General features: G+C 48.3%; 2 protein-coding genes across 2 annotated transcripts; both read left to right on the top strand.

The window, feature by feature from the left end:
• The first annotated feature begins 3,130 nt into the window (after positions 1 to 3,130).
• Positions 3,131 to 37,949, top strand: LOC132588273 (kinesin-like protein KIF19). The gene is made up of 15 exons (XM_060260636.1): positions 3,131 to 3,220; positions 10,188 to 10,298; positions 12,758 to 12,845; positions 14,663 to 14,799; positions 15,454 to 15,579; positions 17,836 to 18,030; positions 20,701 to 20,853; positions 21,963 to 22,085; positions 23,504 to 23,663; positions 26,019 to 26,193; positions 28,175 to 28,379; positions 31,168 to 31,438; positions 32,534 to 32,655; positions 33,372 to 33,508; positions 37,823 to 37,949. Exons 2-15 carry the CDS (start codon positions 10,188 to 10,190, stop codon positions 37,947 to 37,949), a joined length of 2,130 nt encoding a protein of 709 aa, XP_060116619.1. The 5' UTR covers positions 3,131 to 3,220.
• Positions 37,950 to 40,041: 2,092 nt separating this feature from the next.
• LOC132588272 (uncharacterized) lies at positions 40,042 to 47,900 on the top strand. The gene is made up of 5 exons (XM_060260635.1): positions 40,042 to 40,131; positions 40,842 to 41,291; positions 43,400 to 43,565; positions 44,998 to 45,105; positions 47,821 to 47,900. The coding sequence occupies exons 1-5, from the start codon at positions 40,042 to 40,044 to the stop codon at positions 47,898 to 47,900; spliced, it is 894 nt and encodes a 297-aa protein (XP_060116618.1).
• Positions 47,901 to 60,948: the final 13,048 nt, after the last annotated feature.

Genomic DNA, 60,948 nt, shown 5'->3' with positions numbered 1-60,948 from the left:
CAGAAATGTGTTTGCTTAATCCCCCTGGAGCCTGCCTTCCTCTCCAATGGGAACCCGCGATGGCTTACTTCATCCTTCTCCTCTCCTTTTTACCTTCAAAAAACCCCCATGAGGTAGATTAAGCCGGGACAGCGTGACTGCCCCAAGGTCACCTAGCACTTTTCCCTGACAGAGTGGATTCGAACCTGGGACTCCTAGATCCTAGTCCAGGGGTGGCCAAACTGTGGCTCGAGAGCCAAATGTGGCCCTTTCACACATATTGTGTGGCTCTCAAAGCCACCCCACCCCCCGACCACCATATCAGCCCGCTTGGAGAAGGCATTTCTCTCTTTAAATCACTTCTCTGAGCCAAACCAGTCAGCAGCTTGGAGACTGCATTTCAGGGTTTTTTTTTTTTTGGGGGGGGGGGGGTTAGCAGGAACACACAGGAATGCAGTTCTGGCTGGTTTAGTGTCAGGGGATGTAGCATAATATGCAAATAAGTTCCTGCTAGGCTTTTTCTACAAAAATCCCTGTTGCAGTTAAGTTGCTTTCTTTCTACCTCTCCCTCCCTCCTCCCCATCTATTTTCCTTCCTTCCTTCCTTCCTTCCTTCCTTCCTTCCTTCCTTCCTTCCTTCCTTCCTTCCTTCCTTCCTTCCTTCCTTCCTTCCTTCCTTCCTTCCTTCCTTCCTTCCTTCCTGTCTTGGAGCTCTCAAGCATCTGATGTTTATTCTATGTGGCTCTTATGTTAAATAAGTTTGGCCACCCCTGTCCTAGTTTGACACTCTAACCACTACACACAGTGCTGGATAAAACCCTGCGGAGGCCCCTAGGCAGTTGAAATCTTGGGGGCCTCCTTGCAAATGATCTCAGAGTGTGAGCCCCCGCCCTGCTGCCCATGGCCCCCCACTGCAGCCTGCAAGCGCCTTCGTCAAAGCCCCTTTTACTAAGCTGCAGGGGAGAGGCAAACTTGGTGATGACGCCAGCAGTAACCACACCGGGCAAGTCGGGCGAAGAGCAGCTCAGTTGCTGGCTGCGTGTGCAGGCTGGGAGGGCTGCGAGCAGGAGGGAAACCGGAGCGGGGAGAAGGTCCCGGGCCCTAAGGGTGTGGGGGCCCCTGGGCCAGTGCCTACTTGGCCTAATTGTTAATCCGGCTCTGACAACACACTGTTGGCCCTCCAAAAAAGAGAGAGGACCAATCCAGCAGGTAGCGGAAGAGCTGGAGAAGTACAGGTTGCTGTCGGGGGACATCCCAGAAAGAGAGCTAGGAGATTTGCCCAGAGGATAGGAAGTCAACGGAAAACATTGCGTCCTGGCTTGGGCCAAGAGAATCCGGCAGTGTCTTCTTGGCATCACCAGGAGTGTGTTAAAAGCACCCCAGAGACAGGCCTTTCCCTTTTCTGGCCATCTGAGGCCCTGCGCCGGAATCCTCCGACCCTCTTGGCTGTTGCGCAAAGGAAGAGAACAATCGGAGAATCATTCTGGAGCCGGAGCCGGAAAGCCTCATCAAATCATCTCTCAGAGAGAGTTGTTATTGTGAGAACTGCCGTTCCCTGTAGAGGCAACCGGGATAGGATCGCCGGGGCAACGTCTGATACCGATTGCCTCAGAACTTGGTCCAAATCCAGGTTGGAAACCGAACTGCCTCTCTGATTTGAACGCGGCCACTTCTCAGACGTTGTCATGTTTTGCGCTCCCCATACTGTTGTAGCCATTTACTGGATTGATACTTATTTCCAGACCTTGAATTCAGTAGGAGCTCACAGGAAGGCAGCTCCTGAACCTTTCTGACAGTTCCCCCCCTCCTGCTCCCCACCTACTTATCTTGTCCATCAAATAGCAGGTGCAGCTGCATAATAATCCCTGGATGAGCTCCACCACCTATTTGTCTACAAAACGACCCCTGCTTATATTACTGAATCTAAACAGTAGGAGCCTCCCTATGCAAGTCTGTCTGGGGCCCTGGACAAGGCTAACTTCTGAAGCTCCCCTCCCCCACTGCTGACATCACCGAGTCACATGGGGGGCACCCAATTTGGCACCCCTGGAAGGCCGGCACTCTAGACAATCACCTAGTTTGCCAAGTGACAGGGCTGCCCCTGTCTTCAGGAAGACCCAACATGGTGCCCACAGATGCCACGGTGCCCATAGACAACTTTCCTGGCACCCGCCAGGTGTTTTTAGATAGTGGGTGGGCTTTTTGCCCAGCAAGGCTTTTGACCGGCCACTGGAGATTTGATTGCCTGTGCAGGTTTTCAAAAACGTTGCTTCGACTTGCAGCTGCCACCGCAGCGCGAGGATCTTCACCGTTGTGACTGCAAGGAAGCGGGAGCGGCCATTTGGGAGGGGGGGGGCTCTGCCTCTTGCGGCAGCCGTTTTGTAGTCGCGCCCCACTGTGCTGCGTCAGCATTCCCAAGGGGAGCTCAGAAAGGACCTCTGGAGTAGGTAATGTAGGATGAGAGCAAGGATTTAGCTCTCCCCCCACCCCCCCCCCCGATAATCCCTTTAGACATACATGTGCCCCCAGGGGGGCAGGGGATCCCCCGGTTTGGAGGTTCCCCCCCCCACTTCAAGGTCATCAGAAAGGGGTGGGGGAGGGAAATGTCTGCTGGGCACTCCATTATTCCCTATGAAGACAGATTCCCATAGGGTATAATGGAGAATTGCTCCATGGGTATATGGGGCTCTGGGGGCTGTTTTTCTGAGGTAGATGCACCAAATCGGCAGCATAGCATCTGATGCCTCTCCTCAAAACACCCTCCAAGTTTCAAAAGGATTGGACCAAGGGGTCCAATTTTATGAGCCCCAAAAGAAGGTTCTGCTATCTTTCGTTATTTCCAGTGGAGGGAAGGCATTGAAAAGGTGTGCGGTCCCTTTAAATGTGCCGGCCAAAACTTCCTTTGGAGTTCAATCATCCTTGCTCCTGGCTTCACCCCCAATGTCTTCTGGCTCCAACCCAAAGTCTCCAGATGGCACCCCCAAAGTTCCCAGATAGTTCTTGAATCGGACTCGGCAGCCCTAGCAGAAATGCATTTAAAGCTTTCGAGCACCTTACACCCACATTCCTGGAAGAGCAGAATGTGTATTGAGCCAGGCTTTGGAATCCCTGTGGCTTCTTGGATCACTGCAGAATGCACCTCCTCTCGTTTCCATCTGTAGGTGGCTCTCCGTATCCGTCCCATTAACGAAGCTGAGCTAGAGGAAGGAGCTGGCATTATCGCCCACAAGGTCGGTGAGCAGGTAAGAAGCTGAGAAGAAGATATTGGATTTATACCCCACTCTCCACTCAGAGTCTTAGAATGACTCACAATCTCCTATATCCCACCCCCAACAAAAAAAAACAGGCACCCTGTGAGGTGGGTGGGGCTGAGACGGCTCTCACAGCAGCTGCCCTTTCAAGGACAACCTCTGCCAGAGCTATGACTGACCCAAGGCCATGCTAGCAGATGCAAGTGGGGGAGTGTGGAATCAAACCTGGTTCTCCCAGATAAGAATCCACGTGCTTAACCACTACACCAAACTGGCTCTCTTCCTCCCCCACAACAGACACCCTGTGAGGTGGGTGGGGCTGGAGAGGGCTCTCACAGCAGCTGCCCTTTCAAGGACAGAGTCTCAGAGTGGCTCACAATCTCCTTTATCTCCCTCCCCCACAACAGACACCCTGTGAGGTGGGTGGGGCTGGAGAGGGCTCTCACAGAAGCTGCCCTTTCAAGGACAGAGTCTCAGAGCGGCTCACAATCTCCTTTCCCTTCCTCCCCCACAACAGACACCCTGTGAGGTGGGTGGGGCTGGAGAGGGCTCTCACAGCAGCTGCCCTTTCAAGGACAGAGTCTCAGAGCGGCCTACAATCTCCTTTACCTTCCTCCCCCACAACAGACACCCTATGAGGTGGGTGGGGCTGGAGAGGGCTCTCACAGCAGCTGCCCTTTCATGGTCAAAGTCTCAGAATGGCCTACAATCTCCTTTACCTTCCTCCCCCATAACAGGCACCCTTGAGGTGGGTGGAGCTGAGAGGGCTCTCACAGCAGCTGCCCTTTCAAGGACAGAGTCTCAGAGCAGCTCACAATCTCCTTTACCTTCCCCCACTACAACAGACACCTTGTGAGGCGGGTGGGGCTGAGAGGGCTCTCACAGAAGCTGCCCTTTCAAGGACAACTCCTACAAGAGCTATGGCTGACCCAAGGCCATTCCAGCAGCTGCAAGTGGAGGAGTGGGGAATCAAAGCCAGTTCTCCCAGATAAGAATCCATGTAATTAACCGCTGCACCAAACTGGCTCTGAGCCAGTTTGGAGATGGGGGGAGGGGGAAGTCGAACAGAAGACACTGCCTGGGAGTGGGAGACAGGTCCTGGCTTCTGGCAAGCTCCATTGATTTATTTAGATTTTACTTTATGTGTGTCCTGGCTTGGATACATCTCAGAAGCTAAGCAGGGTGAGGACTTGGATGGGAGACCACCAAGGAAGTCCAAGGTCGCTACACAGAGGCAGGCAATGGCAAACCACCTCCGAATGTTCCTTGCCTTGAAAATCCTGCAGGGTCAAGATAAATCAGCTGTGACTCGACAGGAATATGGATATGGGATCCCAACTCCATGTCGCAACAACCCTGTGAGGTAGGTTAGGTTGAGTGTCGAGGACTAGCTAAAGCAGCGATGTCAAACTCATTTTTTTAAGAAGACCGAATCTGACATAAATGAGACCTTAACCGTTTTCCCACACAGCTTACCTCGGAGTGACGTCCCTCTTCACCACGCAGCGTCTGCTCGGATTTCCCACCATCTGTTCCGCAGGAGCAGGAAGTGCCGGGGCTTCTGCGTCGCAAATGTAAATCGCTAAAACCCAGTTTACGTTAGCGACGCAAAAGCCACTCCGAGGTAAGCTGTGTGGGGAAAGGGTTCTTGTTGGGCCGGGTAATGTTGGCCCAGGCCATGCGTGTACCTATTTAAGATTAGGCAGCAGAAATATAAACTTTATAAAGGACGCAAACACCATTTAAAGATTTTTTTTTAAAAAAACTTAAAACATGCTTAAAACATTAGCACTCATTGCTCCTAAAGGTGCTTTCTTTGTATTTCTCCCATGGGATCCAGGGAACTGAGCAAAGGAAGCTCTGGCTCTTTCCCTCCCTCCGCAGGGGAACAGGAGGGGGAGGAGCCTCAACCAATAGAAGGAAAAGAGGCTTGGCTCAGTAGCTCTGTGGCGCAGTTGAGAGAGCCTGGCAAAGCAAGCTCTGCCTCCCTCCCCGAGGGAGGAGCCTCAGCCAGCAGAGAAAATAGAGGCTTTGCTCTGTAGCTCCTGTGCGATTGAGCAAGCCTGGCAAAGCAAGCTGTGATGCAGAAGGAAGCAAGAGAGAGAGGGAGAAGGCAGCAGATGGCAGCCAGTTGCTCAGGGGCCTGATAGGAGCCCTCCGGGGACCTGATTTGGCCTCGGGGCTGCGTGTTTGACACCCCTGAGCTAAAGTCACCCAGCAGGGTAGCCAGGCAGTGTCTGGAAACCAGTGGGAGGGTTGTCAGGAGGGGCAGCATTCTGGGAGAAAAAAAAGAAAAAGAAAATTTTACTTAAAGGATCTTCTTATGATAGAGTTCCTGGTGATTTCTAGAACTACCCTGAAGTGAAAGGTAACTGGGAATTGTCAGAAATTCTACGGTAAAACTGGAAATCCTTGCCTACTGGGGCTGGGCAGCTTGACCACCCAGCAAGACTCTGTGGCCGAGTGGAGATTTGAACATGGATATTAAGGTTCCTATTCCCCCACTCGTGGTGGGGTTTCCCCCGATTTCGGGGCCTCCAAAACGCCGGCACAGAGATGGCTGGCCCTGCCCCCAAAGAGCTCTATTGTTGCCCAACGTGCCTGGCGTGATGACATCAGCTGAAGTGGTCTCATCACTCTGGGTACATGGTGTGAGGATGCTCTAGCATTTGCATTAAAAACTCTATGGTGCCATAGAGTTGTTACCCAAATGCTAGACTGTCCCCCGTGCCGCGTACCCAACGTGATGATATTACCTGGAATTGACATCATCGTGCTAGGCAATTTCGTGAGAACACTCTAGCATTTGGGTTAAAAACTCTATGTTTTTTACCCAAATGCTAGAGTGCCCCCTGGTGCAATGTGCCCGGTGCAATGATGTCACTTCTGGGTTATGTCATTTCACTCCCACCAGCGGCCAGGTAAGACCTGCTGAGTCTCCTAGATCCTAGTTCTTCGTTCTGTGAGTCATTACATTGTGGATGGCTACCACCTTCTGCGGCCTTCAAAAGATTTGTAAAGGTGAGGCCCATCAGTGGCTACGAGTCAACCAAAGCTCCACATCCAGGAGCAGTCAGCCTCTGCACACCAGTTTCTACTGAGGGGAAGGCCTAGGGTTGCCAAGTCCAATTCAAGAAATATCTGGGGACTTTGGGGGTGGAGCCAGGAGACTTTGGGGGGTGGAGCCAGGAGACATTAGGGGTGGAGCCAAGATCAAGGCTGTGACGAGCATAATTGAACTCCAAATGGAGTGCTGGCCATCACATTTCAAGGGACGGCACACCTTTTCAATGCCTTCCTTCCATAGGAAACAATGAAGGATAGGGGCACCTTCTTTTGGGGCTCATAGAATTGGACCCCCTGGTCCAATCGTTTTGAAATTTGGGGGATATTTTGGGGAGAGGCACTAGATGCTGTACTGAAAATTTGGTGCCTCTATCTCAAAAAACAGCCCCCTCAGAGCCCCAGATACCCGCGGATCAATTTTTCATTATTTTCTATGGGAATAAATCTCCCTAGGGAATAACAGAGTTCCCAGCAGACATTTCCCTCCCCCCCCCCCCCCGCTTTCTGATGACCCTGAAGACGGGGGAGGGCCTCTAAACCGCGGGATCCCCTGCCCCCGCCTGGGGATTGGCAACCCTAGGAAGGCCTCTGCCCTGGGCCAACTTATCTATTAGGCACAGTAGGCCCAAACAGGATGTGGGACAAGACAGACCACTGCTCTGATCCAGCAGCGCAACTCGAATGTTACACTCTTATGGTGGCTGGTGAGTGTGCTAGTGGCTACCAGCCGTCAAAAAGTCTTGGAAGAAACCTCTTCAAATCATCGAGAAGCACCTTTGGCTGTTAAAAAGCCACAAAGAATTTATTTATTTCCTCACTCCATTACACCCCAGCTTCTCCCCAACAGGTTCAACTCAGCTTCCCTCGTTCCTCTCTCGTCTCTTTTATCTGAGAGGCAGATTAGTCTGAACTTGTGTGACTGGTCCCAGAATCACCCTTCACGCTTCAGTAGCCACAGGGATTTGAATCTGGGTCTCTCAGATCCTAGTCTGACACTCTGTTACTCCACACTGGTTCTCTGCTTTCTTCTTCCTTGATGCTGTATTGACCCTTTCAAGGCTTAGCGAACACGTGGAACTCACTGCCACAGGCTACAAGCACAGACAGCTTCAAGAGGGGATTGGATCAACAGATGGAGCAGAGGTCCATCAACGGCTACTAGCCACAAGGGATAGATGGAACACTCTGTCTAGGGTAGTGGTGCTCATGCTTGGGGAGCAACAGTGGGAGAGCTTCTGGAGTCCTAGCCCCACTGATGGACCTCCTGAGGGCACCTGGGTTTTGGTCACTGTGTGACACACAGTGTTGGACTGGATGGGCCATTAGCCTGATCCAACATGGCTTCTCTTATGTTCTTATGTGACACAGAGTGTTGGACTGGATGGGCCACTGGCCTGATCCAACACGGCTTCTCTTAAGTTCTTCTGTGACACAGAGTGTTGGACTGGATGGGCCATTGGCCTGATCCAACATGGCTTCTCTTATGTTCTTATGTGACACAGAGTGTTGGACTGGATGGGCCACTGGCCTGATCCAACACGGCTTCTCTTATGTTCTTCTGTGACACAGAGTGTTGGACTGGATGGGCCATTAGCCTGATCCAACATGGCTTCTCTTATGTTCTTATGTGACACAGAGTGTTGGACTGGATGGGCCACTGGCCTGATCCAACACGGCTTCTCTTATGTTCTTCTGTGACACAGAGTGTTGGACTGGATGGGCCATTAGCCTGATCCAGCATGGCTTCTCTTATGGTCTTATGTCTGGGGCAGTGATGCTCTGTATTCTTGATGCTTAGAGGGGGGCAACAGTGGGTGAGTTCTTGGAGTTCTGGCCCAGCTGGTGGACCTCTTGATGGCACCTGGGTTTTGGCCACTGTGCGACACAGAGTGTTGGACTGCATGGGCCACTGGCCTGATCCAACATGGCTTCTCTTCTGTTCTTACGTCTACAGCCCAAACATTCTGTCCTGTCTCTTTATGTCTTTTATTTGCCCCCTGCAACCTGTGTTTGTTTTCTTCGCTTCTCAGAGCAGACGGTTTGTAACCGACATTGCAAACACTTCCCTAATGATGTATTTATCTAAGACGCTGCCAAAGTTTCTCTGGAGCATTATCACATGTGGTTCTTTCAAAGACGTGATTCCCCTTGAGGTTAAAAAGCTCCACCTTTCGTTCTGCTATACTTGAGAGAAAGGAATACGTTTCCCCTCACTTCAAGCTTGTTTTTCTGTGAGGAAACCCACTCCCCAAAGAGTCCAGAGAATCCAAATCGGGCCATCAATTTTCCATTTCCAAACATTATTCCTCTTTTCCACTGAACATCTCCCAGAGATGAACTTGCCATGGAAAGCCTAAGACAGAAGAGAAGATTTGCTTTAATGCTTTGCGTTATGATGCCTTCGTAGTGTTACCAACTCTGGGTTGCGGAATTCCTGGAGATTTGGGGATGGAGGTGAGATTTGGGAAGAGGAAGAGCCTTAGCAGGGTGTGATGCCAGAGGATCATACGAAGAAGCGTGCATGCACATGACGGCTAATATCCAGAAATCAGGGCCTTTTTGTAGCAGGAACTCCTTTGCATATTAGGCCACACCTCCCTGATGTAGCCCATCCTCCAGGAGCTTACAGTAGGCCCTGTAAGAAGAGCCCTGAAAGCTCTTGAAGGATTGGCTACATCAGGGGTGTGTGGCCTAATATGCAAAGGAGTTACAAAAAAAAGCCTGTAATTAAACTTTGTTGGTTTTGAACAGGGTTTTTTTTTTTAGCAGGAAGGCACAGGAACGCAGTTCCGGCTGACTTGGGCATCAGGGGTCATTTTGTAGAAAAATAGGTGGTGGAGATCATTAGCATAACTCATTAGCAAATGCCCCCCGCCAGCCAAAAGCAACTCAATGCAAGAAAGGAGAGCCCTGGGCAAGCGAGGCCTGCTTGGGCTGGCTAGAGATTCTGCCAGCCCAAGCAGGCCTCGCTCACCTGGGGCTCTCCTTGGTCGCTACTCCCCCAGTCAAAAGGCCAGCAAGCCACCTGCCACCCAAAATCACATAAGAAGTGGAGAAAGGTGGTGGGGCTTCTCCAGGGGCTAATGAGGGCTGCTGGGGGCATGGCAAAGCTCCTGGTGGCTGGCTGGCTGCCCTCTCTCCTAATCCAGGGATTGTTATGCAGCTGCACCTACTATTTGATGGACAAGGTAGGTGGGAAGGAAGAGGGGGAACCCTCAGAAAGGTTCGGGAGCTGCGCTCTTGTGGGCTCCTACTGAATCTGAGGCTTGCTTGGTGTCAGGGTGTGCGGCCTAAATGCAAATGAGTTTCTTTTGGGAGAGCCAGTTTGGTGTAGTGGTTAAGTGTGCGGACTCTTATCTGGGAGAGCCGGGTTTGATTCCCCACTCCTCCACTTGCACCTGCTAGCATGGCCTTGGGTCAGCCATAGCTCTGGCAGAGGTTGTCCTTGAAAGGGCAGCTGCTGTGAGAGCCCTCTCAGCCCCACCCACCTCACAGGGTGTCTGTTGTGGGGGAGGAAGGGAAAGGAGATTGTGAGCCGCTCTGAGACTCTTCGGAGTGGAGGGTGGGATATAAATCCAATATCTTCATCTTCTTTTTTTGTAGAAACAATGGTGCCATCAAGGGGTGTGGCCTAATATGCAAATGAGTTCCTTCTGGGCTTTCTTTTTCCTGCAAAAAAAAATGCCTGGTTTTGAAGGTGCCACTTGACTCAGATCTTTGTTCTATTCATTCATTGTCCCATTAATAAAGAAATAAAGACATAACACTACGCAGCTGAGTCAAAAGCAGGCCCTCCGTCCCAAGCCATGCCCTTATTGATATGAAAGCATTTAAAACTTATGCCACCTCTGTGTCCGCCCAACTGAACTTGGGAATTGTTTCTCTGTGACAGATGATGGTTCTGATGGATCCAACGGAAGATCCAGATGACATCTTGCGTGCCAATCGGTCCCGAGAGAAGACCTTTATTTTCGACATGGTTTTCGACCACATGGCGAGTCAGGTGAGGCTTTCATTCCTATATCTCCGAAAGAATCTGGCTTCTGTCGTCCTCGGAGCAGAATATTTTCCCTCCTTTCTTCTTCGGCCAGCTGCCGCTGTGATGGTGGGCTGTACAGGTGGAATGGTCATGGCAGGAAAGCTGTGGTAACTCAAAGGTACCTGCGATGGAAAAGCAAGGAGATCAGACCCAAAACACCTTGTAGATTTTCCCATAACCACCGCAGTCCTGATCTAAATTGGACATGGTAGGTGCAAGAACTGAGGAGAATCTGCTACTAGGTATAGCTTGTCTTTTGTGTACCTATGATCCAAACCACAAAAATGAGGTACGTTCTGGACCAGCAAGTTGGAACTAGGGGCCCCACCCTGTGTCTCAGATCCAAGTAGCAGGTTCTCCTCAGTTTTTGCGCCCACCATGCCCAATTCGGATGGGGACAGTGGTGCATATGGGAAAACCTGTAATGCTTTTTGGCCCATTTGGTTAATCCATAGTCTGACACATTAACCCATGGCGGTGATCCCAGAACCAACCTGTGAAAATCTCCCTCTCTCTGCCTTTTTTTACATCCATCTCTCTACCCTGAGAGAAAAGAGGCAATGATGGATAGTTTGACTCTTTCTTTTTCTGATTCTCTGTTCTCCTTACTGTTCCATCTGGGTCAATGAAATTCTGTATCAAAAGCCTTCTGTAAGCTTTTGCCAGTTGCTGACCCAAAGTATCCAAGCATATATGAAAATGGGCGAGGTTTATTGGGAATCAGATGCACAGCAGTGACCCTCTGCCAGAATGCCATTGCTGAGAATGGTTTGAATGCAAACAATGGCAATTATTATAGGAAACAAAAAAATGCACAAGAAAGTTAAGCTTCCCCCAATTGCCCGTTATAGTTCCCAGACTTTAGTGTAAACGCGAGACATCTTCCCTGGGTCTTCACGGTTACAATGCATTCCCTCCGTTGCTATTCTATGTCATTGCCATGATTACTAGATAAGCCAGCTCCCCATGGTAGCCACCTCCTGCACAGCTTGTAAAATTATGGTTACAAGCAAGCACACAAGGCAGACACTACAACACCTGCTAGATAGATTTGTGAATACATGAAAAATATATTGTCAGGGAACCTGAGACACCTTCTAGATTTTTTATGCTTATTTTTGATTCTTGGCTTCCACTAAGTGCCTTCTACTGAATCAAACCCTCAGTCAATCAGGGTCACTGATGTCTACTCAGACTGGCAGCAGCTCTCCAGTGTCAAGCATGCGGGTTCAATGACGAGTCGAAGTGGATACAAAGACTACATTTATTGACAGACCGATACTTTGGCTCAAGCCGTGGCTTGAGAAGAATGAAACCAATACATTGATACACAACTTTTAAGATACACTTCAAAAGGATTCCTACGGGGAGGGGAAGCAGGGGAGCGTTGACACATAGAATATCACAACTACATACATTCCCAGGGCGTTATCAGGCATTCGGCCTTGCAATGCCCAGATGGCTCATCCTCCCAGAGAAGGATTCATGGGAAAGTGCTGATTGCTTTGTTCCCTCTAATTAACAGTCATAAAGCAAGAGAGGAGTCAGAGAAGAATAATAAACTAACAACATTTGGTTCTCTGGGATCTTACCCAGACCTGTTTTTAGCCAGGCCCTAAAACCATCAGTTATTGATCAGAATTAGCCATGCTTGACATACAGCGTCTTGGGCAGAGGTCTTTCATCTCACCTGATCTTGGCAATGTCGGGGTTTGAACCTGGGGCTTTCGGCAGGCCAAGCTGATGCTCTGCTGCTAAGCCCTCCTTAAATGAAGCCGCCTTATACTGAAACAGACCCCTGTTCCTTCAAAGTCAGTTTTGTCTACTCAGACTGGCAGCAGCTCTCCACGGTCTCTGGCAGGGGTCTTCCCATCGCCTCCGACCTGGTCCTTTCAATTGGAGATGCTGGGGGTCGAACCCAGGGACTGAAAACAAAACGCTTGGCCCACCTGATTAAATTCTGCTGATGGAAAAGGGTTTTGTAACTTTAACATGAACTAATTTGACCATTAAGGAGCCCTGTGGCACAGAGTGGTAAAGCTACATTACTGCAGTCCGAGTTCTGCTCACGACATGAGTTCCATCCCAGTGGAAGCTGGGTTCAGGTAGCCGGCTCAAGGTTGACTCAGCCTTCCATCCTTCCGAGATCAGTAAAATGAGGACCCAGCTTGCTGGGGGGGAAGTGTAGAGGACTGCGGGTGGCAATGGCAAACCACCCCGTAAAAAGTCTGCTGTGAAAATGTCATGATGCGACATCATTCCAGAATCGGAAACAACTGGTGCTTGCAGAGGGGACTACTTTAACCTTTAATTTGAACATTATGATGAACAGTTTAATCCAGAAAGCGTATGTGCTTGTGTATAAATCTAGATCCATTGCAATGTTGCTCAATCTGAAATGTTGCATTTTTTTTTGCCCTTAGGAGGAGGTCTATGTGTGCACAACCAAAAATCTCATAGAAGGGGTCATTTCAGGATATAATGCAACAGTCTTTGCATATGGGCCAACAGGTAAAATGGTTTAAACAGTCTTGTTTGTCAGGTTTGGTCTATCAGGGTCTGCTTGGAGGGATGAAAAGTTGCAAGGAAGAGCCAGTTTGGTGTAATGCTTAAGAGCGGTGGACTGTTATCTGGGAGAACCAGGTTTGATTCCCCACTCCTCTGCTGATGTGACCTTGATTTTCCATTCCTCCTCTGATGTGACCTTGATTTCCCACTCATTCTCTGATGTGACCTTGATTCCCCACTCCTCCTCTGATGTGACCTTGATTCCCCACTCCTCCTCTGGTGTGACCTTGTTTCCCCACTGCTCCTCTGATGTGACCTTGATTCCCCACTCCTCTGCTGATGTGACCTTGGGTTGGTTCCAGTTTTTTCAGAGCTGTTCTCTTAAGAGAAGTTCTCAAAAGAGCTCTCTCAGCCTCACCTGCCTCACAGGGTGTCTGTTGTGGGGAGAGGAACAGAAGGCAACTGTAGGCTGCTCTGAGACTCTGAGAGAAGAGCAGGATATAAATCCAAAACCACCACCTCCTCCTCCATCATTTGTGTGGTGTCCTGAGCCTGCGGCACAACACAATAGACTGAGAGGATCCAAAGATCTGCATCCCGGTTGACTACATAATTCAAACCGGCCAATCAGGAGGCAGTATCAGAGGATCCTAGGATCTGCCAATGAGGATGCATATTCTAATGAAGGATCCAAAAGGGGTGCAATCGCAGGGTGATTTTTGCTTCCTGGGGACTGGGTTTCCCCTGACCCAACCAGATATGTGGCTGCATGTTCTGAGTGCTGGGTTGTAGTTTATAGTCACTTAATAAAGATGCTGAATCACTATGCTGACTGAACTCACTACTTAACGATTTGGAATCACAAAATGAGTGGGCAGAACTAGAGCACTTATTTATGTATTTGCACTCACTTTCTTTGAGAGCCAGTTCGGTGTAGTGGTTAAGTGTGCGGACTCTTATCTGGGAGAACCAGGTTTGATTCCCCACTCCTCCACTTGCACCTGCTGGCATGGCCTTGGGTCAGCCATAGCTGTGGCAGAAGTTGTCTTTGAAAGGGCAGCTACTGTGAGAGCTCTCTCAGCCTCACCTACCTCACAGGGTGTCTGTTGTGGGGGGGGGGTAAAGGAGATTGTGACCACTCTGAGATTCAGAGTATAGGGCGGGATATAAATCCAATAGCATCATCTTCTTCTCCTTCTTCTTCTCTTTCTCCTCCTCCTCCTCCTCCTCCTCCTCCATCTCCAACAGGCTTACAGCATCATTTCCCCCTCCTCCCTTTTATCTTCAGAACAACCCTGTGAGGTAGGCCAGGCTAAGAGCGTGTGCTGCCTCGGTGAGCTTCGATGGCACAGTGGGGGCTTGAACTTGGGGCTCCCAGATCCTACCCTGATGCTTTAGCAATTACTCCACTCTGGGCCCAACCTTTATGGTTTAGGAAGCGAACCCAGGGAGGGAGTGCGGTTGTGTCACTGAGGAAAGAAAAGTAGAAAAGAACTAAGATCTAGTAATAAGCTTTTGCAAAACCCATAGATGCCCTCCCTTATTTTATTTATATTTAGATATTTATACCTTGTTTTTCTTCTCAATGGGGAATCAAAAGCGATTTAGCTCTTTCTTGCATCCTCCATTTTGTTCTCACAACCACCACCCTGTGAGGTAAACTAGACCAAGAGAGAATAACTAGGCCGTGGTCACCCAAACGAGCTTCCGTGGCTGAGTAGGGGATTCGAACGCAGGTCTCCCAAATCCTAGTCTGGCACATTAACCATTAGACTTACAGGGGGCATTCAGACATCTGCCTTTCTCTGTGTTTGATCCAGGGGCTGGGAAAACGTACACCATGCTGGGCCTGGACTCTGAACCTGGTATCTACATCCGAACACTCCATGATCTCTTCAAAGCTATTGAGGTCACGAGTGGGGACATGGCCTACTCAGTCTGTATGTCGTACTTAGAGGTAGGATGACCAGAATCTGCCAACAGAGTCTTCTTCCCTACCACTGGCCAGTGGGAGGAAATCCCGGCCACATACATGATGCAATGATATTACAAGGAAGTGATGTCATCTCATTGACACTGCTGCGTGGTGATGCTTTGGTATTTTGGACAAAACTCTATGGTAACCATAGAGTTTTGCCCAAAATACCAGAGCATCACTGTGCAATGTCGCCAAAGTGACGACATCACTTCCGAGGTCCCAGTCTGACACAGGAAGTGCTACCCCATGCTGGATTTCCAACCATATTTGCCATTCTGGCTGCCTGATTTCTGAAGTTCAACACTCAGAGGAAGGGAGAGAGAGTTGTGAAATGCCTGAGATCTGGGGGTGGAGCCTGGGGAGGGAAGAATTTGGGGAGGGGAGGGACTTCAGTGGGGCAGGTGCCATAAAGTGGAGTCCACCTTCCAAAGTAACCATTTTCCCTCAAGGAAACTGATCCATTGTAGTTTGCAGATCTCCAGGCCCCACCTGGAGGCTGACACCCCTAGTACACACCTAAAATATTCTGTTGAATTCAGAGTCAAATGAGAACTGGACCAAACTATTTGCAGGGCCCTGGATTTAAAAATCCCTTCCCCCTGCATTCAGGAACATTGTCTTTTTTTCTTTCAGATTTATAACGAAGTAATTCGTGATCTCCTGAACCCATCTTCGGGATTCCTGGAGCTAAGAGAAGACTCGAAGGGGAGCATCCAGATTGCTGGGATTACGGAAGTATCAACCACAAATGCCCAAGAGGTACAGTAGAATGGCCTTCTGAAGGAAAGGAGGGAATGGCTGATGTAGGAACAAGTTTGGCAGAGCGCCCACAGAAGGTCAGAGCTCCTGTTAAAGAGTAACACAGGGTTGGGGGTGGATGCAGCATAATGGGATCTTTTAAAATGCACCTTCATGTACTTACCAGAAGTTCTTACTGGAAATGATGAAGGGTAGCTCTAGGAACCTCCAGAAACTCTATGGCAAAAACCACAGAGTTTCTGGCAATTCCTAGACCTGCCCATTGTCACTTCCTGTGAGAACTTCCAGTATGTACATAAGGCTGCATTTTCCTCTCTCACTTTGTCTCCCACTGCTAATCTGAGCCCCCACTGAAGACTAGACATCCCTTATGCCTGTGTAACAAGATCTGAAAATAGAAAGGGGAAGGAGACCCAGCAATGGCAGAATTTTATTGTCATCCAGCCAAAATCTTACATGATTTGGAACATGGTCCTGGCTGGGAGGAACCTGGAAGTGGATCCATGTTGGGGCCTGGGAGGATAATCTCTCTCTCTCTGCTTCCCTGAAATTGACTTCACCATCACAGAACCCCTAAGAACATGAGATAGAATCAGTGATCCGTCTAGTCTTCCTCAAGAGGTGGCGGGCTCTCCTTCCTTGGAGGTTTTTAAACAAAGGCTGGATGGCCATCTGACAGCAATGAAGATCCTGTGAATTTAGGGAGAGAGATTTGTGAGTTTAGAGTGGTTCCACAGTGGAACAGGCTTCCTTGGGAGGTGGTGGGTTCTCCTTCCTTGGAGGTTTTTAAATAAAGGCTAGATGGCCATCTGACAGCAATGCAGATCCTGTGAATTTAGGGGGAGGGGTTTGTGAGTTTAGAGCGGTTCTTCAGTGAAACAGGCTTCCTTAGGAGGTGGTGGGCTCTCCTTCCTTGGAGGTTTTTAAACAAAGGCTAGATGGCCATCTGACAGCAATGAAGAGCCTGTGAATTTAGGGGGAGGGGTTTGTGAGTTTAGAGCGGTTCTTCAGTGGAACAAGCTTCCTTGGGAGGTGGTGGGCTCTCCTTCCTTGGAGGTTTTTAAACAAAGGCTAGATGGCCATCTGACAGCAATGAAGATCCTGTGAATTTAGGGGGAGAGATTTGTAAGTTTAGAGCGGTTCCTCAGTGGAACAGGCTTCCTCCTTGGGAGGTGGTGGGTTCTCCTTCCTTGGAGGTTTTTAAACAAAGGCTAGATGGCCATCTGACAGCAATGAAGATCGTGTGAATTTAGGGGAGAGATTTGCGAGTTTAGAGCAGTTCCTCAGTGGAACAGGCTTCCTCGGGAGGTGGTGGGCTCTCCTTCCTTGGAGGTTTTTAAACAAAGGCTAGATGGCCATCTGACAGCAATGAAGATCCTGTGAATTTAGGGGGAGAGATTTGTGAGTTTAGAGCGGTTCCTCAGTGGAACAGGCTTCCTCGGGAGGTGGTGGGCTCTCCTTCCTTGGAGGTTTTTAAACAAAGGCTAGATGGCCATCTGACAGCAATGAAGATCCTGTGAATTTAGGGGGAGGGATTTGTGAGTTTAGAGCGGTTCCTCAGTGGAACAGGCTTCCTCCTTGGGAGGTGGTGGGCTCTCCTTCCTTGGAGGCTTTTAAACAGAGGCTAGATGGCCATCTGACAGCAATGAGGATCCTGTGAATTTAGGGGGAGGGGTTTGTGAGTTTAGAGTGGTTCCTCAGTGGAACAGGCTTCCTCGGGAGGTGGTGGGCTCTCCTTCCTTGGAGGCTTTTAAACAGAGGCTGGATGGCCATCTGACAGCAATGAAGATCCTGTGAATTTAGGGGGAGGTGTTTATGAGTTTAGAGCGGTTCCTCAGTGGAACAGGCTTCCTCGGGAGGTGGTGGGTTCTTCTTCCTTGGAGGTTTTTAAACAGAGGCTGGATGGCCATCTGACAGCAATGAGGATCCTGTGAATTTAGGGGGAGGTGTTTGTGAATTTCCTGCATCGTGCAGGGGGTTGGACTAGATGACCCTGGAGGTTCCTTCCAACTCTATGATTCTAATCCAGCATCCTGTTTCACTCAGTGGCCAGTTGGCTATCCTGAAGGGGTCAGAACCCCTGTATTGCATTCCAGCACCGTTATCCAGAGGCTGACTGCCTCTGGATGGGAAGCTTCACATTGGTCACCAGTTAGTGGATGCTTGGATCTATCTCTGAAAGGCACCTCTGTTCCTCGTGGCCACCTCGGCAAGCCCTCCACAAGCCCAGCGGACCTTTCCTTTTGCCTCACTTAGATCATGGAGCTCTTAACGAAAGGGAACAAAGAACGCACTCAAGAGCCCACAGCTGCCAACAAGACGTCTTCTCGGTCACATGCTGTCCTCCAAGTGACGGTGAAGCAGACAAGCCGAGTGAAGGATACAAACGAGGAAGTGAGAGTCGGGAGGCTCTTCATGGTTGACCTGGCTGGGTCAGAAAGAGCAGCTCAGGTACAGCTCAGTCTGCTTCCCCCACTCCTTAAGCCCCCGTAGTTCCTTAGACAAGGTCTTCCAAGGCTCAGGGGGAGAGCATCTGCTTGGCATGCAGAAGGTCCCAGGTTCAATCCTCAACATCTCCAGTTAAAAGGAACCAGAAGCAGGTGATGTGAAAGATCTCAGTTTCAGTACCCTGGAGAGCGGCTGCCAGCCGGAGGAGATAATACTGACCTTGATGGACCGAGGGTCTGATTCAGTAGAAGGCAGTTTCACATGCTGATGTGCTTTGAATGAGCAGGACCTTTGACCTGGAAGTTCTTCCTGGTTAGTAGTTTGCGTCCCAGCAAAACAAATCCCCCAGTGCTGGCCATAGGGCTGGGAAATTCCTGGAGATTTTTTTGTGTGTGTGAGGTTGGAACCTGGGGAGGGCACCATTTGGAGAGGGTAGGGACCTCAGCAGGGTATGACCCCATGTAGATAGATCCAGGTGGGCAGCTGTGTTGGTCTGAAGCAGTAGAACAACGTAGGAGTCCAGTAGGACCTTTAAGACCAATACAGTTTTATTCAGAATGTAAGGTTTCGTACTCATGCATACATACTTCATCAGATAATGAAATGGAGTACAGTGAGCAGAGCTACAGATAGCTGGTGGGCAGTGGTTCAGAATGCAAAGCTAGAATCCAATGGCAAAATAGTGACATTAACAAACTGAAAGAACATTTGGTCTGGATAGCATTTGTGTGGGAAACCAATAAAACATGTCAGAATGGGAGAATGATGGCGAGAGTGTCATAAGGCAAGAAATGCTGTCTGTTAATTAGTCTATTGCTTGCAAGTCTGGGTTAAACTGAGGACATGTCTTTCCCAGAGGTGTTCCTGTCCATCTAATTGTCTTTTTAACATGTAACATACATTATAAACATCATTCTAGTTTGCTATTAGAAAAAAAGAATACATTAAAATATTGCAGAAGATGGGTTTAGTTATATGTAATGAGATAAACAGCCAAGATCCCTTATTAGAGTAGACCAATACAAAAAAAAATTATTCTGATACACTATTCTAAAAGAGAAATACATTGGAATACTGTGGATATATAGCTATGCTTGGTAAGAGGGGGTTTTAACATATGTAACGACATAAAAAACCCAATATCCCTGTTCAGTTCAGAGAAACAATCTCTGTCTTGGATCAGCTATAGTTTTGAGAGATCTCCAGGCATTGCCTGGAGGTTGGCAACCCCAGGGCCATCTTAACAGCATTATGGGCCTCGAGCAAAGCAGTGTACTGGGCCCCTGCGACAACTACTCGCAGGAATAAAAACGTAAATGGCCGATAACATTAAATATATATTTATTTTATTGGCACTTCCAACACAATCGGCGTCGAAACATTAAAAAACATGCTGTGCGACAACAGCTAATCAACGTGATAAACATTTGAACAATACACGAGGCTTGCAAAAGAAACAAAAAGCTTACCCATTCATATATTCACAGACTATCAATACCTGGTTATTACTACTGCATCATACACAGATTAGTTTGGGGCCCCTATGCTCGTGAGGCCCATCAGGCCCATGGGTTAAGACAGCCCTGGGGAACCCTAGATGGCAAGAGCTGTTTTGGTCTTCTGCGTTAGGCTCCCGTAGCCCCTCCTAACTTCTGCTGTTGCTTCCATAGATGGGATCTGCAGAGGAGAAGGCAGAAAGAAACCATTGTGCTTGGGCGCAGCTCAATTGGGGATTCCCTCCCCGAGGAAAAAACAAGATGCTGGATTTCCCTGTTGTTTGTATTGGTTTTTTGGTCCCTGGGAACTGCGTTGGGAAGCAACGTTTGGCAGAAAAGCAGGATGAAAATATAATGGATAAAGCCGTTTCCCCTGGCAAAGCTACATAGGAATTCACTACATATATACTTAATATATTGTGGGATTGCGGACGAAAGGAAACCGATTAAATTTTGTGGGTTTCCTGACAATTAATTGACAGTAAAGATTATATAATTTTAATGGTTTAAACCTTTATGGTTTTACTTCTGCATGTTTAAAGACAGATTAAATTATCCTGCTTACCATTTAATAGTCCCACAATTTATAAAATTAAATCAGCTGTTTTTCTTCCACATAATCTTCATTGCCAATTCATTAACTATTACAAAGCTTACAAAATTACATCAATTTTCTTCCCTTCACAGTCCAACAATTGTTGGATGGTTAATTACTTGCGCACATTATAAGAGTTCGTCCTCCAAACCCAAGGTATCCAACTTATGTCCATACACTCAAGGATATGAACTAAGTATTAAATGTAAAATTTCAGGTGTAGGAGAGGGGTGAACGTAAGGTTGCCGGCCTCCAGGTGGGACCTGGAGTTCTTCCAGAATTACAACTGATCTCCCAACTGGAGAAAATGGCTACTTTTGAGGGTGGACTCTTGTGGCATTATACCCTGCTGAGTTCACTTCCCTCCCTGAATCCTACCCTTAAATCTTCAGGAATTTCCCAACCAAGAGCTGGCAATGGTAGGTGAACAAGTGTTGCTTACCAAAGGTCACCAGTGTGAGCTCATGACTGAGATGAAATTGGCGTCAGGAAGTACTCCTGGCCACCAGTTTCCAGATTTTCTGAGCCCAATGGTTCCTTCTGAATGTAAAGACCAACCGGTTAGCTCCTCTTCCTGTGTAGACGCAGAACCGAGGCAAGAGGATGAAAGAGGGTGCCCACATCAACCGTTCGCTGCTTGCCCTGGGGAACTGCATCAATGCCCTCAGCGAGAAAGGAGCCAGCCGGGCTCAATATGTCAACTTCCGAGACAGCAAACTCACCCGCCTCTTGAAGGTACTTGGGTCGTTGGGAATGAGGGTTGCCAATCCCCAGGTGGGTAACTGGAGAAAACCCAACGGTTCCGCGATAACCAGCCTCACAAAGAAGGAAACATATAAACAGGGAATAGAAGACTGTAACGTAATTAGGGTTTGTAGAATCTTTCGGGCTCAAGCGCCGTGTTCTACTGGAGAAAGTTTTTCTTCCAGACGTTTCGTTCTCAGCTGCGGAGAACATCCTCAGTAGCGTTGCAGCCGGAGCAGGCGCTCTGACCTTCTTGGCTGCTGTGCATTGAGCAGCCAAGAAGGTCAGAGCGCCAAGAAGCTCAATGCACAGCAGCCAAGAAGGTCAGAGCGCCTGCTCTGGCTGCAATGCCACTGAGGATGTTCTCCGCAGCTGAGAACGAAACGTCTGGAAGAAAAACTTTCTCCAGTAGAACACGGCACTTGAGCCCGAAAGATTCTACAAACCCTAATGATGATGCCAGCCGTGAAAACCTGAAATCTATGTAACGTAATTGTGTGCAAAAACGATGGAATCTTGCCATGCTCTGATAGATTGCTGAAAGCTGGTCGAAGCTTTTTAGGGAAACGAGGGAACATAACAGTACGACCTCGTCGCTGTGTTTCAAGACTGCTGTGCACAAGAAATATTGGACAGAGTGGATTTGCTGCCATCGCATGGACTCCTCGGGAAAATTGGACCGAGGTTTCCTTTGAAGTTGAAGGACTTTGAAGTACTGAAATGCTTCAGGACTTTGCCTTTGAATGATTCATTTATGTCCTTCTGTTGCACACGAGATGGGTGTTTCGTATGTCAGGGTGTGATATTGGAAATAATGCGCTATAAGGGTGTTGTTAAGTATGAATACGTATTTTCCATTCCTTGTTTATATGTTTCCTTTTTTGTGAGGCTGGTTATCGCGGAACCGTTGGGTTTTCTCCAGTCACTCTCTGCCGTGATTTGGTTTGCACAATCCCCAGGTGGGGGCAGGGGATCCCCCGGTTTGGATCCCCCGGTTTGCTGTAAATCCTTCACTGCTGTGCTCCTGCCTTTGAGGGGGTTTGACGATGCTGTGCCTGAGGCCTGTCGGTGGTTTTATCGATGGCAATATTATCCGATAGGACTCCTTGGGAGGAAACAGCAGAACTGTGATGATCGCTCACATCAGCCCAGCCGGCATTTACTTTGAGGAATCTCGGACTACCCTGATCTATGCGTATCGAGCGAAAAACATCAAAACCAGGGTGAGAAAGCACAACCACACAAGAGCTCCGTCCTGTAACCTGAAAGGCACACAATATATGAATGTCCTGTACAAGCAAGGGGCCCTCAAGGACAGGGGAAACCAACATCACGTATTGTCACTTTATCTGGACTTCCCCATTCTCCTGTTATCTGGGCTTCCCCTATTCCATTTCTCCCTTTCGATGGCTTCCTCTTTTGTCTCCCGGCTCTTTCCCCTCACTCACAGAAGACCTAAGAAGAGGCCTGCTGGATCCAGTTTGGTGAGTCAGTTTGGTGTAGCCGTTAAGAGTGTAGACTCTCATCTGGGAGAGCCGGGTTTGTACCACTTGCTGGTGTGACCTTGAATCAGTCACAAGTTCTTGCTGAGCTATTTCTCTCGAGAGCCGTTTCTGTCAGAGCTCTCTCAACCCTACCTACCTCACAGGGTGTCTATTGTGGGGAAAAGAAGATAAAAGAGATTGTAAGTCACTCTGAGACTCCCCAGAGGGCAGGGTGTTAACCAGTCTCCTCCTCCTTCAGACCAGTGTCCATCTAGTCCAGCATTCCATCTCATACAGTGGCCAGCCGGTTCTTCTGGAGGGCCAACAATGGGGCACAAAGGCGGAGGCCTTCCCCTGATGTTGCCTCCTGGCTCTAGGATTCGGAGGTTTAGGGCCTCTGAATGTGAAGGTTTCCCCTCAGCCACCATGGCTAGTAGCCCTCAATGAATCTATCTCATCCCTGTTTAGAGCTGTTGACTCCTATGGCCATCGTTACTTCCTCTTGCAGTAGATTCCCAGTGAATCCCATTTTTTTAATAACTCTCTGTGTAGTATTTCCTTTTGTCCACCCTGAACTTACTGCCCATCAGCTTCATTGGCTGCCCTCTAGTTCTAATATGGGGAAGAAGGAGAAATATTTCTCTTTGTCAACTAAACTTGTCAACTTCAGTCTCAACTGAAAAGTCCCAGAGTCTTCGCTCTTTCCTCATAGGGAAGATGCTCCAGTCCCCTCCTCTGTACTTTTTCTAGCTCCCAATTGAAGCAAGGAGTTTCCGGAAATTCCTGGAGCCCTCACCGATGCTTCCTGGTATTCCCCAGAAGTTACGTCATCACAGAGTACAAAGGGAGCTTTGACTCTTGAAAGTGCATACCCCCCCCCCCAATTTTTTTGTCAGTCTTTAAGATGCTGCTAACATTATGTGTGACTTTTGCTGGCATTTTGTGTACCAAATCACCAGAGTTGGAAGATTCAGATATGCTCATCTCATTAATTCCAGCTCTAAACAGGCATTTCCAGTATTCTACATATGCTGTTATTCTGTATGCTTGAAAGACACTTTTTTTCATGGCTGCAGGATGTCCTTTCATTGGATAGCTGCTGAATTGCGACAGGTTTTCTTTTCTGATGGGAGCTGGTGGTTGTTCTGACCCGACAGGTCAAGAGGAACCTGCTTAACGTCTCCTACCACATTGCTCAGTACACCAGCATCATTTCGGATTTGCGCCGGGAGATTGAGCGCTTGAAGGCAAAGGTTGAAAACCAAGAGAAGGACAGAAGTTTGCTCGGTTCTGGGGGCAAAGATGTACAAGTCAGAGGTGGGTAATCACTTGACCAAAAGGGTTATGGGCCCAGAAGACTTGCACTGCACCAACAATTTATTGGACATCTTTAGAACAGATAAAAGGAAGTCCTTCTTCACCCAAAGAGTAATTACCACATGGAATTCACCTGCCACAGAAAGTGGTGGCAGCTGCAAGCATAGACTTGAGGGGATTGAATAAACATATGGAGCGGAGGTCCATCAGTAGCTCTTAGCCACAAGGTTTAGAAGGAATGCTCTTTCTGGAGCAGTGATGTTGCTTGGGTGGGGAGCAACAGCAAGAGGGCTTCTGAAGTTCTAACCTTATTGGTGGGCCTCCTGAGGGCATCTGGGTTTTGGTCACTATGTGACATGGACTGGATGGGCCATTGGCCTGATCCAACATGGCTTCTCTTGTGCTCTTACACTATCTGATTGCTTTGTTTTACACTTTATAACCTGCCTTCAGTCTAGGCAAGAAAGGTGGGCGAGTGTATAGAACAGGGGTGGCCAATGTTAGCTCTCCAGATGTTTTTTGCCTACAACTCCCATCCGCCCCAGCCATTGGCCATGCTGGCTGAGGCTGATGGGAGTTGTAGGCAAAAAACATCTGGAGAGCTACCATTGGCCACCCCTGGTATAGAATATATGTTGTATTACAGAATAAAGTTAGAATCCACTGCAGGGCTATTTTTGTAGCAGGAACTCCTTTGCATATTAAGCCACAGACCCCTGATGTAGCCAATCCTCCAAGGGCTTATAGGGCTCTTCTTACAGGGCCCACTGTAAGCTCTTGGAGGATTGGCAGCCTCAGGGGTGTGTGGCCTAATATGCAAAGGAGATCCTGCTACAAAAAAAGCCTTGGAATCCAGTATCACTTTTAAGACCCACAAGGTTTTATTCAAGGTATAACTAAATCCTCGAAATTGCTGTCCTTGGACATAGTGATGGGCACGAGCTTTAGGCTTTTTTTAAGAACAAGTGATTGTATCCTTGCTATTGAATAATAATAATCGATCCTTAGGGAATAAATAACTTTTCTCCACCACAATTCACCTGTCTCACTGGAAACGGCAGGCAGATTAGAAATACAGTAGAACAGCATTTCCCATTTACCGGGTCCCGACCCGGTACCGGGCCATGGATGCCTCTATACCGGGCCATGGACACCTCTATACCAGGCCATGGACGCCTCTATACCGGGCCATGGATGCCTCTATACTGGGCCATGGACGCCTCTATACTGGGCCATGGACGCCTCTATACCGGGCCATGGATGCCTCTATACTGGGCCATGGATGCCTCCCATAGAGAAAGCCACTGCCCATGGCCTCCCTCCATCCCGTTGCTGCATCCCTCTCCCCCTTGGCCTTTGGCCCACCCCCAGGCCGGCCCTCTTCCTGCTATCCTTCCGCTTTGCTCCGGCCGGGTGCAGGCTGCTGGGGACGTTGAGGTGGCTGCTGCTTCAGCCGCTCAGGCCTGGGTTTCGCTCTTCCTCCCCACCCCCGCCATTGCAGAGACCATCGGGGCTGGCCACAGCTCTCATTGGACGCTGCCGAGCCTGGCCAGGGAAGCTGAGCCAGGAGGATGCGTTGGGTGGCACCGCCCCCCGCTGCTGCTCCTCGTTGCTGTGTTGGGGTCCCACTAAAAAAAACATTGCAAGAGTTTTAAGCATGTTTGTACTTTCCTGCCTCCTGGCTCCACCCCCAAATTTTAGTGGGTCAAGAAAGAGGAGTGTAGAAATAACCGGGTTGGGGGGGGGAGGAGTTTGGGAAACCCTGCAGTAGAATGATTCAAGTAGTCTGTAAGCCAAAAACAAAACACGATAACTTTGGAATGATAGCAGAGTTTGAATGATTTGAGCGTATCGTTTTAAAAAACAGTTCCACGGGAAGCAGCATGGGACACATTCGGAGAAGCTCTGCCCCTTGACCGATGGAAACCCTTAATTTCCACCCTGGTTTCTGAGATTTCTCTAAGCGTCACCCTCTCCACTTTGGAGAGCCAGTTTGGTGTAGTGGTTAAGTGTGCGGACTCTTATCTGGGAGAACCGGGTTTGATTCCCCACTCCTCCACTTGCAGCTGCTGGAATGGCCTTGGGTCAGCCATAGCTCTGGCAGAGGTTGTCCTTGAAAGGGCAGCTGCTGTGAGAGCCCTCTCCAGCCCCACCCACCTCACAGGGTGTCTGTTGTGAGGGAGGGAGATAAAGGAGATTGTGAGCCGCTCTGAGACTCTTCGGAGTGGAGGGCGGGATATAAATCCAATATCTTCTTCTTCTTCTTCTTCTTGAAGTCATATTAAGGGTTAGAAATGCCTGTTTTAAATTTAAAGTTGAGGTGGGGGGATGGCCGCTCCCTTGTTTCCCTCTCAGGGGAGGCCCAGCAGGACTCGGAGGAGTGCAGCCGCCAAGAAATGAACAAGCTCCGGAAGCAGCTGATCGGGGCATTCAAAGACCAAATGGACATGCGCCGCAGCCTCATGGAGCTGGAGAACACCAACATGGAGTTGCACGTCGACACCTCGAGGCACCTGCTAACCATTGCCGAGTGAGTAAGGTGATTTCCACCACCCTCCCCCTCCCCGTATCTTTGCAAACAGGCGAGATCAGTTTTCTGTCTAATGCAACACCTTTCAAACGTCTGACAATCAGAAACATTTCCACTTTGGATGTCAGCTCAAGGACACCTGTCCGTTCCCTTTCTGTCCTTCTTCCGAGGGGCTCAGCACCAGGGCCGTAGCCAGGATTTCAGGTTTGGTGGGGCCCACAGAAGGATTTGTTGTTTGGGGCAGGCGGGGGGGCCACCTGGTTTAGTAGCCCTGGGCTCTCAGCACCGTAGGCAGCCTTGAGTTCCACAAGCTAACCCCCCTTTGCTTGGGCAGTCACAGCAGCTGTGTTCCCCCCACCCCTTTCTTATGTGCTCCTCTCTCAGAGGGACAGAGACCTCTTGGCTCTTTCCCCCCTCCCCTCCCCACTTGCTCTGCATGCTGTGTTAGGGGAGGGAAGAGAAAAAAAGCAAAAAGACCAGCAGCAATGCTGCTACTCGTCCGGAGTGGTGGGGAGCAAAGGAGACAGATTGGGGGCCCTCTGTAGCTACGGGCCTGCTCGGCACAGAGTTCGAGGCTTCTCCCCCTCCTCCATTTTATCCTTACAACAACCCAGTGAGGTAGATGAGGCTGAGGGAGTATGAACTTAGGCAGATCGTGAGAAGGGGAGTAGGAAGGGTCACATTAGAGCTTCGTTCTCATGCCCAGGGAAATGCTGTTTGCCACTTTGGGGGTCAGGCAGCCATTTCTCTCCAGGCCAGTTTGGCCAGGGATCCTGGAGGGGTTTTGCCATCTTCTGGGCATGGAACAGGGGGGGTCACTAACTGGGTGTGTGTGATCTTTTACATTACCTTCTCCATTATACCCCATGAGGACATTCCCAATAGGGTATAGCGGAGCCAAAAATCCCCATTATTTCCTGAATCCCAATATCACACCAACATTAGGATTTGTGAATATCAGGAAATACTGATTTTTGGGGGGTTCAACAGGCCCGAACCCAAACAACACCATTTTTTTTGCACACCCTTACTGTTAACTCTTTCACATTAAAGCAGAATGCATCTTAGTCTGCACAGCCAATCAGAAGCTGTGCTGGGCTCAAGTTCCACCTGCCCCTGCCCATTTTCTATAAAAACACTTGGCAGCCTCCAGAGAAGGTGTTGGTGGGCATCATTGCATCTGTGGGCACCGCCTTGGGGACCCCTGTGCTGCAAGGTCTGGACTGGTCCCTCGTCAACAATGGGATATCTGCGGTTCTCCTGAAGGGGTATCTTTGGCTCTAGGGACTGATGGTCTGTGTGGTGTGCTTGAGAGCCCCCACAGACTGGACACTGCTGCAGTGTGGACTCTTATCTGGGAGAACCGGGTTTGATTCCCCACTTCTTCACTTGCAGCTGCTGGAATGGCCTTGGGTCAGCCATAGCTCTGGCAGAGGTTGTCTTTGAAAGGGCAGCTGCTGTGAGAGCCCTCTCCAGCCCCACCCACCTCACAGGGTGTCTGTTGTGGGGGAGGAAGGGAAAGGAGATTGTGAGCTGCTCTGAGACTCTGTCCTTGAAAGGGCATCTGCTGTAAGAGCCCTCTCCAGCCCCACCCACCTCACACGGAGTCTGTTGTGGGAGGGAGACGGTAAAAGTCAGTTTGGTGTAGTGGTTAAGTGTGCGGACTCTTATCTGGGAGAACCGGGTTTGATTCCCCACTCCTCCACTTGCACCTGCTGGAATGGCCTTGGGTCAGCCATAGCTCTCGCAGGAGTCGTCCTCGAAAGGGCAGCTGCTGTGAGAGCCCTCTCAGCCCCACCCACCTCACAGGGTGTCTGTTGTGGGGGGAGAAGACATAGGCGATTGTAAGCTGCTCTGAGACTCTGGTTCAGAGAGAAGAGCGAGGTATAAATCTGCAGTCTTTTTCTTCTTCTCTGGAGTACAATTTGCACAGGTGACCCAAGATGGGCCCGCCCTTTGCTGAAATGCCCTTTTCTTCCAGCTGGGAACGAGAAAAAGCTCACCAGGATTGCAAGTACCGCCAGCGGCGTGTAAGCGATAGAGACCATGAAGCCATGGAGAAAGAGGAGGAGGAGGAGGAAGGAGAGGGGTCCAGAGAAGATTCGCCGGAGCCTCACGAGGTAGCCGTGGCCAGGGAGGAGATCAACATGTTGTTGGCGGAGCAGCGGAAAACGGCTGCCTTAAAGGTAAGGGCTGAGGGATGTATTTGCAGAGGCTGGAGGGAGCTTGCTGGGGCGATACATGGTGGGTAGGGTTAGGGGCAGGGGTTTTTTCCTGGGGGGAACACGGTGAAACGGAGTTCCGGAACCTTTTTGTGGAAACAAAATTATCAAAAAAATGTTTCAACATTCATGAAGGGCATCCGTGTGTTTCCCTCTTGAGAGTTCCAGCACCTCTTTTTCCAGAACAAAAGCCCTGGTTTGGAGGATAGAGATTTTGGAGGTAGAATTTGAAGAAGGGTTAGGGTTGCCGGTCCTCAGTTGGAGGCAGGGGATCCCCTGGTTTTGAGGCCCTCCTCCCGCTTCAGGGTTAGCAGAGTGCTCCTTCTGAACTTCAGTGCAGCAGCGTGGCCTAGTCTAGTGGTTACCACACTCTCTCACAAATTGCACAGACAGCCCTTGCTTTAAGTTAAGAAACCAATACTGGTGGATATATTTAATAGGAAACATAACATATTAGTGTAGTGGAGAGAAAGAGTGACTAAACTATTCTAGCTAACTGGATGGCTTTGGTTTGTAGTAGGCCATCTGCTTAGTTCAGATTAGGAGGGGAGACCCCATGACGTTCTTCCTGATGCATGCAGGGAAGAAGTAGAACAAAGAGGAGGAGAACAAAGAGGAAGGAATTTCCCTGAGATTTCCCTGAGATTTCCCTGAGAGAGGGTGAGTGATAGTATCACATAGATAGGAGACTAATATCAGCCTAGCTATCTAGTTTGCTCTATGGTGCTTGTAGTCTTGGAGGACTGAGCAAAAGACATTGTCTTTTTTTCTCATTTAAAAATTTTATTGAGAACACCAATATAATACAGCATAACATTATAAATAATCAAGTACTTCTAAAGCATGAAAAACAGCTCTACAAACTTAAGCGCAATTCTCAGGCAAACAAGTACAAGAGGACATAATACATGAAATTTAAGGAGTTACTATATGCTCAGTCAAAAGTAGATCATTGAAGCTTATAATGGATTAGATCAGGGGCAGGGAACCTTTTTTCTGCCAAGGGCCATATGGATATTTATAACATCATCCGCGGGCCATACAAAATTATCAACTTAAAAAACAGTGCTCCTCCAACGGAGAATGATTCAGGCCAGCAAATTTAATGCAAATAATTATTTTTCTATTTGAAGTCATGTGGGGAGAGCCTAATCTGGCGCGCACACACACACACAAACACACAGACACCTGGCCTGCTGCCCTAGGCAAATAGGTTCAGGGCTTTTTTGTAGAAAAGCCCAGCAGGAACTCAGTAGCATATTAGACCACATCCCCTAATATTAGCATATTAGATCACATTCGCTAGCATATTGGGTCACACCATCTGGAATAATCAAGTGCAAACTGAACTGTGGCAGTAACTTTTCCAGGCCCTGCAGCAATTCTGGCCGGCCAGCCAGGCCCCAGGGAGCCTGCCGCACAGTACATCTGGGCCCTGTGATCCCTGCCTGGCCCTGGGGAGGCTGCTGCACAGAGTGGCTGGGACCCACAATCCTCGCTGGCCAGCCAGGCCCCAGAGAGGCTGCTACACGGCTTGGTTCAGCCCAGCATTCCCCAAGGGCCACAACAGGTGACCTTGAGGGCCGTATATGGCCCTTGGGACGGAGGTTCTCCACCCCTGGACTAGATGGTAAAACTCATCATCCATTAAATATGAAATAACCGGAAACCAAGGTTGAACTATTGTTTTTTTCATACAAATGCGGTGAAGAGTAATTAAGGGGAAAGGTTAGTTTCCTTTGTATGAAGAAGTCCCAGATTTTAATATACCAGGAATGCATTGTGGCAGCATTTTTAGCTTTCCACTTAGCAGCAATTTGTGTCTTCGCTATGGAAACTAGTATCAGAGTGATCTCTTTTTTGTAAGAGTCTAATGTGTGAGGTGCCCAAAAGTCAAGCAAGACTGCTTCTGGTGCAAAGGAGAATTTCTACTGAGAGCATTTCTCAAATTGCTTTTAATACCTGCAACCAAAAGGGTTTAATACCAGGACATCGCCACCAATGGTGCAAGAAATTTGCCACTTGACCGTAATTTTTGCGACATTGTTGTAAGGGTGATGACGCAAGAGACACTGTTAGTCTGTTCTTCTAACACAACCAATGAGCAAGGGTCCTTAAAGGACAAAATTGCAGATCCCACTTCTACGCATTCCGCAAAATGCGCAAGCAAGGCGGGGGTTTTTTTTTTACCGCAGAATGTTGTGAAAGGGGGCTAAAGCCAGTGGTTGATGGAAGCCCTTCCCTCCCTATGAAGAAAGTTTTTTCTTCTATGAAGAAATCTTTCTATGAAGAAAGTTTTTTTCCCTATGACAAAAGGTTGAAACGCTTGGGACTCTTTAGCTTGGAGAAACGTCGACTGCGGGGTGACGTGATAGAGGTTTACAAGATAATGCATGGGATGGAGAAAGTAGAGAAAGAAGTACTTTCCTCCCTTTCTCACAATACAAGAACTCGTGGGCATTCGATGAAATTGCTGAGCAGTCAGGTTAGAACGGATAAAAGGAAGTCCTTCTTCACCCAAAGGGGGATTAACATGTGGAATTCACTGCCACAGGAGGTGGTGGCGGCCACAAGCATAGCCACCTTCAAGAGGGGTTTAGATAAAAATATGGAGCAGAGGTCCATCAGTGGCTATTAGCCACAGTGTGTGTGTATATATAAACTTTTTTGCCACTGTGTGACACAGAGTGTTGGACTGGATGGGCCATTGGCCTGATCCAACGTGACTTCTCTTATGTTCTCCCTCGTTCAGGCTGACCTGGAGCAACGCCTGGCCAACGCCAAGAAGAAGGCCTCTCAGATGGAGAAGCTCCTGCCCCAGCAGATCACCAGCGAGGACCAGCGAGAGGTGCTGCGTCTCCTCTGCAAGGCCCACGAGCTGGAGGTGGGCAGCACGGAGCTGCAGGCCAGCGCCTTGTGCAAGGATAGCCTCCTGTGCCAGAAGGACTTCATCATCCAGCGGCACCAGCAGCACCGGCGCCTTTGCGAGGAGATCATCCAGCAGCAGCGCTCCCTGATAAAGGGTAAAGACCCAGATCTGCATACCTCTCTTAGGGCTCCCAGGCCCCCGGGCCAGGCAGGAGTTCTTCCACCTGGGAGGTTCCCAACCTGCCGGCCCACATTGGGCCGGCTGTGATGGCGAACCTATGGCACGGGTGCCAGGGGCGGCACTCGGAGCCCTCTCTGTGGGCACGTGTGCTCCCCTGCCCCCCCCCCGCAGCCACCCCGCCTTCCCTCCCTCCCCGGAGCTGCAATGCAGCCATGCTCCGTAGCCCCCCTCCTCCTCAGAGGCATGGTGAGCTGCGCCGAAGCTGGACCCTACTGGCTTTTTGAAGCCCGTGTGGGAGAAGGCTTCGCTCCCCCTCACTTTCAACTCCTTTCATCAACTTAATTTATTAACTAACATCATATATCCCCTGCCTTCCTCCCCCAAAAGGACACTGGAGTGGTTTGACACACTCTTTCCTGCTCTTTTATCCTCACAACGAACCTATAAGGCAGGTTAACTCAGAGTATATTACTGATCCAAGATTTCCCAGCAAGCTGCCAGGGCAGAGTGGGCATATGAATCAGGACCTCCCAGATCTGATTTGGCCACCCTAACCACCAGCTCCTACTAAACACACTATATTTTAATGTATTCTTTTTCCCTAATGGGAAACTAGAATGATGTTTGTAATGTATGTTACATGTTCAAAAGTAAATTAGGTGGGCAGAAACACCTCTGGGAAAGGCATGTTCTCAGTTTAACCCAGACTTGCAAACAACAGAGCAACGAACAGCCTCCATTTATTGCCTTATGACACTCTCACCATCATTCTACCATTCTGACATGTGACTATTTTGTTGGTTTCCTAAGCAAATGCTATCCAGACCAAATGTTCTTTCAGTTTGTTAATTTCGCTATGAGTTGTTTTTTTCTAAACTAAACCCTCAGTATTAAGGTTAAATTGCCGTGTTGGCACTTTGCAATAAGTAAGTGGGTTTTGGGTTGCAGTTTGGGCACTCGGTCTCTAAAAGGTTCACCATCACTGGCCTAGTGAATGATCCGGTCCTGGTCAAGCAAATGTCTTGCAACATTTTCCATTTATTTATTTTTTTCCTTCCTTTCATCCCAGCCCACAACATTGCTATTCCGCCCCCACTGGGAAAGCTGTACCGGCTGTATTCCCACGAATTCGAGGAAGGGACCCTGAACCATCTGCTCGCGTTTCACTCCCTGATGTCCAGTGCAATTCGGGTGAGGCGACTTACATCCATGATAAGATAGACTCTAGGTGAAACCCTTCTCCAAATCCCCACCTCTGCAGGCCCCACCCTCAAATCTGCAGGAATTTCCCAGGGCAAAGTTGGCATCACCCTCAAAGCCCCAGTGGTGGGTAAGAAAAACTGCAAGGCAGACACAGTGCCTGGCACTGCTCCTATCTTCCCCTGTGGTGGGGAAGAGTACTTGCAAGTCATAAATAGCTGGCTGACTTGGTAAATACCAGAAATACCAGGCTGCCGCTACTCCCATCGGGAAGGAGTTATAGCACTCCCTGTGGGGGGGAGGAATAACTGCAGGCAGGAGGTGCAGGCTGCTGTTGCTGCTCTAATCAGGGAGGCTTTATAGCCCTCCTTGTGGTGGACTAGAATTATTGTGAGGGAGGGATGCACGCATGGAAAAGCCCCCTTCCCAACTCTCTTGCCCTTTGGGTGCCCTGCCATTGGTCCATCTACTCAGGGGTGGGATTCTAGCAGGAGCTCCTTTGCATATTAGGCCACACACCCCAGATGTAGACAATCCTCCGAGTGCTTACAAGGCTCTTTTTTGTAAGCTCTCGGAGGATTGGCTATATCAGAGGGGTGTGGCTTAATATGCAAAGGAGCTCCCGCTAGAATCCCACCCCTGCGTCTACTACATCCCATGGTTTGTCCTCTCCTGTTATAAAGCCTGTGTTTTTCCTACTTCCCCAGGAACGCTCCGTCCTGGAGAGAGCGTTGCAAGTAGAACGAAACAAAGAAGAGAACCAAAGAGGCTCTCCTGTTCACAAGAAGGAGTTCTCCGAGGGACCCAAATTCGAGCTGCCTCCTATTGTTGTGGAACCCGACAGGTATCGCTGCCCTTTCTGGTGGAACCTCCAACGTCCACCTGCCTTTTCCCAGTCAAACCTAACCAACCCTGTTCATCTGCAGGTGTCAGTTACAGAAACATTGTGAATCTGTCAAAGGGGATGAGAGGGAAAGCAGAGAGGGGCTGAGTTTCGTGTGAGCTAGCTCGCAGCTTTTTTAGCCTCTGGCTCACACATATGTTTTGTGTTAGCTCAGGAAAGATGGCCCTACAGCAAACTCACATATGCAGCAGCTCACAACTTTAATGCCACGTTCTCCCAAAGCAGAATTTGTGCTCACGAGGCTCCACAGCTTAGAGGGAGCATTGGACAGCGGTTGCATTCACAATCTGGGATGATCTTACCAATGGGGCAGGCTGGGCATTTCTGTTTCCTAACGATACCTGGCATATCTTTTTGCCAACTGAGCACCAGTGTGCCCAGCAGATTCCCAGACTTCTGGATGAACCCCAAATGGGAAAATAGGAAGGGAAAGCTAAGCGCCACCTTTGCATACAGTGCATTGGTGCTGGAACAGGCTTTCCCAACGTGGTGCCCATGGGTGATACGGTGCCCAGCAGCACTTTCCTTAGCACTCAATGAATATTTCAGAAATTCACTGCCACAGGAGGTGGTGGCAGTGACAAGCATAGACGGCTTCAAGAGGGGATCAGATAAATATATGGAGCAGAGGTCCATCAGTGGCTATTACCCAGAGTGTATTCTTGGAACTCCCTGTCTGGGGCAATGATGCTCTGTATTCTTGGTGCTTGGGGGGGGGCACAGTGGGAGGGCTTCTAGTGTCCTGGCCCCACTGATGGACCTCCTGATGGCATCTGGTTTTTTGGCCACTGTGTGACACAGAATGTTGGACTGGATGGGCCATTGGCCTGATCCAACATGGCTTCTCTTCTGTTCTTATGTGACACAGAGGGTTGAACTGGATGGGCCATTGGCCTGATCTAACATGGCTTCTCTTATGTTCTTATGTGACACAGAGTGTTGGACTGGATGGGCCATTGGCCTGATCTAACATGGCTTCTCTTCTGTTCTTATGTGACACAGAGGGTTGAACTGGATGGGCCATTGGCCTGATCTAACATGGCTTCTCTTATGTTCTTATGTGACACAGAGTGTTGGACTGGATGGGCCATTGGCCTGATCTAACATGGCTTCTCTTATGTTCTTATGTGACACAGAGTGTTGGACTGGATGGGCCATTGGCTTGATCCAACATGGCTTCTTTTATGTTCTTATGTGACACAGAGTGTTGGACTGGATGGGCCATTGGCCTGATCCAACAGGGCTTCTCTTATGTTCTTATGTGACACAGAGTGTTGGACTGGATGGGCCATTGGCCTGATCCAACATGGCTTCTCTTATGTTCTTATGTGACACAGAGTGTTGGACTGGATGGGCCATTGGCTTGATCCAACATGGCTTCTTTTATGTTCTTATGTGACACAGAGTGTTGGACTGGATGGGCCATTGGCCTGATCCAACAGGGCTTCTCTTATGTTCTTATGTGACACAGAGTGTTGGACTGGATGGGCCATTGGCCTGATCCAACATGGCTTCTCTTATGTTCTTATGTGACACAGAGTGTTGGACTGGATGGGCCATTGGCCTGATCCAACATGGCTTCTCTTATGTTCTTCTGTGACACAGAGTGTTGGACTGGATGGGCCATTGGCCTGATCCAGCAGGGCTTCTCTTATGTTCTTATGTGACACAGAGTGTTGGACTGGATGAGCCATTGGCCTGATCCAACATGGCTTCTCTTATGTTCTTCTGTGACACAGAGTGTTGGACTGGATAGGCCATTGGCCTGATCCAGCAGGGCTTCTCTTATGTTCTTATGTGACACAGAGTGTTGGACTGGAGGGGCCATTGGCCTGATCCAACATGGCTTCTCTTATGTTCTTCTGTGACACAGAGTGTTGGACTGGATGGGCCATTGGCCTGATCCAGCAGGGCTTCTCTTATGTTCTTATGTGACACAGAGTGTTGGACTGGAGGGGCCATTGGCCTGATCCAACAGGGCTTCTCTTATGTTTTTCTGTGGCACAGAGTGTTGGACTGGATGGGCCATTGGCCTGATCCAGCAGGGCTTCTCTTATGTTCTTCTGTGACACAGAGTGTTGGACTGGAGGGGCCATTGGCCTGATCCAACAGGGCTTCTCTTATGTTCTTCTGTGACACACAGTGTTAGACTGGATGGGCCACTGGCCTGATCCAACATGGCTTCTCTTATGTTCTTCTGTGACACAGAGTGTTGGACTGGATGGGCCACTGGCCTGATCCAACATGGCTCCTCTTATGTTCTTCTGTGACACAGAGTGTTGGACTGGAGGGGCCATTGGCCTGATCCAACATGGCTTCTCTTATGTTCTTATGGAAGGAGCTGTTGCAAGGAAGTACTTGTTATTGGCTGCCCTTTACAATCTTATAAGGCAGAGTTCCCCAGTGTGGCGATTGTGGGTGCCATGGTTCCCCCTCTGTACTTCCCTTGGTGCACACCAAGATGTTCAGAAAGCAGGCAAAGCAGGGCCTATGACTGGCTGCCTTCTTTCACATAAAAGGTTTTCTACCGGAGGATCAAGAAAGTGTAGTAAACACCTGGCCTTTCCTTAATCAGCCCTGCGGTTCCATTCCCCCTTCAGGATTTCCTTCTTCCTGGGAGATATGAGGAGGGAAATATTCGATTTGGCTCTGCCTTCCAAGGCAGCCATTTGGGGTTTGGCTCTGCCTCCTGCGGCAGCCATTTTGTTGGCACCACTAACCACCTTCTCTTAAATTCCAAAGGAGCCCCCACAGGCTCAAAAAAGTTGGGGGGCTCAATGCAATAATCTGCAAGGGGTGAACACTGCAGTGTAGCGTATAGTTTGCAGGGGCAAAAACAAATGTACGGGGGGAAGGCATGATCTTAGACTATTGTAGAGATTGTCAATGGCAGAGGTAAGGGTGGGTAATTTCCCCAGAGATGGGGCCTTTTCGGTGGTGGCTGTCTAGCTTCCTCCACATAGAGGCTTTGTGGTGCTGCGTTTTTTTTAGACGCCAGGAGACGATATTCTTATTTCCCCCAGCTTTCAGTTGCTTTCTGCTCTCACAGTTCCTCTCATCTTCTCGTTCTTCCTGAAGAAAACGCTTCTTTCAGAGCTAGTTTGGTGTAGTGGTTAAGTGTGCGGACTCTTATCTGGGAGAACCGGGTTTGATTCCCCACTCCTCCACTTGCACCTGCTGGAATGGCCTTGGGTCAGCCAGAGCTCTGGCAGAGGTTGTCCTTGAAGGGGCAGCTGCTGTGAGAGCCCTCTCCAGCCCCACCCACCTCTCAGGGTGTCTGTTGTGGGGGAGGAAGGGAAAGGAGATTGTGAGCCGCTCTGAGACTCTGTCCTTGAAAGGGCAGCTGCTGTGAGAGCCCTCTCCAGCCCCACCCACCTCACAGGGTGTCTGTTGTGGGGGAGGAAGGTAAAGGAGATTGTGAGCCGCTCTGAGACTCTTCGGAGTGGAGGGCGGGATATAAATCCAATATCATCATCTTCTTCTTCTTCTTCTTCTTCTTCTTCTTCTTCTTCTTCTTCTTCTTCTTCTTCTTCTTCTTCTTCTTCTTTAAAAATAAACTGGATTTCTAGTTGCATGAATGTTGTTCTTTCTTAACTGGTTTATAAGCTGCGCTTCCCACCCTGCTCTATGCTGCTGCGATTTTTATGTTGTAGAGTTTCTCTTGTTGCACTTGTACTTCAATTGTTTTAAAAGGAACGTTGGACCCACCTTGGGAATCGAAGCAGAGAGTGTGTGGTGGGGAGGGATGTCAGTATTTTGAAATAAAGGAACATTTACAACTGAAAACTCCTGTCTCTAGGGCTTTGCTTACACTCAGAGAGTAGGGTTCTCAGCTCCAGGTTGGGAAATACCTGGAGATTTGGGGGGTGGGGTCTGAGGAAGGTGAGATTTGGAGAGGGGAGGGACTTTGAAGGGGCATCAAGGCAGAGAATCTACCTTCCAAGGTGGCCATTTTCTCCAGGGGAACTGATCTCTGTTGCCTGGAGATCAGTTGTAATCCCAGGAGATCTCCAGTCACCACCTGGAGGTTGGCAACCCTACCAGAGAGGGAAGGATGGGACGCTGTGGATGAGAATATTTTCCCCTTTTAGTGCTTTCTTTGTTGGCCTAACACCTCCGTTCTGGTTTTATAAGAATCCCCAAAATTTTCCAGCAGGTCGGTTGGGGTCGGTGTGCTCCCATTGGTAGTTTTCCGTGCCCTGAAGAATAACAGCCTGTTCCTTTGCTCACCCACCTGTGTTTTCTTTTCCTCAGTGACAGCCACAGCTCAGCTCAAAATACCCCAGCTCGGAAACAGAGGAGCTGGGAGTGGAATCATAGCCCGACTTTGCTTCACTTCCTGAGAACGCCCGCTCACCAAGTCAGTCAGACAGAAATCTAATCATATCCATCTGTGGAATCCTGTCTTTCTTATCCCGTTTATTGTCTATTTTATCTTCTCCTATCTAGCTTATCTTTCTTACCAAGCTTTTCGCTCTCATCTCGTCCATTTAATCTGTCTAACCTACTCTATTTACATTGTTTATACCACAACTTTCACCCCAGTGGGGACTCAAAGCGGCTTGAATTGTTCTCTTCTCCTCCATTTTATCTGCAGCAACAACCCTATCAGGTGGGTTAGGATGAATATTTAAAGGTGGGTTAAGCCCAAGACTCCCCACAAACATATGGCTCTCAAACATATGATGTTTATTCTATGTGGCCTAATATGTGATGTTTATTCTATGTGGCCTAATATGCAAATAGGTTCCTGCTAGGCTTTTTCTACAAAAAAACCCCAGATGCATTTAAGTTGCTTTCTTTCTACCTCTCTATCCCCCCTCCCCATCTATTTTCCTTCCTTCCTTCCTTCCTTCCTTCCTTCCTTCCTTCCTTCCTTCCTTCCTTCCTTCCTTCCTTCCTTCCTCCCTCCCTCTTTCCCTCCCTCCCTCTTGTCTTGTGGCTCTCAAACATCTGATGTTTATTCTATGTGGCCTAATATGCAAATAGGTTCTTGCTAGGCTTTTTCTACAAAAAAACCCCTGATGCATTTAAGTTGCTTTCTTTCTACCTCTCTATCCCCCTCCCCATCTATTTTCCTTCCTTCCTTCCTTCCTTCCTTCCTTCCTTCCTTCCTTCCTTCCTTCCTTCCTTCCTTCCTTCCTTCCTTCCTTCCTTCCTTCCTTCCTTCCTCCCTCCCTCCCTCCCTTCCTTCCTTCCTTCCTTCCTTCCTTCCTTCCTTCCTTCCCCTTCCTCCCTCCCTCCCTCCCTCCCTCTCTTGAATTCAGGCTAATATCTGTGGTGATTATTCTGCATTGGACTTGCTTTGTGGCTCAGGGGGAAAGCCCCAGGTTCAATCCCTGGTATGACAGCCATGTCAACCCCTCAGATGTCAGTCTTAGACTGTTTTATATAGTTTTATTAAAAGGGGGTTAGACAGATGAGTGGAGGAGAAGTCCATCAATGGCTACTAGCCATGGTGACTGAATCTCTACATTCAGAAGCAGGCAACCTCTGAATCCCAGTGTCTGGAGGCAACATCAGGGGAAGGCCTCGGCCTCTCTCCCCTGTTGGTTAGGCCCTCCAGGGCAACTAGCTGGATGTTGTCTGGGACAGGTTGCTGGACAGATGGACCACAGGTCTGATCCAGCAGTGCTCTTCTGATGTTCTCAGGAAAACCTCAGCCTCAAAGCCCTGTTGTTGGACCTCCAGAGGAACTGATGAGCTGTGTGAGACAGGAGGCTGGACTTGATAAAACTGCTAGTTTGACCCAGCACGGCTCTTCTTATGTCATCTTGTGCTCTAGGAAGTCATTTCAACTTTTTATACAAGCAGCATCAGTATACGTTTATAACCATTTATTATTAATTTTAACTATTAGCTTTAAAAACTTGCAAAATTTGGGATTGGAGGCAGAGAGAGCGTTCATCACATTTGGGCATTAACCAGTAGATAGCTGTCCACCACACGCTTGTTTCCAGCTTAGTCCAATCCTGTGCAGACTTGCAGATATTTTCCAGAACTTGCTATGGGACAGAAATTAGTATTGAATGTGGAGAGGGCTATTTGTGGGCTGCTTAAAACAGTCCTTAAGACCATGACATATGACTCAAAAGGGATTTCCCCCCCAGTGGCTTTCACATGTCATGCCGCTTCCCATTTGCCTGCTAGCCAACAATTATTCATAAGAAACGGTGTAAAAGGATGTATTCACCTCACTGAGTCTTGCAGTCATTCCTGCTGCTGGAAAAAGAGATGTGGAGGTGAGACACTGGCTAGGGATTACAACTGATCTCCAGGTTAGTTCTTTGTTTTATTTAAGATCTTTATGAACTGCCTTTCTTCCTTATGGAGATATAGAAGTAGACAAAATACAGAAAAGAAAGTAGATTAACAACATAAAAGCCTAAATTTAAAATCACAGTTGGCTAGTAAACCTTTACCATCTGTGGTCCTAAATAAAACCATCAGCAGCTGCATTCTAAAAATGAAAAATGAGGGGACCAGCTGTGCACCCCCTTGTGGAAGTTGTTCCAGGATCAGGGGGCTGCCACCAAAAAGGCCCTCTCTCGCGTATCTACCAAGTGAGTCTCTTTGATTGATGGGGCAGTCAGGAGGGCTTCTCCTGTAATCTGAATTTCCAGGTAGGGTAGGGTTACGAAGTCCCCCCTGGCCTTTGGCAGGGAACTATTCCTGGGCCAGGTGGAGGTTCTCCCACCCTGGAGGTTTCCAACCCACCGGTGCACATTGGGGCGGTGAGTGGGATCCTCCCCCGACGTCGCTGGCACGATGATGTCACTCGGAAGTGATGTCATCACACCAGTGACGTGCACGCCAGCCGCTCTAGGAGCATCCGGGAAAACCTTATGGTTTTCCCGGATGCTCTAACAATTTGGGAGGGTGAGGGCTAGCTAGAGCATCCAGAAAAACCATAGATTTTTTTTCCTGGACGCTCCGAGAACGACTGATGTGCAATGTCGCTGGTGCGATGATGTCACTTCCGAGTGACGTCATCGAGCTGGCAATGTCGGAGGGGATTTTCCCTGCCAGCCCATTGTGGGCCAGCGAAGATTGGGAACCTCCAGGGCAGGAGAACCCCCGCCCGGCCAGGGAACTGGGCAGCCCTATGGCATGAACATATGACGATCTACAGAGATCAGTTGCTTTGAAAAACATTATGTCTTGTCCCTCCCCTCCTCAAACTCCACCCTCCAAATTTCCAGGAGCTTCCCAACCTAAAGTTGGGAACCCAAAAGGGAACACGTGCTGAATTTTCCGTTCTCTTGGTTTCCAGCCCAAACAGCCGGGTGTTTCCTCCAAAAAGCCGGTTTCCAAGCTCAGTTCTCCGATCTCCCACAACTTCAGCCAGAAGAAGTCCGGCGCAGATGTTCCATTGAGCCGGGAAACTCTGAAGGAGATCGCTGACAGCACAAAACGGATCGCTCTCATCGCTGCCAGCCGCCGCTCCCGGGCCCGGGACAGACACCCCAGCAGTGAGCTCTCTTCCCTCCATGGTTTGGAAGATGAATTATTGGAGCTGAAGTACCTTGAACCCAGCGTCACTCCTGAACATTATTCCAAAGACACCGAGAGCGTTGACAGTGTCCCGACAGAGGCCCAGGGAAAGGAACACCCATGCCCCAAACCTTGGAAAGGGCCAGAGAAAGAAAGAGGGAGGAAGAAATTCTGGGCAAAGAAAACGGGGAAGAAAAGATCGCGCTCCCTGGAGCCCACCTCCCCAACGGTATGTTTCGTGTGTGGAATAGGGTTACCCAGCCCAATTCAAGAAATATCTGGGGACTTTGAGGGTGGAGTCAGGAGACGTTGGGGGTGGAGCCAGGAGCAAGGTTGTGACAAGCACAATAGAACTCCAAAGGGGGCTCTGGCCATCACATTTAAAGGGACACCTTTGAAATGCCTTCCCTCCATTGGAAATAATGAAGGAGAGGGGCACCTTCTTTGGGGGCTCATAGAATTGGATTCCCTGCTCCAATCTTTTTGAAACTTGGAAGGTGTTTTGAAGAGAGGCATTGGATGCTATGCTGAAAATTGGGTCCCTCTGCCTCAAAAACCAGTCCCCCCAGAGCCCCAGATACCTGAGGATCAATTCTCCATTCTACCCTATGGGAATGGAGTGCCCAACAGACATTTCCCTCTCCCCACCCCCCCGTTTTCATTATCTGATTGGGTTCCTGCGCGAGCCAAGAATTCTGAAGCCTTGTGCTCTTGTAAAATGAGACTGCAAAGCTCGTGGAAGGTTTTATTGTGAAACAGGGGACTTAGTACAACCCTGTAGCGTTGTATTTGTGCCTCGCTGCCCAGGAATATTTCCATCAAATTGTTGTCAAGAAGATTTGGAGCCTGGGACTCCTGTGAATACTACTCCTCTGCTAGCACTCGGACCTCCGCACTGTAATTTTGGACGATTTTGCCGTTTTGAAACTGGGGTGCGGGTGTGGCTTCTATATTGTGATTGATTTCACGTCATATTGCTATATATATTTATTCTTTTTCTAGCTTTTTCTGTTTTGAGGCTGGTTACTTACAGAGGTATTTACCTTTTTCCTGCCCCGCCTGGGGGTTGGCAACCCTAATATGGGAAATAGGCAAAACAGAAGCAAGGGGATTGGGCAGGAGGATTTGGGGCATGGTGGCGGGGGGGAGAACATAAGAGAAGCCATGTTGGATCAGGCCAATGGCCCATCCAGTCCAACACTCTGTGTCACATAAGAACATAAGAGAAGCCATGTTGGATCAGGCCAATGGCCCCTCCAGTCCAACACTCTTTTTCACATAAGAACATAAGAGAAGCCAAGTTGGATCAGCCCAATGGCCCATCCAGTCCAACACTCTGTGTCACACAGTGGCCAATTTATGTGTGTGTGTATATATATATGTACACACACACATATATACACATACACACACACACACACACACATATATATATACACACACACACACACACACACACTGTGGCTAATAGCCACTGATGGACCTCCGCTCCATATTTTTATCCAATCCCCTCTTAAAGCTGGGTATGCTTGTAGCCGCCACCAGGGAGGGACGGTGGCTCAGTGGTAGAGCATCTGCTTGGGAAGCAGAAGGTCCCAGGTTCAATCCCCAGCATCTCCAACTCAAAAGGGTCCAGGCAAATAGGTGTGAAAAACCTCAGCTGGAGACCCTGGAGAGCCGCTGCCAGTCTGAGAAGACAATACTGACTTTGATGGACCAAAGGTCTGATTCAGTATAAGGCAGCTTCATATGTTCCTCCTTTGGGGAGGGACAGTGGCTCAGTGGTAGAGCATCTGCTTGGGAAGCAGAAGGTCCCAGGTTCAATCCCTGGTATCTCAAAAAAAAAAAAGGGTTCAGGCAAATAAGTGTGAAAAGCCTCAGCTTGAGATCCTGGAGAGCCGCTGCCAGTCTGAGAAGACAATACTGACTTTGATGGACCGAGGGTCTGATTCAGTATAAGGCAGCTTCATATGTTCACCTCCTGTGGCAGTGAATTCCACATGTTAACCACCCTTTGGGTGAAGAAGTACTTCCTTTTATCCATTCTAACCCGACTGTTCAGCAAATTCATTGAATGCCCATGAGTTCTTGTATTGTGAGAAAGGGAGAAAAGGACTTCTTTCTCTACTTTCTCCATCCCATGCATAATCTCGTAAACCTCTATCGTGTCACCCCGCAGTCGACGTTTCTCCAAGCTAAAGAGCCCCAAGCGTTTTAACCTTTCTTCTTAGGTAGCTATGAGGGAGGGAATGGGGGGGAGGGAGGTAGCTGTGAGGCAGCTTCATATTTTCAGGTCTGAACTAACAGCAGCCGTGGGGGGAGGGGCGTATCTTACAGGCTTCTCAAGTAAAACATCGGAGCCCCTCCAGCCGCACGGACCATGTCTCCAAAAGTCGGCCAGCTGAAAGCAAGCTTTGTCAGTCGCCTGATGTTGTCATGAGCAACGCAACCCACGCCCCCCCTGGAGCCACGAAAATCAAATTTCCCACCAGCCACGAAACAGGTAACACTTTACTGGATGGCATCTCTCTGGTCCCTGTGGCTGATACAAAAAACACCTTTGCTGGCCAAATACTCCATGTTCATGAGAAGATTGGCTTACATTGCTAGGAGAGGGAGGGTGGGCGGAACGTCTTGGGCTGTCTCCTTCCTCAAATGGGACAGACCTCGGAATTACAGCTGTACTTAGGGTTGCCAGATTCCCCGGGAGGAGGCAGGGGCCAGCAGGAAGACTTACCTGGAAAAAGAGAAAGGCCCAGGCCTCTTTGTCAGCACTGTGCAGGAAGTGACATCATCACACCAGTGACATCCAGGCAGTGCTCTGGTATTTGGGCAAAAGACCCTATGGTAGAAGCCAGTTTATCGTAAAAGTTTTGCCCAAACAACGGAATGTAGTGTGGACATTGCCGTGCGATGATGTCACTTCCTGTTCAACACCAGCAATGAGGCCTGGGCCTTTCTCTTTCTCCATGTAAGTCCCTCCCCATTCGCCACTGGCTGGCAGTAGCCTGGCAACCTTAAGTGATCTCCAAATGACAGGGGTCAGTTCTCTTGTAGAAAATGGCTGCTTTGGAGAATGGGCTCCACGGCATTCTACCCCCACAGAGGTCCCTCTTGCCCCCAAGCCCCGTCCTTCCCAAGCTTCGCCCCCATATCTCCAGCTATTTCCCAAGCTGGAGTTAGCCACCCGAGCTGGTCTCTAGACTAGATGGAAACCACAGGCCTGACTCAAAACAAAAGCTTAACAACATAAGAGAAGCCATGTTGGATCAGGCCAATGGCCCATCCAGTCCAGCACTCTGTGCCACACAGTGGTCAAAAAACCCAGGTGCCATCAGGGGGCCAATTAGTGGGGCCAGAAATTAGAAGCCCCGCCCCCCAGCACCAAGAATACAGAGTGTCACTGCCCCAGAGAGAGAGTTCCATCTATACCCTGTGGATAATAACCACTGTTAGACCTCGCTCTGTATGTTTATCCAATCCCTCTTGATGCTGTCTATGCTCGTAGCCGCCGCCACCTCCTGTGGCAGTGAATTCCACGTGTTCATCACCCTTTGGGTGAAGAAGGACTTCCTTATATCCATTCTCACCTGTCTGCTCAGAAATTTCATTGAGTGTCCACAAGTTCTTGTATTGTGAGAAAGGGAGAAAAGTCCTTCTTTCTCTACCTTCTCTATCCTGTGCATAATCTTGTAAACCTCTATCCTGTCACCCCTGAGTTGACATTTCTTCAAGCTAAAGAGCCCCTAACCTTTCTTCATAGGGAAAGTGTTCCAACCCTTTAATCATTTCGGGATCCTTTATTCTAAACCCAAAATGTCGTCTGATGTAGCGTAGAGCTCTTCCTCAAAACAGCAGGGTGGTGGTGGAAAGTGCTCTCAAATCACAAATTACTCATGGAGGGGGGAAATTGTTCTGTTTCTGTTGCTTTGCAGAGGAAAACCCATTGCAGGTTCTGACCGTCAGGGACGTGGCCCCGAGTACCGTTCAACAGAGCAACTCAGGGGAAACCGGAGGCCAGGTTCTACAGAAGAGGGTCAAAGGTCAGTAGCAGTGTTCCCTTTAAGTTGAGTTAGTGTGAGCTAGCTCACAGCTTTTTCGCCTCTGGCTCACACATTTTTGTCTTAGTGCAGGAGACATGGCCCCAGAGCAAACTAATTGATGCAGTCACAACTTTAATGCCAGTAACTCACAAAGTAGAAATTGTGCTCACAAGACTCCACAGATTAGAGGGAGTATTGGTCAGTAGTGGTGCTGTCAAAGCCAACGCTTTGAGACACTGTGGACAGCTTAAAAAGGTAAAGGTAGTCTCCTGTGCAGGCACCAGTCACTTCCGACTCTGGGGTGACGTCGCATCATGACGTTTTCACGGCAGACTTTTTACGGGGTGGTTTGCCCTTGCCTTCCCCAGTCATCTACACTTTCCCCCCAGCAAGCTGGGTACTCATTTTTCCGACCTTGGAAGGATGGAAGTGTCAAGTAGACGGATTCAATGATGAGTCAGAGTGAATACAAAGACTTCATTTATTGATAGACCATTACTTTGGCTCAAGCCGATAGCTTGAGAAGAATGAAACCAATACATTGATACATGGGTTATAAGATACACTTCAAAGGGATTCCTACGGGGAGGGCCGCAAGGGAGCATTCCCACATAACTACAAAGATACATTCTCAGGGTGGTTATCAAGCCTTTTGGCCTTGTGTCTCAGAGATGGCTCTTCCTCCCTCACACCGTTCTCTGGGAAGGCACAGATTACTTTGATCACAACAACTGTCAGTCATAAAGGAGAGAAGGGGCTGCTACAGGGTAATAAACTAGCAGCATTTGGTTCAACATGATTTTAACCAGGTCTGCTCATGACAGGCTGAACCCATCAGTCTTTGGGGTAGAATCAGTCTATCTTGACAGGAAAGCTGAGTCAATCTCAAGCCAGCTACTTGAACCCAGCTTCCGCTGAGATCGAACTCAGGTTGTGAGCAGAGAGCTCGGACTGCAGTACTGCAGCTTTACAACTCTGCGCTGCGGGGCTTAGACTCACTCATTTAAGCAGCCTCACAGGTTGGCCTGTTCTGACCTGGCTGGCCCAGGCTAGCCCAATCTCATCAGATCACAGAAACTAAGCAGGGTCAGCCCTAGTGAGAACTTGGATGGGAAACCTCCTAGGATGCCAAGGGTCACTATGCAGAGGCAATGGCAAACTACCTGTTTGTTCCTTGGTCCAGGTTAGTCAGATCTTGAAAGCCAAGCAGGGTCGATGCTACGGTTCCCCCCAGTCCATCATGATTTGTAACCACTGATAGACCTATCCTCTGCTAATCTATCTAATCCCTTTTAAAGCTGTCTGTGCCAGCGGCCAAGAGCCCCGTGGCGCAGAGTGGGAAAGCTGCAGTATTGCAGTCCGAGCTCTCTGCTCACGACCTGAGTTCCAGGTTGACTCAGCCTTCCATCCTTCCAAGGTCGGTCAAATGAGTACCCAGCTTGCTGGGGGGGGAAACGTAGATGACTGGGGAAGGCAAGGGCAAACTGCCCCGTTAAAAAGTCTGCCGTGAAAACGTTGTGAAAGCAACGTCACCCCAGAGTCAGAAACGACTGGTGCTTGCACGGGGAGCTACCTTGACCTTTTTATGACAGTCGCCATCCCCATATCCTGTGGCATCAAATTTCATATTTTATTCGCTCTGTGTAACAAAGTATTTCCATCTGAATTTCACCTTGGCAGTTGGTATTTATGCCGTGCACTGCCTCTGAGCATGAAGGTTCCATTATGGCCAGTAGCCCCTGATATTCTTATCCGCCTCAAATCTATTTCCCTCCTAAAGCAACCTAGCAGTGACCATCCCTATATCTTGTAGCAGAGAGTTCTACAAATGCTGTGTAAAGAATTGTTTCTCATTCATCTGCCCCTGAGGCTGAGTCCTAGGATTACAGCAAAGGAAGAAAGGCTCTTTTTATCCACCGCACGTGAGGGGCAGTGCCAGATTAAACCCTGCGGAGGCCCTTAGGCAGTCAAAATCTCAGGGGGCCCTCGTAGGGTCGCCAAGTCCAATTCAAGAAATATCTGGGGACTTTGGGGGTGGAGCCAGGAGCAAGGGTGTGACAAACATAATTGAACTCCAAAGGGAGTTCTGGCCATCACATTTCAAGGGACCGCACACCTTTTAAATGCCTTCCTTCCATAGGATATAACGAAGGATAGGGGCACCTTCTTTGGACCCCCTGGTCCAATCTTTTTGAAACTTAGGGAGTATTTTGGGGAGAGCCGCTGGATGCTATACTGAAAATGTGGTGGCTCTATCCCAAAAAACAGCCCTCAGAGCCCCAGATACCCACGGATCAATTCTTCATTATTTTCTATGGGAATAAGTCTCCATAGGGAATCATGAGTACCCAGCAGACATTCCCCCCCCCCGCTTTCTGATGACCCTGAAGCGGGGAGAGGGCCTCCAAACCGGGGGATCCCCTGCCCCCACCTGGGGATTGGCAACCCTAGGCCCTCGCAAATTGCCTCCTAATAAATTTTTAATTTTTCCAACCAACAATTTCAATATACCAATTTTATTATACAAAACAAACATGAACGACCAGGGAAAACCGAAGGAAAAAGGCATTCCGGGGCCCATAAAGGTGTGGGTGCCCATAGGCCGGGGCCTACTTGGCCTATTTGTTAATCCGGCCCAGGTGAGGTGAGGTGAGGTGAGGTGAGGTGAGTTCTATTCAAGAAACTGATCAGAAGTTTGTCTTCTTTCACACTCAGGGCCTGCAGAGGGCGCCGCTGGACACCCGAAGCAGAATCAAGACACCACCAAACTGAGAAACCTACCAAAAGCTAAATAAAGGCAATAAAGATATTCGCTCTAGCCGGCAGAAGGATTTTAGTTTGCCAAGATGTTTTTTAGTTAATGGGGACTAGGCTGGAAAAAGGAAGGAGCCAGCGAATTGTACCAACAGCGGTCTGTGCTTTACCAGTGTGCCGAAGATCAGGGCTTTCTCTTGAGCAGGAACGCAGTTCCAGCTGGCTTGGCGTCAGGGAATGTCGCCTAATATGCAAATGAGTTCCTGCTGGGCTTTTCCGACAAAAAAAGCCCTGTGTGAAACAATGGTGATGTCAGGGGTGTGTGGCCTAATATGCAAATGAGTTCCTGCTGGGCTTTTCCGACAAAAAAAGCCCTGCGTGAAACAACGGTGACATCAGGGGTGTGTGGCCTAATATGCAAATGAGTTCCTGCTGGGCTTTTCCGACAAAAAAAGCCCTGCGTGAAACAACGGTGACATCAGAGGTGTGTGGCCTAATATGCAAATGAGTGCCTGCTGGGCTTTTCTGACAAAAAAGCCCTGCGTGAAATAACAGTGAAATCAGGGGTGTGTGACCTAATATGCAAATGAGTTCCTGCTGGGCTTTTTCGACAAAAAAGCCCTGCGTGAAACAACGGTGACACCAGGGGGTGTGGCCTAACATGCAAATGAGTTCCTGCTGGGCTTTTCCTACAACAATAGTTCCGCTGAAGATGCTGCATCGCTGAGCAGAACCGTGGCGCTTTGCCTCGCAACTTTCCCCCACGCTCCAGAGTATGGAACGCGATCAAGGGGCTCCAATTTGGCGAAGCAGTTATGCCCTTTACAGCACTTCCTGCTTCCAGCAATCCAGACACACAGACAGGGTTCCTCTTGAACAGTGTGCAAACATGACTGATGCACTGACTGAGGTTCAGCTTCTCTGTGCTGGGAACACGCAGCTGGTCCCTCACAGGAAAGTGGCAGGTTCCCTCTTTGGAACCATGTTTGATTAGAGCCTCTCAGGGTCCCTCAAAATGCCGCTGTATGTGCGCTGGCACCGATGCAGTGTCTGTGACAGTTCCCAGATTATGGGGAGACAGTTTGGTGTAGTGGTTAAATGTGCAGATTCTTATCTAGGAGAACCGGGTTTGATTCCCCACTCTCCACTTGCACCTGCTGGAATGGCCTTGGGTCAGCCAGAGCTCTTGCAGAGTTTGTCCTTGAAAGGGCAGCTGCTGTGAGAGCCCTCTCCAGCCCCACCCACCTCACAGGGTGCCTGTTGTGGGGGAGGAAGGTAAAGGAGATTGTAGGCAGTTCTGAGACTCTGTCCTTGAAAGGGCAGCTGCTGTGAGAGCCCTCTCCAGCCCCACCCACCTCACAGGGTGTCTGTTGTGGGGGATGAAGGGAAAGGAGATTGTAAACCACTCTGAGACTCGGATTCAGAGAGAAGGGCAGGGTATAAACCTACGGTCTTCTTCCTCCTTCTGATTGGACCTGCCTCTTACTGAATTCCAGAGAAAATATAACGTTGTTGTTTTTTCCAGCAGCCCCACAATTGTAACTTTATGTGGTTATATACTTGGGGGATTTTGGTATCTCCCTGTGAGTTGGTGATGCAATTTTGTTTTTATCTGTACAGACGTGTTTTTAAGGAATAAATGTTTCTTCATGTAAGTAACTGACTTGGATTCTCTTTATGCATTATCTTGCCAGATGTTCTGCATTCTTGAAGTTTGGGGGCAACAGTAGGTGGGCTTCTGGAATTCTGGCCCCAGTGATAGACCTCTTGATGGCACCTGGGTTTTGACTGCTGAGTGACACAGAGTGTTGTATTGGATGGGCCATTGGCCTGACCCAACATGGCTTCTCTTCTGTTCTTATGTACCACTTTAGATGGTGAATGGAGACTTGTGGGGCGGAATGCAAGACTCTACAAAAAACCATGCACACAGAAAATAAATATATCAAGGAAACTGAGCTCAAATCATTCTCTGTGACATACTAATGGTCTATATGAATGGATTGTTCCCTCTGTGGCCATCACCATATCTCGTGACATCAAATTCCATATTTTATTCACTCTCTGTGTAACAAAGTATGTCCATTTTAATTTCACCTTGGCAATTGATATTTGTGCAGTGCACTGCCTCTGAGCAGGTTTCACTGATAGTAGCCCCTGATAGTTTTGTCCACCACAAATCTATTTCCTTCCTACAGCAACTCAGCAGTAACAATCCCTGTATCTCATGTATCTCACTAAGACCCCTAGATCCTTTTCACACATACTACTGCTACATGCATTGGATTTTTCCTACCGAAATGCAGAACTTTACATTTCTTCCTGTTAAAATTCATTTTATTGATTTTAGCCCAGTTTTCCAACCTGTCAAGGTCATCCTGTATCCTGTTTCTGTCTTCTTCTGTGTTTGCAACCCCTCCCAATTTAGTATCATCTGCAAATTTGATAAGCATTTCCTCTATTCCTTCATCCAAATCATTGATAAAGATGTTGAACAAAACAGGTCCCAGGACAGATCCTTGAGGAATTCCACTTGTCATTCCTTTCCAAGAGGATGAGGAACCATTCACAAGCACTCTTTGGGTGCGATCTGTCAACAAGTTACAGATCCACCTAACAGTAATAGGATCCAAACCACATTTTACCAACTTGTCAACAAGGATAGTATGTGGAACTTTATCAAAAGCCTTACTGAAATCAAGATAAACAATATCTACAGCATTCCCCTGATCCAGCAAGGTAGTCACTTTCTCAAAAAAAGAGATCAGGTTAGTCTGACATGACTTGTTCTTGAGAAAACCATGCTGGCTCTTAGTAATCACATCCATTCTTTCTAAATGTTCCAAGACCAACTGTTTGATGATTTGTTCTAAAACTTTTCCAGGTATAGACATCAAGCTGACAGGTCGGTAATTACCTGGATCGTCTTTTCTTCCCTTCTTGAATATGGGGACAACATTCGTCTGCCTCCAATCTTCCGGTACCTCTCCTGTTCTCCAAGAATTGTCAAAAATAATATCCAGAGGCTCAGAAATTACATCCGCAAGCTCTTTTAGAATGCTTGGATGCAATTCATCTGGCCCTGAGGACTTAGTTTCATTTAAAGAAACTAGGTGTTTATGTACTACCCCTATGCTGATCCTAGGTTGGAACGTCATACCCTCCTTATATGTTCTGTTTTTGCCATGTTGAGCACCGTTTCCCTCAGAAGAGAAAACTGAAGAAAAGTAGGAATTGAGCAGTTCCACCCTCTCTACATTACCTGTTACAATTTCACTTTCTTGCCCTCGCAATGGGCCTACCATGTCCTTGCTCTATTTCTTACTCTGAACATAAGAAAAGAACCCTTTTTTGTTGTTTTTAGCATCTTTGGCCAGCCTAAGCTCATACTGAGCTTTAGCTTTCCTAACTTTTTCTCTACAAGCACTGGTGATTTGTTTATATTCATCCTTGGTTATAAGGCCCTCCTTCCAATTCCTAAAGGAGTCTTTTTTATTTCTCAAGTCTTCAGAGAGCTGTTTATGGAGCCACTCCAGCTTCTTTAGGCATTTTCCATTTTTTCTTCTCATAGGAATCGACTGTGATTGCGCTGTCAGTATTTCACTTTTAAGAAACTCCCACCCCTCCTGAACCCCCTAAGTATCTCTGAGCATGCGATTTTACCCAGCATAGTTCTAAGTTTATCAAAGTTTGCCTTTCTGAAGTCCATTTAATGCATTTAAAGAGAATGCATTTAAAGTTGCTTTCTTTCCACCTTTCTCTCCCCATCTTCCTTCCTTCTGTCCTGTCCTGCAGCTCTCAGACATTTCACATTCATGTCTTGTAGCTCTCAAAGAGCTACAGGAGAGCCAGTTTGGTGTAGTGGTTAAGTGTGCGGACTCTTATCTGGGAGAACCAGGTTTGATTCCCCACTCCTCCACTTGCACCTGCTAGCATGGCCTTGGGTCAGCCATAGCTCTGGCAGAGGTTGTCCTTGAAAGGGCAGCTGCTGTGAGAGCCCTCTCCAGCCCCACCCACCTCACAGGGTGTCTGTTGTGGGGGGAGGAAGGGAAAGGAGCTTGTAGGCTGCTCTGAGACTCTGTCCTTAAAAGGGCAGCTGCTGTGAGAGCCCTCTCAGCCCCACCCACCTCACAGGGTGTCTATTGTGGGAGAGAAAGGGAAAGGAGATTGTAGGCCGTTCTGAGACTCTGTCCTTGAAAGGGCAGCTGCTGTGAGAGCCCTCTCCAGCCCCACCCACTTCACAGGGTGTCTGTTGTGGGGGAGGAAGGTAAAGGAGATTGTGAGCCGCTCTGAGACTCTGTCCTTGAAAGGGCAGCTGCTGTGAGAGCCCTCTCAAGCCCCACCCACCTCACAGGGTGTCTGCTGTGGGGGAGGAAGGGAAAGGAGATTGTGAGCCGCTCTGACTCTTCAGAGTGGAGGGCGGGATATAAATCCAATATCTTCATCTACCTCACAGGGTGTCTGTTGTGGAGGAGGAAGGGAAAGGAGATTATAAGCTACTCTGAGACTCTTCGGAGTGGAGGGCGGGATATAAATCCAATATCTTCATCTACCTCACAGGGTGTCTGTTGTGGGGGAGGAAGGGAAAGGAGATTGTGAGCCGCTCTGAGACTCTTCGGAGTGGAGGGCGGGATGTAAATCCAATATCTTCTTCTTCTTCAAACATCTGTAGTTCGTTCTATGTGGCTCTTACATTTAAGCAAGTTTGGCCACCCCTAGATTACATCAATCTTTTTTGCTGGCAAAGGAGAGTTGTGCCGTCCATCTAGGCTCCCCTCCCCTTGAGCAACCGGGCAGACTTCTGGCTAGTTTGCCAAAATTGCAGGCTCTTTCACCTGTTGTGCCCTTTGCCCAATAAAAACCCAACAGGGAGATTCTTTCCAAACAGAGTGGGACTTGATTAATAAAGGAGAGCTCGGCAGAAAAATAGCCAGGAGTTCTGTCCACAGCATCATGGTGTTTGCTTTTATAGTCTGTAGAAAGAATTCTTTTCAAGCATATGTATTACAACTGTGACATGGTGCCGAGAGCATTACATTTACAGTTCTCACCTTTTTTCAAGATCCCCCCCCCCCCTTGTTCTCTCATCTACCCCTCTGCTTTTTCCAGCAGATGTTACTGTGGTCTGCTTGTTGTGACCTTCAAGACGATGGCTTCATTTTTCTCAGTATGTTTCCATCCAGAGAACATGCCTATGCTTTCTAGCCTTCTCTAGCAGCTGAGCAGTAGGGTTAGAACGGATAAAAGGAAGTACTTCTTCACCCAAAGGGTGATTACCACGTGGAATTCACTGCCACAGGAGGTGGTGGTGGCTGCAAGCATAGCCAGCTTCAAGAGGGGTTTGGATAAAAATATGGAGCAGAGGTCCATCAGTGGCTCTTAGCCACAGCATATTATTGGAACTGCCTGGGGCAGTGATGCTCTGTATTCTTGGTGTTTGGTGGGGGGGGGGGGCAAAGTGGAAGGGCTTCTAGCTCCATTTGTGAACCTACTTTTTTTTTTTTGGCCATTGTGTGACACAGAGTGTTGAACTGGATGGGCCATTGGCCTGATCCAACATGGCTTCTCTTATGTTCACGTCAGCAGGCCTAATGTTAGCTGCAGCAGCTTTAGAATCAAAATGATGTTAGTTTTGCTCCAGACAGATCAGGTTCCATAATGCAAAAAAAAAAAAAAATAGAAGTATGCCTGTTCTACAGTAACACCAACCCTGTGAGGTAGGCTAGACTGAGACAAAGAGAAAAGGATTTGAACCTCGCTCCCTCAGAGCCTTGTGGGATGCTAACTTCAGCTATTCTGACTCCCTTCGTTATCCTTAAGCACTTTAAGACAGGTCTGCAGTGGTGCAAAAATGCTCAATTCCCCCCAAAGCAATATGGAGTGGATGGAGAGGTTAGGACTTAAGCCCTCAGGAACTAATTAGGAAGAATTAACCTAATTCCATGGGGAGAGGGGGTAATAGGAGGGTGGCCTCTTTAAAAACAAAATGGCTGTTCTCGAGCTCCTTTCCATGGCTGTGACAGTTGCTGGGGTGGTTGTTATGGTGATGACCGCTGCAGCAGCTAACTGTACTGTGGGCCCCGAATGGCAGCAGGAGCTCAAAAGGAAGACTAGTAGTAGTCTTTACTTTCATAAGTAAGATAGAAACATTTCTGTGCCTGAGAGAGGCACTCTCTTGGCAGCAAGAAAGAAAAATCAGTGGGTCTTCAAGATGTGTGAACATTTATTTATGCTAACGGGGTGAATTTTGCTTGAGCTGTGAGACCGCTGGACACCTTAATTTTGGCCCAATTTTAGCAGCGGCAACGGGCAAAGATAAGACGACAAATGGCAAAAAGAGAGGAAAAGGAGCAGAGGCCGCTGTCCACGAACCTGTTTGGGAGTCTGTTTTTTCCCACTCATAGGCAGTGGCTGGCACTCAGACTGAGGATCAGCAGATCAGCCCCCACAACAGGACCCCCAAAAGAGCCCAAACCCCAAAGGTGAAGATGCCCCTCCCCTTGAACCCGTGGAACACGAAGAACCCATTCTCACCTGACTCATGGTTGAAAGGTAAAACCAGCAGCTAGCTTAGAAATTAAGACCTATGGGTTGCTCTCTGAGATCAAATTCATATATGCTGCTTAAAAATGGGCATCTATTGCATTTGCTTAGTAATCCGACCCCTCCTCAGAAGATCTCGAGGCAGCACATATTGTTCTAGGAGACTCCAGTTTATCCTTGCGACAGTCCTGTGAGGAAGGCTGAGAGTGTGATTGGCCCAAGGCCAGCCAGCAAAAGTGGGAGATTTGAACACAGATCCCAGTTGCACACTTTAACTGCAGATAGTGCATCATTTGGCAGCCTTGCTAAAGCTAAGGGAATCCGAATCCAGTCAGTGGCGTGATGGGAGAAAAACCCATGTATTCTGACTTGCGTCTTATGGAAGAAAGGTGGGATATAACTTGAACAGATAAATAAAACTTCATTCAAAACCTTCTCCTGCTGTTCGTTTGCAGAAATTGGAGGCGGGCGAATGTCCCCATCTTCAAGAAGGGGGAAAAAAGAGGATCAGGTAACCAGCAACCCATCAGTTTGACATCTATACCTAGACAAAATTTTTAGACCAAATCTTTAAACAGTGAGTCCTTGAGCATTTAGAAAAGAAGGCTGTGATTACCAAGAGCCAGCATGGGTTTTTCAAGAACATGTCATGTCAGTTAACTTTTTTTTTTGTAGAAAGTTACTACATAAGAACATAAGAGAAGCCATGTTGGATCAGGCCAAAGGCCCATCAAGTCCAACACTCTGTGTCACACAGTGGCAAAAAATTTTATATACACACATACACTGTGGCTAATAGCCACTGATGGACCTGTGCTCCATATTTTTATCTAAACCCCTCTTGAAGGTGGCTATACTTGTGGCCGCCACCACCTCCTGTGGCAGTGAATTCCACATGTTAATCACCCTTTGGGTGAAGAAGTACTTCCTTTTATCCGTTTTAACCTTTCTGCTCAGCAATTTCATCGAATGCCCACGAGTTCTTGTATTGTGAGAAAGGGAGAAAAGTACTTCTTTCTCTACTTTCTCCATCCCATGCATTATCTTGTAAACCTCTATCATGTCACCCCGCAGTCGACGTTTCTCCAAGCTAAAGAGTCCCAAGCGTTTCAACCTTTCTTCATAGGGAAAGTGTTCCAGCCCTTTAATCATTCTAGTTGCCCTTCTCTGGACTTTCTCCAATGCTATAATATCCTTTTTGAGGTGCGGCGACCAGAATTGTACACAGTATTCCAAATGAGACCGCACCATCGATTTATACAGGGGCATTATGATACTGGCTGATTTGTTTTCAATTCCCTTCCTAATAATTCCCAGCATGGCGTTGGCCTTTTTTATTGCAGATGCACACTGTCTTGACATTTTCAGTGAGTTATCTACCACGACCCCAAGATCTCTCTCTTGGTCAGTCTCTGCCAGTTCACACCCCATCAACTTGTATTTGTAGCTGGGATTCTTGGCCCCAATGTGCATTACTTTGCACTTGGCCACATTGAACCGCATCCACCTTGCTGGATCAGGAGAATGCTGTACACATAGTTCATCTTGATTTCAGTAAGGCTTTTGATAAGGTTCCATGTAATATTCTTATTGACAAGTTGGATCCTGTTAGGTGGATCTGTAACTGGTTGACAGACCACGCTCAAAGAGTGCTTGTTGATGGTTCCTCATCCTCTTGGAGAGGAGTGACAAGTGGAGTGCCTCAAGGATCTGTCCTTTATCTTTATAAATGATTTGGATGAAGAAATAGAGGGGACGTTTATTAAATTTGCAGATTATACTAAATTGGGAGGGGTAACAAATGCAGTAAAAGACAGAGACAGGATCACAGAATCATAGAGCTGTAAGGGACATCCAGTGTTATCTAGTCCAACCCCCTGCACAATGCAGGAAACTCACAAATATCTCCCCCTAAATTCACAGGATCCTCACTGCTGTGATGGCAGGTTGGTAAATTGGGCTAAAACAAATAAAATGAATTTTAACAGGAATAAATGTAAAGTTCTGCATTAAGGTAGGAACAATCCAATGTATAATTATAGGATGGGGGAGTTGTGTCTTGGCAGTCTGTGCAAAAAGGATCTAGGGGTCTTAGTAGACCATACACTACATATGAGTCACCAGTGTGATGAGGTAGTTAAAAAGAGATTTGGGGCTATCAACAGAAGTATAGTGGCCAGATCATGTGATGTATTGTTTTACTCTGCTCTGCTTAGACCTCACCTACAGTATTGTGTAGTTTTAGGCACCAGAATTTAAGGACATATAGACAAGCTGAAATATGTCCAGAGGGCGACAAAGATGGTGAGGGGTCTGGAGACCAAGTCCTATGAGGAAAGGTTGAAGGAGCTGGGGATATTTAGCCTGGAGAGATGAGTGAGAGGTGATAGGATCACCATCTTCAAGTACTTGAAGGGCCATCATTTAGAGGATGATATTGGATTTATATTCCGCCCTCCACTCTGAGTCTCAGTCTCAGAGTGGCTCACAATCCCCTTTCCCTTCCTCCCCAACAGACACCCTGTGAGGTGGGTGGGGCTGAGAGGACTCTCACAGCAGCTGCCTTTTCAAGGCTGACCCAAGGCCATGCTAGCAGGTGCACGTGGAAGAGTGGGGAATCAAACCCGGTTCTCCCAGATAAGAGTCCGCGCACTTCACCACTACACCAAACTGCAGAGTTCTTTTCTGTTGCCCCCAAAGGTCAGACCAGAACCAACGGGTTGAAATTAAATCAAGAGTTTTGGGCTAAACATTAGGAAGAACTTCCTGACAGAGCAATTCCTCAGTGGAACAGGCTTCCTTGGGAGGTGGGCTCTCCTTCTTTGAAGGTTTTTAAACAGGGACTAGATAGCCATCTGACAGCAACGCTGATTCTGTGAATTAGGCAGATCATGAGAAGGAGGGCAAGAAGAGTTGCATCAGTGCTTAGGTCTTGTGGCCCCTTCTTACAAGCCCAGGGATCCTGGAGGGTTTATTGCCATCTAGAAATAAATATTCTGGGTATGGATCAGGGATCAGTGATGACTGATTATACTGCTTTAGTTATGGTTAGCTTTCATCTTTAGCTTGTTTTCTTTGCAGCTATGAGAGAAAAAGTCCATGAGTGAGGACTAGTGAAATTCCGAGGAGCAAACAGTGAGTATAAAGCTGGGGTATGTAAGTTATCTTTGGATATGTGGGTAGCAGCCTTGACAGACATTAAGTGTAATGGTCCGATTTAATCCTTTGGAACGGGGAAATCTCATGTGATGTGGTAATTTTCTTCAGGTAGGGGGCCAGAACATTGCATCTTCCTGCATTTTTCAAGTGTGCTCAGGGCTTTTTTTTTTTTGGTAGAAAAAGCCCCGCAAGGGCTCATTTGCATAATAGGCCACACCCCCTGATGCCAAGCCAGACGGAACTGTGCTCCTGTGCATTCCTGCTCAAAAAAAAGCCCTGAATCTGCTTAATCGTAGTTTTGAAATACTGATACATGCTGCTTTCAGGAACTTGGTCAGTTGATGCTTTTTCATATGAAGGACACGGGAAAAGCCAGGCCCAAGTACTAGCTGCAATAACAATGAGTGGTGAGTTGTTTATTGCACCAACAATGCATCTTATGGAACAAGTTATATTTATCAAAAATTATTATACTTACAGGATACATTCAAGGATTAAAGAAATACTTCTCCCCGACATCTCCTTCATTAAAGTTTTTAAGACAATTTCTACAATAATTTCGTCATGAATACATACTCTATATTGCAGAACACATATTCTGCATTCAGTTCTGTACTGAAGGTGAATTTATAAACGGATATATAGCGGAGTACCCAGCTTGATGACAAGAACCTGCGTGACATTTACGCTCAAAATCTCTTTGGCACTGGTGAGTGGATTGAATTGCAACAGGAGGGTCAAAATAAGCATATATTTATCTAGTAATTTATAAAGAATGGTCGTTTTCGCGGCTCTTCCGGGTTCTGCGGAGCAATTAGTGCGAAATCCGCGCAGACGCTGCACTGTGAAGAGGGACGTCGCTCCGGAATAAGGTCAGTGCGAAAACGACCAATGTTTTTGTCCATGATTTATTTGTGAAACACATATACTAATAATAAGTGAGCATTGGTACAGTGATCTTCACTTGGGGTATGAACTGTAGCTCAGTGGCAAAGCAGTTGCTTGGCATGCAGAAGGTCCCGGGTTCCATTCCTGCCATCTCCAATTAAAAGGATCAAGCAAGACTGACAAGTCTGATTCAGCAGTAGGCAGTTTTATGCATTCAAGTGAACACCACAGCACACCTAAGTCTTATGCTTGGGCATGTGCATAAGTCTTCTCCACACAGGGCATAAAGCGATTTGTTGGATTCATTGCCGGAAGATCTGACTGTGGCCATTGGCTGTGATGGGCTTTAAAGGGGGACTTCACCCCAAAAAACTGAATCAAGAACCAAAAAGGTAAGTTAGAAACCAAGAAAAGGGCCAGTTGCTAAAAACATACATACCCTAAATGTATCTGAAATACGTGTATTTATTTATCAGATGGTTGAAAACATTTATGGGCCCCACTGTAGCCTTGTTATAGAATAAAAATACTATAAACGCAAATGGGAACTATTGTGACCTGATGCATTTTGGCCCAGATAGGCCTTCTTGTACATATAGGCACATGACACAATAATAAAACAATGTACAAGTTGATGTCGTACCAAAGAAGAAGTTCTGTTGAAAGAAAAAAAGGAAAATATTTAATTACCAAATTATATCCTCTGCTAACTTTTCAACTGTATATTAATATTTTTTTACTCAATTCTAATAAAAATCAATTTATACAAGGTGTGAGAGTGTGGGAGGCCAAAATCAGAAGTTATACTTCATATGTTTGTATTGGTAGGTTTTATTTATGCATCCGTGCGACATTCGATATTAGAATAAGAAGACATTTTTCCAATGTTGAATTTTACACAGGAAACAATCAACAAAAAATAGTTCTATAGGGAACCAGAGGTCAAGAAGAGTTGGGTCACTTTTTTCAAATACTTGCAAAGTTGTACTGAAGCCCAGAGACCAATTTTCCTGCTGCTCTTGGGAAAGTGAATTAAGAGGCAACTTTATTTGCTTCATTTACACCCCACCTTTTCCCCTTCCATGGACCTAAAGCAGCTGACATCATTCTGCTCTCCTCCATTTCATCCTCACAACCAGGGGCCATTTTGTAGAAAAAGAGGGGGTGGAGCTCATTAGCACAACTCATTAGCATATGGTGCCCCTCCCGGCCAAAAGCAACCTGATGAAAGAAGGGAGAGCTCCGGGTGAGCAAGGCCTGCTTGAGATCCAGCCAGCCCAAGCAGGCCTCGCTCGCCTGGGGCTCTCCTGGGCTGCCCACCCCCACCAATCAAAAGGCCAGCAAGCCACCCACCACCCAAAATCACATCAGAAGTGGAGAAAGGGTGGTGCGGGCTTCTCCAGGGGTTAATGAGGGGTGCTGGGGGTGTGGCAAAGCCCCTGGTGGCTGGCTGGGCTGCCCACTGCCTTAGTCCGGGGATTGTTATGCAGCTGCAACTACTATTCAATGGACAAGGTAGGTGGGGAGGAAGAGGGGGAACCGTAAGAAAGGTTCAGGAGCTGTGCTGCTGCTGAATCCGAGGCCTGCTCGCAACAACCCTGTTTGGTAGGTTAGTTTTGAGAGCGCATGACTAACCTAAGGCCACCCAACTAGCTTCCATAACAGAGTGGAGATTTGAACCTGGGTCTCTCAGATTCTAGTCTAACCACTGCACCGCGCTGGCTCTCTACAATGGCGTCCCCCCTGCCCCCCCCCCTCCGCACACCATTCCAAAAGGTTGGCCACTTGGGACAGGTTGTGGAAGGAAGGTGTAAGATGGAACTGAATTCCCTGTTAGCGAGTGTGCGTGGCGGAAAGAGAAGCTCCAATTCAGCCGGTCCCACCTCAGGAGGATCGTAGTTTGCACATCTTTCACAGAGCAAACGGCATGCCTCAGAGGCATGAAGTTCTGCCTCTTGCCACAGAAGAGCTATAAGGGGCTGGGTGTGTCTGCAGTGAGTGTGTCTGCACTGACAGCCATTCAGATATTCAAAGCGGCCTATTTTCTCCCCTTAGGTGGGTGGATATTCTAAGAAGTGGTTTGCCATGAAGCACTTGGAAGGAGGAGAAGCAGCTTTCAAGGAATCGCAAGTCCGGTTGGCGGCTTGGAACTAGCATCATAGTGCTGGACTCCAATACACAATATGTAGATGTTTATATACTAAGAAGAGAAGAAGAGATTGGATTTATACCCCACCCTTCACTACCCAAAGGAGTCTCGGAGCGGAGTCTCGGAGAGCCAGTTTGGTGTAGTGGTTAAGTGTGCGGACTCTTATCTGGGAGAACCGGGTTTGATTCCCCACTTCTCCACTTGCGCCTGCTAGCATGGCCTTGGGTCAGCCAGAGCTCTGGCAGAGGTTGTCCTTGAAAGGGCAGCTGCTGTGAGAGCCCTCTCCAGCCCCACACACCTCACAGGGTGTCTGTTGTGGGGGAGGAAGGGAAAGGAGATTGTAGGCCGCT

The sequence above is a fragment of the Heteronotia binoei genome, chromosome 20 (genome assembly GCF_032191835.1).
Source record: "Heteronotia binoei isolate CCM8104 ecotype False Entrance Well chromosome 20, APGP_CSIRO_Hbin_v1, whole genome shotgun sequence".
In the NCBI taxonomy this organism is placed as follows: domain Eukaryota; kingdom Metazoa; phylum Chordata; class Lepidosauria; order Squamata; family Gekkonidae; genus Heteronotia; species Heteronotia binoei.
This window is presented reverse-complemented; position numbering and strand designations above follow the sequence as displayed.

Bases quoted from the DNA above. Each gene is read 5' to 3' on its own strand.
- LOC132588273 (XM_060260636.1), top strand. From the start codon at position 10,188: ATGATGGTTCTGATGGATCCAACGGAAGATCCAGATGACATCTTGCGT. The intron at 20,854-21,962 runs GTACTTGGGTCG...ATTATCCGATAG, and splicing joins AACTCACCCGCCTCTTGAAG to GACTCCTTGGGAGGAAACAG. The intron at 28,380-31,167 runs GTAAGGGCTGAG...TCCCTCGTTCAG, and splicing joins GGAAAACGGCTGCCTTAAAG to GCTGACCTGGAGCAACGCCT.
- LOC132588272 (XM_060260635.1), top strand. From the start codon at position 40,042: ATGAGGGGACCAGCTGTGCACCCCCTTGTGGAAGTTGTTCCAGGATCA. The intron at 43,566-44,997 runs GTAACACTTTAC...GTTGCTTTGCAG, and splicing joins TCCCACCAGCCACGAAACAG to AGGAAAACCCATTGCAGGTT. The intron at 45,106-47,820 runs GTCAGTAGCAGT...TTTCACACTCAG, and splicing joins TCTACAGAAGAGGGTCAAAG to GGCCTGCAGAGGGCGCCGCT.